Below are 72089 nucleotides of genomic sequence, written 5' to 3' on the forward strand. Positions count from 1 at the left end.
GACGAGAACATTCTCGCTCACATGCATTTTTTTTCCGAGCTAACGCAGCAACGCCAACACCAGGGCGAGCAGCTTGGCCCAACACAACAACGTCAGCCTAGCATACCTTTCCCTTTCTCTTTCTTAACCCCTTCCCTCACTGATGAGTGGGCCCTGCCCGAGTCGCCTTCCACCTCCAGCGAACAACGTCGATGCCTCGGCGCTTACACTTCCCTTCCCTCTCCCCTAACCTGCGAAATACCTAGAAGTTTGCCCATGCTCCCCGTAACCCCTCCCCTAGTGTGCCTTTAAAGTGGCGTAGTGGCCGGCTATCGCGTCCAAAAACTGCCATTGTAACTCAGCCACCGTCCACTCGCCCCCGACCACCCCACGCTCCTATAAAAGCCTCCCGACTCTCGCCTATTTCCCCTAGTCCTTTACCCCCTCCTTGCTACAGCTATATCTCTTAGTGTCCACGCCAATTGGACGTCAGAGAAAGCCATGACCGCCACCATCCATGGAAGAATTTGGCCATCCCTAGGGCCCCTACGAGTCGCGCTGGATGTGGTAGTGAATCGACTGGCCTCTAGCCACATTTGATGCCCTTTTCATTCCCTCCCCAGCGAACTCCGCTGTGGCTAGTGCGGGAGATGTTGAGCTTGCCGGGATGTGTCACCGACATGTGGACCCAGGTTGGGCAGGTAGTTAGTTAGCTTAGACCACCTGGAGTCACCAACATATGGGCCCTCCTCTCTTAACGATGCTATTAGGGTTAATTAACCCCTACTAGCCTATGAGAACATGACATGTTGGCCCTTCTATAGGGTTTGACTTGGCACAATCAGTTATTGACTTGACCCACTAGTTAGAGACTCTGGATGAAGCGAATCGGCCCCACATGTCAGCCTTTTTCTTGGTCCCACTCGTCAAGAACACATCCTAGTAACGGTATATGGGCTTTGACCCAATGGAATGCTTCATTTAGGCGTTTGTGAAGATGGGGTGGAGGGATGAGGGGAAAAGTGGGGAACGTTAAGACAATAGGGAAAAACTGAGTAGTACTAAGGAACCAGGGGCATGCATACAGAAATCCCATCTTTGAAACGCCCAACCTCCCTATCTCATGAGATTTAGAGTGAGGATGAGATTATCTTTTGAAGTGCAAGCAATGGATTCTTCACCAAGAAACATTTGTTGCATATGGATGGTATGAGCCTCCTAGATAGGTTAGGTGTGATTGGGAGCCTTCAGGATGAGAACGAACCAATAAGTTTGTGACGGCTTAGAGATCGCCTACTTCTTGAAGTTCCACACCTAGTGATACTTGACCTTGGTGGACTATAAGCCATGGTGGGATATGTTGGTAAGTTCTTCATTGGCCCTTGGTGGGACGCTATTGAGACTTTTACCTTTTTGGTATGAAGTGATAGCGCTAACAATTCGAAGCTCAAAAAATAAATCAACGTTCTCGATCTCTTAATCTTACTTTAAACTTTTTCTTCTGTGCTTTACTATTTTGTAGACTTGTATGTGCAGCATGCGCTTAGGCAACCTTTAGCCCAGCTTAAAGTTTATCGAGATTAAAATTGATTCAAATCTCCAAGGGGTAATTTTGTTAGTCTAGATCCACCCCCTCGTAGACTCCAAACAATCCTACAATATTTTGCAAGTTAATGCATGAAAACGAGCCCACCTCACAATTACTAATGTTGGAATTACCTCCCTGAGAAAGGGCGACTTATGAGAGTTTTCCTCAATGCAATTAACGATCATCCCAAAACCACTTATGGCAACAAATCTCCTACTACTTCTGATTGTAAATATTTGATTTCCTTGAAATCAGGAGAACAAGCTAAGCCAAAAAATTAATACCTCAACTAATAAGATAAGGTTATTCAATAGGTCTTTGAAATGGCCAATTTTTTCGTGATCATGCAACTTACCTTTTGGAATCAATAAAATGCAATGTTTACATAGATGGAATGTTGTCATCCAGAACGGAAAAGAAGCAGCCAATGCTTGTTGTGACGCATCACCCGAACTATTGGCAACAAATAACCCCCGTGTTTATCATCTTGAATGTTACATATAACTCATTAATATCCGCATTGCGCACTCTATATAATAGACCCAAGCCTCATTTGCTAAACATTAATCATACATCTGAGAAAAAACTTGTTGTCTAATTTGGGCTTAGCTAGGCCAAGAAACCACTTCTTCCTGGAATCTGGCTAAAATTTGAAAAGTTTCCCGGAGATACTTTGCAAATTGAAAAGAACCCAGTGCCACCTTCTTTACATGTCCTCACAAAGTAAGGGTTTTTGTGTGAAATATGTTTCTTATATACATTGTTTATCATGCATGTGTATATTTCTAGCAATATATTCACATGCTCTTCGTTACCAAAGCGTGAGTACCTTATGCTGATACTCATATTTCACCTTTTCCTTCCTCGTAAAAAAGCTTTTGCAAATGTAATTAATACACCAAAACAACATGCAACATCATTATATACTTCTGCATAATCTTTGGCAATGTTCAATGGCATGACCTTATCTAGACAACCTTAGCTTTGGCTATAAAACAACAGTTACTTAAGAAAAGCAATTTGGGGAAGGAAACAAATAGCACCACCTGATCTTTTCTGGGTATTAAGAAAAATAAAAGGGGGGAGGAAAATGTACATACGCCAAGAAAATACGAGATATGCCTATGAATTTACCACAAAGGATGCATGGTGCTAAAGAGCCAACTTGTTGATGTAAAGATTTAGGTCAAAAAGTCTATGTGGGGTTGTGGACATCCATGTATCATGCGGCTGTACTATTACCTATGGGATGTACACTAAGAAATCAATGTGAATCTGCCTAAGTAAAAACTTCCACATATCATTGGCATACTGTAAACTGTTCAGTAGCAAAACTCACATCTTGTCACAAGCAACGGTCAATGCGGCATTTTGCTCTAATTAATATTTATTTTGTGCTAAATGTTGGGGAATGTTGCAGAAAATTAAAAAAATTCCTACAGTTTCACCAAGATCCATCTATGAGTTCATCTAAGCAACGAGTCAAGGGAGTGAGATTGCATCTACATACCACTTGTAGATCGCGTGCGGAAGCGTTCAAGGGAAGGGTGATGATGGAGTCGTACTCGTCGTGATTCAGATCACCGATGACCAAGTGCCGAACGGACAGCACCTCCGTGTTCAACACACGTACGGGACGGACGACGTCTCCTCCGTCTTGATCCAGCAAGGAGGAAGGAGAGGTTGAGGAAGATAGCTCCAGCAGCAGCACGACGGCGTGGTGGTGTTGGTGCAGCAGTACTCCGACAGGGCTTCGCCAAGCACGTAACGGAGGAGGAGAGGTGTTGGGGAGGGGAGGGGCTGCGCCTTGGATTGTGTTCAGCAGCCCTCCCCTCACCCCTCTATTTATAGGGGAAGGGTCAAGGGGGGCCGGCCCCTCTAGATGAGATCTAGAGGGGGGGGGGGCGGCCAGGGGGGGGGGCTTGCCCCCCAAGCAAAGGGGGGCGCCCCCACTAGGGTTTCCCCCCCCCAACCCTAGGCGCATGGGCCCAAGGGGGGGGGGGGCGCCCAGCCCTCCAGGGGCTGGTTCCCTGCCCCTTGCGGCCCATGAGGCCCTCCGAGAGGGGTGGCCCCTCCCGGTGGACCCCCGGAACCTCTCCGGTGGCCCCGGTACAATACCGATATGCCCCCGAAACTTTCCGGTGTCCGCATGACAACTTCCCATATATAAATCTTCACCTCCGGACCATTCCGGAACTCCTCGTGACGTCCGGGATCTTATCCGGGACTCCGAACAACATTCGGTAATCACATACAAGTCTTCCTAATAACCCTAGCGTCACTGAACCTTAAGTGTGTAGACCCTATGGGTTCGGGAGACACGTAGACATGACCGAGACAGCTCTCCGGCCAATAACCAACAGCGGGATCTGGATACCCGTGTTGGCTCCCACATGTTCCACGATGATTTCATCGGATGAACCACGATGTCGAGGATTCGATCAACCACGTATACAATTCCCTTTGTCAATCGGTACGTTACTTGCCCGAGACTCGATTGTCGGTATCCCAATACCTCGTTCAGTCTCGTTACCGGCAAGTCACTTTACTCGTACCGTAATGCATGATCCCATGACCAAACACTTGGTCACTTTGAGCTCATTATGATGATGCATTACTGAGTGGGCCCAGAGATACCTCTCCGTCATACGGAGTGACAAATCCCAGTCTCGATCCGTGTCAATCCAACAGACACTTTCGGAGATACATGTAGTGCACCTTTATAGTCACCCAGTTACGTTGTGACGTTTGGTACACCCAAAGCACTCCTACGGCATCCGGGAGTTACACGATCTCATGGTCTAAGGAAAAGATACTTGACATTGGAAAAGCTCTAGCAAAACGAACTACACAATCTTGTGCTATGCTTAGGATTGGGTCTTGTCCATCACATCATTCTTCTAATGATGTGATCCCGTTATGAACGACATCCAATGTCCATAGTCAGGAAACCATGACTATCTGTTGATCAACGAGCTAGTCAACTAGAGGCTTACTAGGAACATATTATGGTCTATGTATTCACACGTGTATTACGATTTCCGGATAATACAGTTATAGCATGAATAAAAGAAAATTATCATGAACAAGGAAATATAATAATAATCCTTTTATTATTGCCTCTAGGGCATATTTCCAACAGTCTCCCACTTGCACTAGAGTCAATAATCTGGTTACATTGTGATGAATCTAACACCCATAGAGTTCTGGTGTTGATCATGTTTTGCTCGCGAGAGAGGTTTAGTCAACGGATCTGCGACATTCAGATCCGTATGTACTTTGCAAATATCTATGTCTCCATCTTGAACATTTTCACGAATGGAGTTGAAGCGACGTTTGATGTGCCTGGTCTTCTTGTGAAACCTGGGCTCCTTGGCAAGTGCAATAGCTCCAGTGTTGTCACAAAAGAGTTTGATCGGCCCCGACGCATTGGGTATGACTCCTAGGTCGGTGATGAACTCCTTCACCCAAATTGCTTCATGCGCTGCCTCCGAGGCTGCCATGTACTCCGCTTCACATGTAGATCCCGCCACGACGCTCTGCTTGCAGCTGCACCAGCTTACTGCTCCACCATTCAACATATACACGTATCCGGTTTGTGACTTAGAGTCATCCAGATCTGTGTCGAAGCTAGCGTCGACGTAACCCTTTACGACGAGCTCTTCGTCACCTCCATAAACGAGAAACATGTCCTTTGTCCTTTTCAGGTACTTCAGAATATTCTTGACCGTTGTCTAGTGTTCCTTGCCGGGATTACTTTGGTACCTTCCTACCAAACTTACGGCAAGGTTTACATCAGGTCTGGTACACAGCATGTCATACATAATAGATCCTATGGCTGAAGCATAGGGGATGACACTCATCTCTTCTTTATCTTTTGCCATGGTCGGGGATTGAGCCGAGCTCAATCTCACACCTTGCAACACAGACAAGAACCCTTTCTTGGACTGATCCATTTTGAACTTCTTCAAAATCTTATCAAGGTATGTGCTTTGTGAAAGACCTATGAGGCGTCTTGATCTATCCCTATAGATCTTGATGCCTAATATGTAAGCAGCTTCTCCAAGGTCCTTCATTGAAAAACACTTATTCAAGTAGGCCTTAATGCTGTCCAGAAGTTCTATATCATTTCCCATCAAAAGTATGTCATCTACATATAATATGAGAAATTCTACAGAGCTCTCACTCACTCTCTTGTAAACGCAGGCTTCTCCATAAGTCCGCATAAACCCAAACGCTTTGATCATCTCATCAAAGAGAATGTTCCAACTCCGAGATGCTTGCACCAGCCCATAAATGGATCGCTGGAGCTTGCATACTTTGTTAGCATTATTAGGATCGACAAAACCTTCCGGCTGCATCATATACAGCTCTTCCTTAAGATGTCCGTTAAGGAAAGCCGTTTTGACGTCCATCTGCCATATCTCATAATCATAGTATGCGGCAATTGCTAACATGATTCGGACGGACTTCAGCTTCGCTACGAGAGAGAATGTCTCGTCGTAGTCAATCCTTTGAACTTGTCGATAACCCTTAGCGACAAGTCGAGCTTTATAGATGGTAACATTTTCATTCGCGTCCGTCTTCTTCTTAAAGATCCATTTGTTTTCTATCGCTCGCCGATCATCGGGCAAGTCTGTCAAAGTCCATACTTTGTTTTCATACATGGATTCTATCTCGAATTTCATGACTTCAAACCATTTGTTGGAATCTGGGTCCGCCATCGCTTCTTCATAGTTCGAAGGTTCACCATTGTCTAACAACATGATTTCCAGGACAGGGTTGCCGTACCACTCTGGTGCGGAACGTGTCCTTGTGGACCTACGAAGTTCAGTAGCAACTTGATCCGAAGTACCTTGATCATCATCATTATTTTCCTCTTCAGTTGGTGTAGGCATCACAGCATTTTCCTGAGCTGCACTACTTTCCCGTTCGAGAGGTAGTACTTCATCGAGTTCTACTTTCCTCCCACTTACTTCTTTCGAGAGAAACTCTTTTTCCAGAAAAGATCCGTTCTTGGCAACAAAGATCTTGCCCTCGGATCTTAAGTAGAAGGTATACCCAATGGTTTCCTTAGGGTATCCTATGAAGACGCATTTTTCCGACTTGGGTTCGAGCTTTTCAGGTTGAAGTTTCTTGACATAAGCATCGCATCCCCAAACTTTTAGAAACGACAGCTTATGTTTCTTCCCAAACCATAATTCATACGGTGTCGTCTCAACGGATTTAGACGGTGCCCTATTTAAAGTGAATGTAGCTGTCTCTAGAGCGTATCCCCAAAATGATAGCGATAAGCACTAGCTGCTTCTTTTTTTGTTCTCGATGACAACATTCTAGCTATGCAATTATTGTATTTTATTGATTCCAAAAGGTCAGTTGCATGATCACGAAATAACTATCCATTTCAAAAAGGACCTATTGAATAACAATATCTTATTATGTGGGGTATTAATTATTATTTTTTGGCTTAGCTTCTTCTGATGATTTTCAAGGAAATCGAATATTTACAATAAGAAGTACGGAGCTTAATTGTCATCAATTGCTTTGGGATGATCATTAATTGCCATGTGGAAAGCTCTCATAAGTGTTGCCCTTTCTCATGGAGGTAATCCCAATTATTAGTGTTTGTCGTGCGGGTTTGTTTCAGTCGTCAACCTGCAAAATATTTAGCATATTTTGGAGTCTACATCGGGGGTGAATAGACTAAAAAAATACCAATTAGAAATTGAATCAATTTTAATCTTGGTAAAATATAAGCTTAGCTAGAGGTTGCCTAAGAATACGCTGCACATGCAATTCTACAAAATAGTAAAGAGCGTAAGCAAAAGTTATAAGGTAAAGCATTCAAAACAAAGATAAAAAACGTTGATTTTGTTTCCCGGACTTGGAATTTTTTTAGAACAATGCAATTAGTTTGGAGTCGCCCGATCTTCTTGCAACTGCTGCCAGCTCATGGGCCAATTTGTTGTTAACCCTATTGATCAGGCTGACATCCGTGTGCCTGAACGCCCTAGCTTGCATTTTCACGTCCTTAAGTACAACATGCCCTGTAGTCTTGCAAGTCTCCTTGGACCGGAGCTCCCATCCAAGCCTCGCGCAGGTTATCTCCAGAATCAACTGGCCATGGAACAAAGTTGCAAAATCTGTTAGGCTGGTCATAGTGGGAGTAACATAGGTAATAATATAGATGCCACATAAGCAAAAATGGTGATGTGGCAAGTAGTAAATGAGGAGAGAGGCAAATAGAGTAACATAATATGTTACCATCACATAGCGGTTTCCAATGCATAATGAGTCTACAAAGTAATAAATGAAGGCAACTATATTACCACACCTATGACACTACCCACTATGAAGGTAGTAACATAGACTAGTAACATATGTATGTTACTAGTCTAAGTTACTCCCCACTATGACCAGCCTTAGGTCCATCAGAGCAGTGGCTCCTCCCGCTTCTTCCACTGAACTGCATCGGGCATCGGGGTAGCCGCCGACCAACTGACAGAAACACATGCTCCTTATGGTCCCTAGCGATTGCACTTCCCCATGCATCTCCCGTTTCCTGATGAAAGAGGCATCAAAATTTAACTTCGTTGTGCCCAAAATTGATGCAGACCAGTAAATGGCATTGACAGTCACAGAACTTGCTATGCGGGTGCACATTAGTCATGGTACTTGCAAACTGGAAAAACTTGTCATAGAACTTGCGTTGCGCATGCAGATTGGTCACATAGGCCATCTAAACCTGCCAGCAGTCTGGTTTTTCCCTGTTTTGCGGTCACACACGGCACACGTGATGTTAGCTGGGCGCGAAAATTGTCACGCACTGCACACGTGAGGCCCTTCGCAGGCCTCATTTTTTTTGCACAAAGGCCCCTGGTTTCATAGGTAATGCTGTATTGACCTCTCTTCTCTCCTCTATGTCCTTTCATGCTAGACTGGTGGTGTTGTTGCCATGTTGAGCTCGTCAGCGGCAATTGAACCAGCGGCAACAATGGGGCAGCCTACGCTGGAGTTGCCTTTACAGTGATAAACAGAAGATAGATTTTACTGACTTTTACTGTTTAATTGAATTTAAGTTTATGTTTAACTGAATTTAAGTTTTTGTATAAGAGAGACTAGAGAAGTATCTCGGTAGTAGCTAGAAAGTAAATTACCATCTAGAGGGTGGATTGGCCTCACTAACTTTGTGCGTAGCAACAATATTGTTTGAAAGACGATTTCTTTTATCGAAATTCCAAGAGGGTTCGTACTGATGATTGATCATATTTTTGCTGTGGTGATTAATGATATGGACTTGAGTTAGGTGGCTTGTGCCCGGTTCGAAGATCAGGGCATGGTCATACGCCCAATGAGGAGGCAGACTATTGGGTTGTTCAAATACATCACTTTACTATGTCAGAAGTTGAGTCAGTTCAGGTTGTTTCTGTAGTGAAATTGACAATGGTCATTACCCCGATGTCATAGCACTCGGATTGAAGTTTTGAATGTGCATCCTTGTGCCAACCAAGTGAGATCTTGCACACACCGCTGAGACTGCATATGATGTCCATTTGCAACAGTGATTTTAACTGATGTTATAGAGAGAAGTGACAAGGTTGCACGATAGGTGAAATTCTAACGACAAAACTGTGACTACTAGCGGAGTCGATCAGTGTGAGCATGATCTGATCCCCCACTAATGACTGTATTTTGATTGTTTCACCACATTCATGAGCATCAGACACTGCATGTAAGGATAACTGGAAACACTCTGCTGTAGCCGGTTCAGTTAATAATTCAAGAGCCTGCACTGCATCTTCAGTTAACACTTCATCATATTCGCACACCTCGAATTGTGAGTAATTGCATCAGCTTCTTACGTTGATGCTCCTTGCTATACTTATCTTAGCAATGAAAAGACCGCTGATTGCTAATTGTCGCTCAAGACTAAAATCATCCGATTGAATTGCAGCCTGATGTGGTGGTGGGTTTGCTCCTGAACTTGTTCCCGCTCAGGTTCCTGGTCAATGTTCCCTGGCTCCACCGGTGAGTTCGGTTCCGTGATGTACGTGTGCGCCGCCGGGGGCTCCTTCGATGTCTTCAGCAAAGGAGGAAATGTGTTGGCGAGTTGCGGATCTTGACGAGTTGGTGTGTTGTTCTTGTCTCTGTGCCACCACCGATGACTGTGGAACCAGCCGGTGCCTGTGGCGGATCCGCGGATGTCATCCTCCTGCGTCGACTCAATCTGCTTGCTCAAATTAGAGATGCGAAGATCCTGTAGCAGCTGAGAGCTCTACCCATGGCGGTGATGTCCAACTTGCTCTGAGCGGACGGAAAAAGGTGCAATTTTACAGCCGGACCAGGAGGATTTGAGCCCACATGGAGGCCAATCTAGGCTTTGAGGGGTCAATTTGCAATATGGCCGTCGTACTAAAACAGTAAGGCCTTTTCTACAAAATTATCAACCCCACTTATGTCATGTGCACTGCGCATGACCGCAAAACGGAGATAAACCGGGTGAGTGGCCGGTTCAAATGGCTTGTGTGACCTGCAATGCAAGTTCTGTGACCGTTTTTTTTCGTTTTGCAAGTACCGTGACTAAAATGCACCCGCAACACAAGTTCTCTGACTGCCCGTGCCATCTACTCAAAGATTAGGTGCTGGAATCATCGGTCGGCCTGGGCCATTTGGGAATAGCGAAATCTTATTTTTATTCCCCTCTCCGCTTAGTGAATATGCAGACATCAGTTCAAAGTATAGGCACAGCAGATACTGCACCGATCCCGCTAGTCTCTTTTGCATCACCATGGATAGCATTGTTTCTCAAGCTCCATGACTGCCAAAGAATCAACATGATTTTGTTACGGATGACCTGGAGCTTGGATAGCAACAACATTTGCAGCCAGTCCTCTCCTGTGTCCCTGAACTCAGCTTCTTTAGGTAACTAGAGAAAGAATTGCAAAAAACAACCAGATTGATGCCTAGGTTTGCAGAAAACACTGGTTTATGAACTTTTGCCAGAAACCACTAATTCTCAGGCTAATCTTTTGCAGAAAACACATATCGGCCTCTTTGGGCATTTTAACCTTGATTATGACATGTGGGTCCCACAAAAGCTGATGTTGTGTAACTGTTGATCCCAAAGGGCGTTAGAAAAGATAGGCACCCTTCAATTAAAAAAAGAAAGTGTAATCAAGCCCTTTCCATGCCCAGTTCGGCGTACTCTGTCGCCGGCCACCGCACGCTACCGCCCATGCCACGCACCGGTGGCGACGGAGCTCACTGTCGCTGCTTGCTCCGGTGATGTGCCCGTGCTGCGCGCCGACGTTGTTGCTTGTGCCTGCGATGTGCGGCGTCGCGCCGCTGCTTGTGCCCTTGCAACGCGGGTCCACGATGCTGCTTTCTCCGGGGCTGTGCGCTGCCGCTGCTGCTTTCTCCAGGGCCGCGCCGCCGGCTGGGGAAAGAGAGGAGGAAGAAGGGGCAGCGTGGCTGGGATACATGGGGGCATCGCCGTGCGGCTTGGGACGGCCTCCCATGCTTGCTCCTCAGGAGAGCACCGTGGGTGGGTTCGTAGTGGCTTGGGGGCGGCCGGTGTGGGCGTCAGGGTCACGCGGCTTGGGATCGGCCGATGTGGGGGGCGGGGTCACGCGGCTCGGGATCGGCCGACATTTGGACGGGGATGGGAGTGGGTGAATGACTTTTTTCAAGGAATATTTTTTTCAAGGCCGAGAGGAGGGGGTTTTGGCAAAAAGACCCCATCTAACATCGTTTATTGTTAACCGGTCTGCCATGTCAGCAAAATGTGGGCTTCGGTGGGCTCCATCTGTCATAATCGTTATCAAGTAGGCCAAAGCTTTCTAACTAGTGTTTTTTGCAAAAGATTAGGTCAAGAATCAGTTGTTTCTGACAAAAAATCACAAATCAGTTTTTTCTGCAAACCTAGACGCTAATGTGGTGGTTTCCTGCAATTCACTTGGTAACTAGATGATGCCGCGCGCGTCGCGGCGGGACTTTCTGGCTTCTATATGCAGCTTCAAAGAAAAGCAGATATAATATGAATTAAAAATGAAACTGAAGATCCGATTTGGATTTTTTTTACATTCGAAATATTGAAGAAATTTATTGTTCACCACCATACACAGATTTAGCACTAACATGCAAGCATTCCTTCATGTTGGCTTGAAAAAAATGGGGGGGGGGGGGGGGGGGGATAACTGGAAACACCTAGAGAATGGACTCTTCATAGTTTGGTTCATAACCAGTCCATCAAGATCCTCGATGGGTAGGCGAGGTTGCAGGATTTCTTGGTCAAACTGAGACACGATGATTAGGTAACATGTGATTGAACAACTTGAAGGAAACTTTTAAACATGAATTATATATCAATGGTGTCTCATAGGGAAAACAATATGCATGTCCAATAATTGCTCGACAATCTAATGTGATCCTTTTTCCTTATTCAATGCACAACTGCATGAACACTTACTAGCAAGGGAAAAAGCTAGTACCCAGGAAAAAGTTGTATAACTCTAGTCTTGCAGCAACCTGATGCAGTGCACAACTGCATGAACACTTACTAGCCAAGGAAAAAAAGGACAGTAGACTTCTATATTGTAACCTTGTACCATATACTAATGCGTATCAGTCAGAATTTCAAAAAAAATAATCTTAATATACGATGGATATTTTTGTAATACACGATGAGCATTTTTATAATGCAAGGTGAACTTTTTCATAATATACAGTGAACATTTTTCTTGGTATATGATGAACATTTTTGTAATATGCAATGAAATTTTTTATACAATACTCAGAAAGGAAAAAAATAAACAAAAACGATACATAGTAGAAAATTCAGAAAAGGAAAAAGGAACCAAAACAGAACAAAACACTGAGAACTGGACAAAACAGCGAAAAAACCGGAATAAAAAACCACAAAAGAAAAACAAAGAAAACAATCCGCATGAAACAAGAACGAACGAAAAGAATCAGGTGGATCCATACCTGGGCTTGCCAACTGGAGGCTGGTTTCAGAGAAGCCATGACTATTTTCGTGTTTTTAGTAATTGAATTCCATTAGTTTTGGTCGAATATAGACTAGAATTTGTGCCAAAAAAAGACCTTAAATGTTCGTCCCGGCAAAGTTTAATTTCTGGATCCGCCACTGCGAGTCATGAGAACGACCGGCGCAGAAGACCGGCCTGTGTCTTGGTCGGAGTCAAGGTATATATTGGCTTCACACGAGAAACGCGTGCGCAGGTGGGTGAGGCTGCTTTACAAGTGTTTTTAAACCCCTGAACCCTCACCTCGCACTCGCACTCTCAGCTCGAGCTCACACACGGACACCTCCGCAAACACACCAAGCAGAAGAAGGTACGTCTGCTCTCCGGCCGGACAGCTGCTGCAGAGGTGCGCTGCTCTTTCCTTATTATCTCCTTCAACAATCACGTCTTGCCGTGTGTGCGTCCTTGTTTTACACGACCATTTTCCATATGCATGCAGTAATTGCTCCATAGTCCATACTAGTGAGGTCGATCATGGCGAACTCCGCGGCGCCACCGCCGCTGGCGGGTCGCCTGGTCCTCTCGTCTGCCCTGCTCCTGCTGCTGCTTCTCCTTAGTCTCAGGCAAGCCCAGGGCCGTGCCACGCCCGGAGGCCCTTCGCTGAGGGCTCAAGCCGCGGCGCTTCTCCACTGGAGATCATCCGTCAAGTACTCCGTGAAGCACCAGCTGGGAACCTGGAGAGACGACGGCATGTACCCGTGCAACTGGACCGGCATCACTTGCGGGTCACGAAGAGGGACCACGGTGAAGGTTATCAGAGGAATTTCCCTTGGCGGTGCCGGCATTGCAGGGCGGCTGGACGCCCTGAGTTTCCACTCACTCCCTTACCTCGTCAACCTCAACCTCAGCAACAACTACCGTCTCTCTGGTGCCATCCCTTCTGGCATCGGCTCTCTTTCCATACTTTCCACCCTCGACTTCTCCAGTGATCAGCTTGACGGCAACATACCTCCGTCGATCTGCAACCTTGGGAGGCTCACGCACATGGATTTCTCCAACAACAATCTCACCGGCCAAATCCCTCCTGCCTTGGGTAATCTCTCAAGACTTGCTTTTCTTTCTCTACTTGGGAATAGCCTCTCAGGTAGCATTCCATGGCAGCTCGGACAGCTTGGGGACATGAGGCAGATGCATTTGGGCTGGAATATCTTTTCTGGCCAAATACCTTCCACCCTCGCAAACCTGACGAACCTCAACTTTCTTGGCCTTTCTGCTAATCGTCTGTCAGGATCCATACCTGAAGAGCTAGGACAAGTCCAAACTCTGCAAAAACTATACTTGCACAACAATAGCCTGAATGGCACAATTCCATCCTCGCTTGGAAACCTCACGATGCTCAGGTTCCTGTATATATATATGAACCAGCACACTGGCTCGATCCCGGTAGAGCTTGGGATGCTCTCGAGCTTGATTGAGTTGGATTTGTCAGAGAACCATTTGACCGGCTCAGTTCCTTCTAGTGTTGCTGGAAATCTTACTTCATTAGTTTATTTTTCTCTTTCGGGCAACAATATAACTGGATCCATCCCACATGAGTTTGGAAATCTTGTGAATTTGGAAACACTTGATTTCGCAGTCAATTTCATAGTTGGGTCGGTGCCGTCAAGCATTGGGAACATGTCTTCACTCACCCGGATGTACATTTCTAGCAATAATCTCTCTGGTCGATTGCCGGCCGAGTTTGGAAATTTGGCAAAGTTGGAAAAACTTGATTCCTCCGAAAACCATTTGTCTGGCTCAATCCCTCAAAGTTTTGGAAAATTTGCACGCATGACAGAAATGCGACTATACACGAATCACCTCTCTGGCACTTTGCCGTCATCTCTCTCCAACCTTACCAGCTTGGTCCTCATTGACCTAGGTGGCAACCAGCTGACGGGACACTTGCCAAATTTTTGCCGAAGTAAAAGACTAAAGATTTTTGATGTTATGGATAACAATCTGGATGGTCCCCTCCCAAAAGGCTTGAAGGATTGCACTTCACTAACATCCCTTGGACTTGATAATAATCAGATTGAGGGAGACATAACTGAATCATTTGGGGTGTATCCTCATCTCAATGACATTAGTTTATATTCAAACAGATTTGTAGGCCGGCTCTCGCCAAATTGGGGCTCATGTCAGAACTTAACAAGTATTGATTTTACACATAACATGATAGAAGGCAGTATACCTTCTGAGCTTGGGGAGCTAAAAAATCTTGGATGGCTCGGGCTCAGTTTCAATAGGTTCAATAGTGAGATACCACAAGAAATTGGCAGGTTAAGTAACTTGTATTGGATGGATTTAAGAAACAATCAACTATCTGGCCAGATCCCTAAGCAAATTGGGCAACTTCGCAATCTCGAGAACCTTGATTTCTCAAGCAACTTTTTATGTGGTACAATACCAAAGGAGATCGGAAATTGTTTGAGACTGCAGTCATTAAATATGAATAACAACAGTCTTAATGGAAGTATTCCTGGTAGTTTGGTTAATTTAACTTCCCTGCAAAGCATGCTTGATCTTAGCATGAACAGTCTCAGTGGACCACTGCCATCGGAACTTAACAGACTAGAGATGTTGATGTCTGCAAATTTCTCACACAATCAATTCAGTGGTGCCATCCCTGTATCGATTGCGAGCATGCAAAGCCTATCAATATTTGATCTGTCATACAACTTCCTAGAAGGATCTGTTCCAAAAGGGATCCACAATGCATCAGCTGAATGGTTTCTCCACAACAAAGGTCTTTGTGGAGACCTTGTTGGCATGGCTCCTTGCAATTTACCCAATGCGGATCATACACGAGAGCATCAAAAGATTGTACTATCAGTCATTCTTTCTATGTTCGCCGCTACTATTTCAGTAGCAACATGTATAATTTTCATATTTATTTGCCGCACGAAGGTATCATCAAAAACTGATGATGTGAGCAAAAGGGATGTATTCTCTGTATGGGGCTTTGATGGTAGAATAGTATTTCAGGATATTATCAATGCAACCGACAATTTTGATGAGAAACATTGTATTGGAGAGGGGTCGTACGGTAGTGTTTATAAGGCAGAACTTCAAGATGGACAAGTGGTTGCAGTAAAGAAACTCTATGCAGGCGACGAAGAGGCACATGATGAAGAAAGATTCCAGCATGAGATTGAAATGTTAACAAAAATCCGCCAACGCAGCATCGTCAAGTTGTATGGCTATTGTACTCATCCACAGTGCAGGTTCCTTCTATGCGAGTTCATAGAGAGAGGAAATGTAGCTTCTATCTTGAGCAACGAAGAACTAGCAATCCAGTTCAACTGGGAAAGGAGAATAGCTCTAATAAGAGATGTGGCTCAAGCCATCACTTACCTCCATCATGATGTTCACCCACCCATAATTCACAGGGACATCACAAGCAGAAACATCTTACTAGATGCTGACTACAAAGCATTTGTCTCGGATTTTGGTATTGCAAGAATGTTAAAACCCGATTCATCGAATTGGAGCGCACTAGCGGGGACCTATGGCTACATTGCACCTGGTATGTTTATTCAGTACAATACTATATTTTCTAGTAAGTTGTGTACGATAGAATGCACTGATGCATACGCCTAATTAATCCTTATGCTACTGTGTTGGATGCAGAATGTTCATACACTTCTCTAGTCACAGAGAAATGTGATGTGAATAGCTTTGGTGTTGTGGTGCTTGAGGTGTTGATGGGCAAACATCCAGGAGACATGCAAAATTTTCTTTCTTCACTTGGTGACCAGTTGCATCTGGAACAAATTTTGGACAAACAACTTCCACAACCTGAAGCTGAGGAGGCAAAAGACTTGAGACGGTGTATCTCTGTGGCGTTTGAGTGCCTAACTCCTTCACCCAAAGAAAGGCCAACTATGCAGAAAGCTTATCGAGATCTTTCCATCTGAGTTGTTACTGTACTTGTTAAATGCTTGCAGATGTACATTTTAGTCTTCTTCGGTTCAGAACAAACTTGGATTACCTTAGCTGTCCAAGCATCTATCTGCAAACCAAATAAATAGTGCTATTTCTGTTGGGCATCATAGAATATATGGGTCACAATATTACACAGATTTATGATGATATTTCGGAAGGAGGCTTGATAGTTGTCTCATTTATGTTCTCTCTGAACTTCTGTTAGCCCCTGACCTTCCTTTATCTTTAGCACCGCCCACTGTGGGTTCTTTAAAATTTAGTCGGAAATTCTATGATGCATTTGGTATGTAAGAAAATCAGCACGGAGTGAACCAATTAATTTCAAAGAGTACTACCATCCTGCTGTGCCTCAAGATAGGCAGACACGTATGGATGGACTGCAAATGAGTGGATAGCATGGTGGACAAGGATGAGGTCAGTGGAGATGTCACTTAATCCTCCTTGAATAAACTGGAATGTTACAGTATCTCTTAATCCTTCTTACTATTCTGTTTGGATGTTGATATTGAGGGCCATGGCAGGATGAACATTGTATAGAAATTGGAAGAGATTAAGATTCTAGGGTTTCCTGTGATGGGGGCCTGGGGGATAGTGCCCATGGAGAAGCAGCAGCAGGCCAGCAGCCATGGGGGGCGGGGAGAGATGCAGCCATCGCCATGGGAGGCAAGGCGGCGGCCGCCGTAGTGCTTGTGCATCGGAGGTGGGGTGGGGGGAGCGGGTTGTGAGCCTGCGCCAGAGGTGCCTGTGCGGGAATAAGAAAGGCGGAGAGGCACACCTGTGGCGGAGGAAGAGGGAAGGAGAGGCACCTGCGCCGTTGGGGAGTTCGATGTGCGCCGCGCCGCCGCCCTTCATCTCCTCCCGCGCGCTGCTTCTAGGAGCCTCTGATTTCGGGACAGTAGAAACGGGGAAAGAAAGCAGGCCGACCAATATCTTGGGCCAATACAGAGCGTCAATTCCATGGCCATCCAAACAGAGATAATCGGGCTGTCTAATGCCCAATGCCAAAATCTGGGCCTCAGTATCAACATCCGAACGGGGTGTTATTGCCCTGGTATGTATCAGATATACTCTATGCTTCTCCTCTTGCCAAGTGCAACTGTGGAAGTATGGAGGGAGGGCGTACGGCAAGCAACTCGGTGAGATTTTGGCCTGTTGGTAACCCGAGATGCAGTTGCAGCAGCAACTTGAAGGGCCATGGCTGTGCCTGCAATGGTGATGAACTGATGATGCAAAACTACCAGCTGCAGAGCTGAGGATGTTTATTCTGATTCCTCCTTCAAACTGAATATGTACTCCTATGCCCATTCTGCTAGGATCTGGAGTGGAGTTGCTCGTATTCTTTCCCCAACTCAAGTGGCTTCCCAGTATTACCCTGCATCCTGTAATTAAAAAAAATCTGATTTGATTGTAGAACCTTGCTTTGAAATACTTTCCGATTCTTGATTTAGCCGCAAGCCTTGTTTAATGGACGGACCTGTTTCATCTGTGCAAGATGCTAATAATGCCATACCCCGCAAAGAAACAGAGATGATAATGCCATGTGGAGTGTTTGTTTTTCTGCCAAAAGGGCGATCATTCCTGGACTTCCATAAACACTATAAGAAATTCATTATGTTGTTCAAAGAAGCCTAAGGGGGTTTAGAATTGAGAATGCCCTGAATAATAGCAGGAATTGTGCCAAAGGTCTGAACAAAATATCTGTTATTTATTTTATATATCAAGCTTCAGAGTATACCTGGCCGAACCTCGGGCCAGGCCGGGCTTCGGGCTGGGCCTAGCCAAGCCTGAGGCAAAAAACCTAGGCCCGGTCCCGGGCCGGCCATCGGGCCTTGTTTTTGGGCCCAAGCCCGGCCCGAACGCGTAAAAGCCCGCCAGGCCTCGGGCCTCGGGCCGGGCCCCTTCAGAAAAGCGCAAAAACGATGAGCCCGGGCCCGGCCATCGGGCTCAAAATCTAGGCCTGAGCCCGGCCCGGGAGCAGCGTCGGGCCAGGCTGGGTCAGGCTTTTTCGGGCCGGGTCGGGTCGGGCCGGGCTGCCCATGGCCAGGACTAGTTCAGAGAACCAAGCTGCTTTGGGCAATGTGCAAATAAAGAATAAGTGCAGGTCGGTTTCTTCCAGATGACATCTTGAGATATGTTTTTTGACGCGAGAAGAATCATCCTCTAAGCAAAATTTTGGATGGAACAGAAAAGCTGTTCAACTCTCCGAGGCTCATGTAAATCTTGCAAACAAATCCTGTAGGCATTTTTAGAAGTGCACTTCCCTGAATGATGAAGTTTGCAGCAGAGGAATAGGGAGTCAGATCTTTGCTTTGGCAGCCTGACTATGGACTCTGGCTGTACTTCTTAAGTACTGAGCCGAGTTAACGAGCATGTTGAGTTCTAGCCAGAAGAACAGCCGAGTGAACGAGCATGTTGCCCTCTGTACTCCAAGGAAACACAAATGTTCTCAGATTATAGCGAGATTATGTACAGTAAGCATGCTCCACCTTACATCCACGCAAGCTGAAGACCGTGCGTCGCCTCCAGCTGCAGCAGAAGCACGCCGCGACATTTCACTGAGGCCTCTCCCAGTGCACGAGTGCTTAGATGACGACACTTCACTGAGATCCCAGGCCGGGGCACTTCTCCACTGGAAATCAGCCGTCAAATCACGTGTTAAAGCGAATGAGGCGACAGACTGAACTTATCCTCTAATCAGCTTCCCGCAAAGCAAGTACATATGCCGTGCAAAATACAGTGTTTCGTTGCAGCTCTTTTTTTGGACGTCGATAAGAACCGAATGTTCGGTCTGGTGGCCTCCCAGTCCGATCCAGGAATTCGGTACGACACGCAGCCCCCTACGAACGAAATCGTTCGGGAGGAGAGGCCTCCAGCCCGAATGGTCCTTCCCGTCGCCCCCGCGGGCCTTTTCTCTGTACCAAAAAAAGCCCATAAGAACGAAAAAGCCTCTCTGTATTGGAGAGGGATCGTACGGTAGTGTTCTGTTGAGAATTAGCACACAAATGCACTTGTGGTTAACTGAAAACTGCAGCGGAAACAAGTAATCTCAGCACCACATCATGTACTAATTCAAGGATCGTTGCTTAGCACGGAAGGAAACATATGCAGCAGCATATATGGAGGCAGAAAATGTTACTCAGCAGGCAAGACACTCCTCAGCCTAGTGTCTTGTGGTAGGAGTAAGTTTTCCTGACAGCATCAAGCATCAACAAAGAGACACCAGATTTTTTACGTGGAAAACCCCCCAACTTGAGGGGAAAAACCACGGGCCGAAGCCACCCAAATCCTCTTCCACTATTATCAAACGCGGGATACAACAAGTTCTTCTCTAGACATCACTAGAGGATCTCATACATCAAGATTTCTGAATCTTGGATGAACACAACAGGATTTGGAGCTCAAGAACTAGGGATTGGAACAATCTCACTAAGGATGGTGGAACCGAAGCTTGAAGGAGGCAAGGTAATCTGGACCATCACAACCTTGGGGAGGAGCTCCCTTTGCTTCTTCCTTCAATCTTCCTCTTCTTCCCTTGCTCTCTTGGTTTTCTCTCTTCTTCTCTCTTGGAGGATGAACTGATTTTCGTCACACTTGGTGGTGGCTGCTGGATGGAGGGTAAAGCATCCCCATCCACACATGTGCAAAGTCCAAAATGACCCTAGGTCATAACCCTAATGGGTAGTGGGCTTTTGCACCTCTTTGGGCTGCCTAAAAGGTCTTAAATGGTCATCTCCTCACAGCCCACATGAGGAGGATATCCCAACAAAACTCCCCCTCCGACTCATGAGGGGGGCAGCGCCATGCCCGCTACCTTGCAACATGCTTGTAGCTTCTCATTTGGTAATATCTTAGTCATCATATCCGAACCATTGTCGTCTGTATGGATCTTCTCAAGTTTCAGCAACTTGGAACTCACAACATCTCGAATCCAATGGTACCTCACATCAATGTGCTTGGTTCGAGAGTGATAGCTTGAATTCGTGGCAAGATGAGTAGCACTCTGACTGTCACAAAACAGAACATACTTCTCTTGCTTCATGTCGAGCTCTTGCAAGAAGTTCTTCATCCACAAAACTTCCTTGCCAGCATCAACTGCTGCAATGTACTCAGCTTCTGTAGTTGATGTAGAAACACATTTCTGCAATCTTGATTGCCATGACACTGCTCCCCCTGCATAAGTCATCAGGTATCCGGATGTGGACTTCCTACGATCCTTGTCACCTGCATAATCTGCATCTGTATAGCCCTGCAATACATGATCACCTCTTCCAAAGCATAGACAAGATGTAGGAGTACCCTTGAGATACCTGAGAATCCACTTCACTGCTTCCCAGTGAGCTTTACCTGGATTTGTCATGAACCGGCTAACAACTCCAACTGCATAGGCAATGTCAGGCCTAGTGCATACCATGGCATACATCAAACTGCCCACAGCAGATTGGTAAGGTACTTTCCTCATTTCTTCTTTCTCCTTCTTGCTTGTAGGACATTGTTTAGAATTCAGTTTGTGATGGCCTGCAAGCGGAGAGATAACATATTTTGCATCTTTCATATTGAACCTTTCAAGTACCTTCTCAATGTATCTTTCCTGTGAGAGCCAAAGTAGCTTCTTTGATCTATCACGGGAGATCTTCATGCCAAGTATTTGCTTAGCTGGTCCTAAATCCTTCATGGCAAATGATTTACTCAATGCCTTCTTGAGGAGAGCAATCCTCTTTGTGCTATTTCCAACAATCAGCATATCATCAACATACAACAAGAGAATAATGAAGTCACCCTCGGCGTACCTCTTCATAAAGACACAATGGTCAGGTTGTGCTTTATGATAACCAAGCCCAGTCATAAAAGACTCAAACTTCTTGTACCACTGCCGAGGAGCTTGCTTCAAGCCATACAAGCTCTTCTTCAATTTGCAAACTAAGTGCTCCTTGCCTGCAACCATGAATCCCTCTGGCTGCTCCATGTATATCTCCTCCTCTAGGTCACCATGCAAGAAAGCTGTCTTCACATCAAGTTGTTCAATTTCCAAGTCCATGGTGGCAGCCATGCCAAGCACAACTCGGATCGAAGGCATCTTGACCACTGGAGAGAATATCTCACTATAATCAATGCCCTTTTTCTGATTGAATCCTTTCACAACCAATCTGGCCTTGTACCTTGGATGTGAGGTGTTTTCTTCAGTCTTCACTCTGTACACCCACTTGTTCTTGAGTGCTTTCTTGCCCTTTGGCAGTTTCACCAACTCAAAAGTATCATTCTCATACAAGGAATTCATCTCATCTTGCATGGCTTCTGACCATTCTTCTTTGTTCTCATCAGACATTGCCTCCTCATAGCATGAGGGCTCACCTGCATCTGTCATCAACACATATTGATGTGGTGGATACTTAGAAGAAGGAATGCGACCTCTTTCACTTCTTCTTTGCTGCTGCACTGGTGGTGAATCAGGTGGATTTTCGTTGGCATCATCATTACCAACTTCATCATCATCATCACTTGATGGCTGCTCGCCACTTTGACTTGTACTGCCTTGATCAGTTGCATCTCCACTGTCTTCAGTGTCATCATCTCCCCCATGATTGTCATGCACGAGAGGAGGACGGATTGGATCCATGTCAACCTGAGGTGTGTTGGTCATTGGCTTCTCTGGTTTCCCAATATCTTTTATTGTTTCATCTTCAATGAACACCACATCTCGGCTTCTCACAATCTTTCTATTGGTTGGATCCCACAACCTGTAGCCTAACTCTTCACTTGGTTGGCTGAGGTAGATGCACTGCTTTGTCTTGCTATCAAGCTTGGATCTCTCGTCCCTTGGAACATGTACAAATGCCCTGCAGCCAAAGACCTTCAAGTGCTTGTATGATACCTCATTCCTTGACCAAACCCTCTGAGGAATATCACCTGCAAGAGGAACTGATGGAGATAGGTTAAACACATACATAGCAATCATCAAAGCTTCAGCCCAAAATGAATTAGGTAAATGAGCATGAGAGAGCATAGCTGTGACCCTCTCTGTGAGTGTCCTGTTCATTCTCTCTGCAAGACCATTGAGCTGGGGTGTCTTTGGTGAACTCTTCTCAAGCCTGATGCCAACATTTTTGCAATACCTTTCAAAAGGACCTCTGTATTCACCACCATTGTCTGATCTCACGCACTTCAATTTCCTGCCAGTTTCTCTTTCAACTTTGGCATGGAACTCCTTGAAGGCTTCAAACGTTTGGTATTTATGTTTCAGCACATACACAAAAACCTTTCTGGAATGGTCATCAATAAAAGTCACAAAGTATAATGCTCCACCATGAGATTTTTCAGTCATGGAGCAAACGTCAGTGTGCACAATATCAAGAACATTATCTGCACGATGTGGAGAGAGTGTACGAAATGCAGCCCTGTGTTGTTTGCCAGCAAAACAATGTGCACAGGGTTTCAAGGATATACCTTTCAACTCAGGGAGGTACTCCATGCGAGCAAGAGCATGCATGCCCTTCTCACTCATATGCCCAAGTCTCTTGTGCCACAATTCAACCGAAGTGTCTTTTTCCGCAACATTCAACACCTCATTGCACAACTTGGTTTTAGTCACATAGAGATTACCTTGCTTACTTCCTCGAGCCACAATCAAAGAGCCTTTGGTGAGCTTCCACTTTCCTTCACCAAAATAACTAGGATGTTTGATATCATCAAGCTTGCCCACTGACAACAAATTCAGCCTTATGTCGGGAACATGCCTCGCATCATCGAGCACCAATCTGCAACCTGTGTTTGTTTCAATGCATATAGAGCCCTTGCCAACAATTGCTGACGAACCACTATTTCCCATCCTCACTTGGCCAGTAACACCACTAGTGTAAGATGTGAAATACTCCTTGTGTGATGTGATGTGGAAGGACACACCTGAATCCACAACCCAACTCATGGCATCATCACGAACAGCAGTATAGCAATCTTCATCTTCAATGACTAGATACTCCTCATCTGTTGCGGTCATGGCTGAACTGCTCTCAGCCTTTTGCTCGGTTTTCTTTGTGAGTTTCCCCTCTGCAAGCTCTCTCTTGTACTTCCTGCACTCGCTCTTTATGTGTCCCGGATTGCCACAATGAAAGCAAGTGATATCTTTTCTCTGTTTTGACTTTGATCTCCCCCTGGATTTGCTTTTGCCTTGCTGAAATCTTGTATTGCTGCGTCCACGGTTCTCATTCTTCCCATGGGTTTCAGCCACATACGCATCAGAAGAAGAGGCATCACCCTTTTCCTTCTTTCTGGCTTCTTCATTCAACATACTGCTCTTCACCATCTCCAAAGTCAGCTTCCCATCCGGAGCTGAATTGCTAAGTGACACAACAAGCGTGTTCCAACTATCAGGCATGGAACTCAGCAGCAACAATGCTTGCACCTCATCCTCAAAGTTGATCTTCATGGCTGAAAGTTGATTTATATGGCATTGGAAGACATTCAAGTGCTCAATCACACTTGTGCCATCTCGGTACTCAAGCTTTGCAAGTCTTTTGATCACCGAGGCCTTGTTCATTGATGTCTTCCTCTCATACATGGACTCTAACTTCTGCCACATCTCATATGCATTTGTGTCATTTGCAACATGGTGGAAAATATTATGGTTGATGTACAACTGAATCATACCTACTGCCTTTCTGTGCAACACTCTCCATTCTTCTTCCGTGACACCCGTGGGTATCTTGTCTTTCACAATTGGCTCATACAAATCCTTGCAATAAAGGATGTCTTCCATCATGGGCTTCCATAATGAGTAATTGGAAGAATCAAGTTTTATCATGCCACTTGTAGTAGCGCTTTCGTCCAAAGCCATTGTGAACAGCTCTTCCAACAACAATCAAGCAACTGGGATTTGCAACCTTCTAAGCAACCAAGGATCTGATGCCACTCTGTTGAGAATTAGCACACAAATGCACTTGTGGTTAACTGAAAACTGCAGCGGAAACAAGTAATCTCAGCACCACATCATGTACTAATTCAAGGATCGTTGCTTAGCACGGAAGGAAACATATGCAGCAGCATATATGGAGGCATAAAATGTTACTCAGCAGGCAAGACACTCCTTAGCCTAGTGTCTTGTGGTAGGAGTAAGTTTTCCTGACAGCATCAAGCATCAACAAAGAGACACCAGATTTTTTTACGTGGAAAACCCCCCAACTTGAGGGGAAAAACCACGGGCCGAAGCCACCCAAATCCTCTTCCACTATTATCAAACGCGGGATACAACAAGTTCTTCTCTAGACAGCACTAGAGGATCTCATACATCAAGATTTCTGAATCTTGGATGAACACAACAGGATTTGGAGCTCAAGAACTAGGGATTGGAACAATCTCACCAAGGATGGTGGAACTGAAGCTTGAAGGAGGCAAGGTAGTGGATCTGGACCATCACAACCTTGGGGAGGAGCTCCCTTTGCTTCTTCCTTCAATCTTCCTCTTCTTCCCTTGCTCTCTTGGTTTTCTCTCTTCTTCTCTCTTGGAGGATGAACTGATTTTCGTCACACTTGGTGGTGGCTGCTGGATAGAGGGTAAAGCATCCCCATTCACACATGTGCAAAGTCCAAAATGACCCTAGGTCATAACCCTAATGGGTAGTGGGCTTTTGCACCTCTTTGGGCTGCCTAAAAGGCCTCAAATGGTCATCTCCTCACAGCCCACATGAGGAGGATATCCCAACATGTTTGTAAGGCAGAACTTCAAGATGGACAAGTGGTTGCAGTAAAGAAACTCTATGCAGGTGACGAAGAGGCACATGATGAAGAAAGATTCCACCATGAGATTGAAATGTTAACAACAATTCGCCAACGCAGCATCGTCAAGTTGTATGGCTATTGTACTCATCCACGGTGCAGGTTCCTTCTATGTGAGTTCATAGAGAGAGGAAATGTAGCTTCTATCTTGAGCAATGAAGAACTAGCAATCCAGTTCAACTGGGAAAGGAGAATAGCTCTAATAAGAGATGTGGCTCAAGCCATCACTTACCTCCATCATGATGTTCAGCCACCCATAATTCACAAGGACATCACAAGCAGAAACATCTTACTAGATGCTGACTACAAAGCATTACTCTCGGATTTTGGTATTGCAAGAATGTTAAAACCTGATTCATCGAATTGGAGCGCACTGGCGGGGACCTATGGCTACACTGCCCCTGGTATGTTTATTCAGTACAATACTATATTTTCTAGTAAGTTGTGTTTGATAGAATGCACTGATGCATACGCCTAATTAATCCTTATGCTACTGTGTTGGATGCAGAATGTTCATACACTTCTCTAGTCACAGAGAAATGTGATGTGTATAGCTTTGGTGTTGTGGTGCTTGAGGTGTTGATGGGCAAACATCCAGGAGACATGCAAAATTTTCTTTCTTCACTTGGTGACCAGTTGCATCTGGAAGAAATTTTGGACAAACAACTTCCACAACCCGAAGCAGAGGAGGCAAAAGACTTGAGAGCGTGTATCTCTGTGGCGTTTGAGTGCCTAACTCCTTCCCCCAAAGAAAGGCCAACTATGCTGAAAGTTTATTGAGCTCTTTCCATCTGAAGTTATTACTTGTTACATGCTTGCAGATGTATCACTTTAGTCTTGTTCGGTTAAGAACAAACTTGGACTACCTTAGCTGTCCAAGCATCTATCTGCAAACACAATAAATAGTACTATTTCTGTTGGGCATCATAGAATATGGGTCACAATATTACGCTGTATTATTGCTCTTCCAGTGATCATACAGATCCTGGATCAAGCTTATGATGATATTTTGGAAGGAGGCTTGTATTGATGATAGTTGCCTCATTTATGTTCTCTCTGAACTCTGTTAGCCCCTTATTTGACCTTCCTTCATCTTTACCACTACCAACTATGTGCGATCTTTAAAAATTGAGTCAGAAATTCTAAGATGCACTTGGTATGTAAGAAAATAAGTGTGGAGTGAACCAATTAATTTCAAAGAATATTGACATCGTGTTGTGCCTCAAGATAGGCAGACACGTATCGATGGACGGCAAATGAGTGGACAGCATGGTGGACAAGGATGAGTTCAGTGGAGATGTCACTTAATCCTCCTTGAATAAACTCGAATGTTATAGTATCTCTTAATCCTTCTTACTATTTAGTGGTAACACTGAAATGCTAGTAATATCACTAATTTCTAGTCTAAACTCTTATTGCCCTAGTATGTATCAGATACTCTGAGAAAATCCATGTGAGGAGAACACACTCTACGCTTCTGCTCTTGCCAAGTGCAACCATGGAGGGAGGACGTATGGCAAGCAACTCGGCTAGATGGCTGAGGCATTTCTAACTCCCTAGGCTTCTCCTATTTTTTTTGGAAATGGAGGTATACCCCCGGCCTCTGCATCATGATGATGCATGCGGTCCTCTTATTAAAAATCCAGAAAGTATCATCATAAAGGTCTTACAGCTCGCAAACGGAGAAAAACAAAGTGCATAAACCGAGAAAATACAAGCGGATAAAAACAACAGATACGGTAAAAATAAGGATAAACTCTCTAGACTCCTATCCTGTTATGCAAACACCATCCGAACTGGTTGAATATAACCCGATCCACCATCTCCCATTGGTTGCACCCAGTAACCAAAGGCTCCCTGGAGTCCATAGGAGTGAGTAAGGACACGTACGGATCCAAGTTGTAGCTCTGAAGATAACCTGCAAAAAAGTTAAGTTGTGTTGTCTGTTAAAAATCATATCATTTCTGCAGTTCCATATAGCCCATAGTAACGCACATATTCCAACCCAAATACGAGCTGCCGAGATCTGTTCAACCCCAGCTAACCATGTCCCAAACAAAGACGCAATATCTACTGGAGGATTGATATTAAAAGCTATATGAATCGTTCTCCAAAGTAACTTGGCAAGTAGGCATTCAAGGAATAAATGTTGTATTGTTTCATCCTGAGCACAAAAACAACACCGCGAGTTGCCTACCCATCGCCTCTTAAGTAAGTTGTCCTTTGTGAGTATTACTTGCTTGTGGACAAACCACATAAAAATTTTAATCCGCAAAGGAACCTTAACCTTCCATATATGTAGTGACCTTGAGAGGGGGGCAGAATTAATCAGATCCGTATAAAAGGATTTCATCATAAATATCCCATTTTTAGTTAACTTCCATTGTGTTGAGTCCGGCATGTCGGAGAGTCGAACTTCAATCAATCTCTGAACCAAGTGCATCCAGGATGTCCATCTCTCACCCACTAACGTACGTCTGAACTGGATGTTCAAGGGAATAGTTTGAAGGACGATACCTACGTAATCTTCCTTACGTTGCACAATATTGTAAAGGGTAGGATATTGTAAGGCCAGAGGTGTCTCTCCTAACCATGTATCCTCCCAAAATCTTGTTGACATCCCATTGCCAACCAAGAATTTGACCCTACGAAAGAACATATCCTTCGTTCTCATAAGTCCCTTCCAGAACGGCGAATCAGTCGGTCTGATGGTAGCCTGGGCTAGCGTTTTCGTGTGCAAATACTTACTGCGCAGGATTTGAGACCACATGCCCTCCGGCTCTGTCTCTAACCTGTACAACCATTTGCTCATAAGGCATTTATTCTTAATCTCCAAATTCTCAATACCGAGGCCCCCTTGGTCTTTAGGTCGACAAAGGATATCCCATCGCACGAGACGGTATTTCCTCTTGGCCTCATCAGACTGCCAAAAGAAACAAGATCTAAAGAAATCAAGTCGCTTTCGGACCCCTTTCAGAATTTCGAAGAACAAAAGTAAAAACATTGGCATGCTAGTCAATACTGAGTTAATCGAAACTAGTCGACTTCCATATGACATCAGCTTGCCCTTCCAGTAGCTGAGTTTTTTTTCAATTCGTTCTTTAATACATTTCCATTCTTTATTGGATAGCTTATGGTGATGAATCGGAATACCCAAGTAACTGAATGGTAAAGCACCTAATTCGCATCCAAACACTTGTCTGTAAGTATGTTCCTCGTCTTTGGCCTTCCCAAAACAGAACACCTCGCTCTTATGAAAAGTGATTTTTAAGCCAGACAATTGTTCGAATAGACACAAGATAAGTTTGATGTTACGTGCCTTAGCCATGTGATGTTCCATGAAAAGAATAGTGTCATCAGCATATTGTAGAATGGACACCCCTCCATCAACTAGATGAGGAACTAGACCCTATACATGGCCATGCTACTTGGCCCTACCAATAATGACGGCCAACATATCTGCCACAATATTGAACAGAAGAGGTGACATGGAATCCCCTTGTCTCAACCCCTTATGCGTCTGGAAGTAGTGATCGATGCCATCGTTCACCTTAATTCCGACACTACCTTTCTGGACTTGAGTATCCACCTGGTTCCTCCAGGTTTCACTAAAACCCTTCATGCACATTGCCTGCTGAAGAAAAGGCCATTTTACTTTATCATAAGCCTTCTTGAAATCCACTTTTAAGATAACCCCGTCTAGTTTCTTCGAGTGAATCTCATGGAGTATTGCTGTAAGACAACCACTCCTTCTAGTATGTGTCGTCCAGGCATGAAAGCTGTCTGACTAGGTTGAACCACTGAGTGAGCAATTTGTGTCAATCTATTGGTTCCTACCTTTGTGAAAATTTTAAAACTCACATTCAGCAGGCAAATGGGTCGGAATTGTTCGATCCGGACCGCCTCATTCTTCTTAGGTAACAATGTTATCGTACCAAAGTTGAGGTGAAACAACTCCAAATGGCCATCGAAAAAATCATGAAACATAGGCATAAGATCATCTTTAATGATATGCCAACATTTCTTATAGAATTCAGCTGGAAACCCATCTGGTCCCGGTGCTTTATTCGGCTTCATTTGGGTTATGGCCTGATGAACTTCTTTTTCAGTAAACGGTGCAGAGAGAACACCGTTCTCCGCTGCCTGTAATTGAGGTATATCATCAATCACAAACTCATCAAGAGACACCGTGGATGTATTCGGGGGTCCAAAAAGGCTTTTATAATAGTTGGAAATATACGCTTTCAGATTTTCATGTCCCACTATTGTCCCCTCGTCCTGTTCAAGCTGTATGATTTTCTTCTTCCTATGTTTACCATTCGCAACCATATGGAAGAACTGTGTATTGTCGTCCCCTTGGACAACCTTAAGCATTTTCGCACACAACGCCCACTTGAGTTCCTCCTCTCTTAGGAGAGCACGTAGGCCTTGCTCAGCCTCTGACTTGGTTTGATGCTCACTAACAGAAAGGAGAGTGGTTTCAGCCTTTACATCTAGTGCCTCAATGAGTTGAGTTAGACGGGTTTTTTGCTTATAAATCCCACTCTCATTCCTGGCCCATCCTCTCAGAAATTGTCGGAGGTGTCTAATTTTATTCTGCCATCTCTCGACAGGTGTCCTTCCCGTAACCGGCTTAGCCCATTCGCGTGCAATCATCTCCATAAATCTTTCTCGCTCAAACCAGCCTTGCTCAAAGGAGAAGATATTTTTATTTGCCACATGGGTAGCCTCGCCCGGATCTAAAAAGAGTGGTGTATGATCCGAGATCGCTCTCTGCATCACATGAACCGACACCAACGGATATTTTTGTTCCCACTCCACACTAGCAAGTACCCTATCCAACTTTTCATAAGTCGGAACAGGTAGCGAGTTGGCCCATGTAAACTGTCTACCGGTGAGCTCATTTTCTCTCAAATTGAGGCTCTCGATAATCATGTTAAACATCATAGACCAACGTCCATCAAAATTGTCATTATTCTTTTCTTCTCTCCTCCTAATGATATTAAAATCCCCCCCCTCGACTAGTATTGGCAGATTTTCATCTCCACAAATCCGCACTAGATCGGCTAGAAAATCAGGTTTAAATTCAGGTTGTGCTGCCCCATATACCGCAACTAGCGACCATCGGAACCCACCCAATTTTGATCTTACCCTGAATTTAACTGCAAAGTCTCCCTAAACCACATTAAGCACATCTAACGTCTCACACCGTACTCTTAGTAAAATCCCTAGAAGGAGGAAGAATGTGCCAGTCAAAATCAATACCACTGGAGAGGGTTTGAAGGAATTGGGATGTGAAATTATCTCGTCCAGTTTCCAAAAGTGCAATAAAATCTAAGTGATGCTCTAACGTTGTCTCTGCTAAGAATCCTTGTTTAGCCAAGTCTGCTAGACCTCTGCTATTCCAAAAGAGTCCTTTCATAAGTCATCATGAAATTTTTTCTTAAGCTTAACTCTAGCACTTCTGCGTACTGCCAAAGTAGGATAAATTTTCCGCTTCCAGGGTCATTTGGGCTTCTCCTCACCACCCCGCGGGACGATGGTATTATCTATGACAGACACTGCTTCCTCCATCAAGAGCGGCTGTACCATATATGTGTTCTCAATATCCTCCTCATCCTCAGCCTCGATATTAGGCAACAAATTATTACATATATTTGCAAGATCGTTAATTCCTAAATTATTCATGTCATTGTCATTCATAGGTTGGATAGAGGCAAGATTACGAATGATCTCAGAAGCCCTCTCCGCTTCCAAGTCTAAAAGATCATTAACGGATTTGATGACCTCAGTTATTTGATCCCAACAAAATTCCTAAGTCGTTTGCCTTATCAACTATTTCATTCTCAGAGAAGTGTAAAATGGAACAACTTTTATCAAAAGATGCATCTGCAGTAGTCTCGGCATGACGAAGCATGGCGGCCCTCTTGGCACGCGCTAGCTGCAGGTCATCCGCATCCGGCTGTCCCTGGATCCGGTTGCCGACACGCCTGCCAGCCGATACCGGATCCGCTTGAAGGAAATATGCCCTAGAGGCAATAATAAAGTTATTATTTATGTCCTTATATCATGATAAATTTTTATTATTCATGCTAGAATTTTATTAACCGGAAACATAATACATGTGTGAATACATAGGCAAACATAGTGTCGGTGTCAAAACCGGCGGATCTCGGGTAGGGGGTCCCGAACTGTGCGTCTGGCGGATGGTAACAGGAGACAAGGGACACGATGTTTTTACCCAGGTTCGGACCCTCTCGATGGAGGTAAAACCCTACTCCTGCTTGATTGATATTGATGATATGGGTAGTACAAGAGTGGATCTACCACGAGATCAAGGAGGCTAAACCCTAGAAGCTAGCCTATGGTATGATTGTTGTAATGGTTGTTGTCCTACGGACTAAAACCCTCCGGTTTATATAGACACCGGAGAGGGCTAGGGTTACACAGAGTCGGTTACAATGGTAGGAGATCTACATATCCGTATCACCAAGCTTGCCCTCCACGCCAAGGAAAGTCCCATCCGGACACGGGACAAAGTCTTCAATCTTGTATCTTCATAGTCTTGGAGTCCGACTAACGATGATAGTCCGGCTATCTGGACACCCCCTAGTCCAGGACTCCCTCAGTAGCCCCTGAGCCAGGCTTCAATGACGATGAGTCCGGCGCGCATATTGTTCGGCATTGCAAGGAGGGTTCCTCCTCCGAATAATTCATAGAAGATTGTGAACACCAGGATAGTGTCCGGCTCTGCAAAATAAATTCCACATTCCACCGTAGAGAGAATAATATGTACACAAGTTCAATCTGCTGACGTATTTTGTGGCATGACGTCACACCACTACCAAGCCTTTACTTGAATCATTTTTTACTATACCACCTCAGCGCGTTTAGCGAAGCGGTTTCCTTGGCACGTCTTGTCGAAGCAGAGATCGTGTTCCCCTTATTCCAGGATTCTCATCAATACGGACATGGGTAACCCAATCGTGCCATTGATGGTGGCGCTTGGGAGATAAGCGAGTTTTACCAGGCCGGTGGGGACGCATAGTCTTCGTCCGCCCATATATAAGGGGATAAGGATCCACCCTTTTTACCTACGCCTTCTTCCTCCTTTGCTTATCCATCTCCACGCACTCGAGCTCCAGCGCCCAAGCCCGCACATCTCGTTCAACCTTCTCCAGTCATGTCCGGAGCGGGAGGCAAGTGGATGGCCTCCTCCGTTACGGAGGGGCACATCGAAAGACTGCGCAGCGCCGGATATCCGTCCAGCGACATCGCACCGGCTGCCCGACAAGGGGCAGCTCATCCCCACCCCCAGGCCCCATGAGAGGGTCGTATTCCTTCCCCACTTCCTCCGCGGACTGGGCTTTCCACTTCACCCCTTTGTCCGGGGGCTCATGTTCTACTACGGCCTGGATTTCCATGATCTGGCGCCAAACTTCATCCTCAACATCTCGGCGTTTATCGTCGTGTGCGAGGCCTTCCTCTGCATCCAGCCCCACTTCGGCTTGTGGCTCAAGACCTTCAATGTCAAGCCGAAGGTGGTGAAGGGCACTCAAGCGGAGTGCGGAGGCGCCATGTTGGGCAAGATGCCCAACGTCATCTGGCTCAAAGGGGCCTTCGTGGAGTCCGTCAAGGGGTGGCAATCGGGGTGGTTCTACATCACCGAGCCGCGCGACCCTAAGTGGGCGGCGGCCCCCGAGTTCAGATCTGGTATCCCTATGCAGCTCACCTCCTGGAAAGAGAAGGGCTTGCTGGGCAGTTCGGAGGAGCTGACAGGACTCCAGTCCTGTCTTCAGACCCTGGTGAACAAGAAGCTTAGGCTTGTCAATGTGATCCAGGTCATGCTCATCCGCCGGATCCTGCCCTGCCAACAACGGGCCTTCAACCTGTGGGAGTTCGATCTGGCACAGCACCGGACTCTGAGCGGGCTCTTCGACACGACGTATGAAGCTGTCTGGAGGGTGCTGTTCAAGGGCGGAGAAGCCCCCGCGTCCGCGACTAAAGATCGCGGATTCAGCACCAAGCGCCCGACCGGTGAGGTAAGCTTTGTTATCCTCTATGGGACAGTTGTTTTCTTTCATAGTTTGACTCTATGTGGGATCTAAAACTCCCAATGCCTTTGACAGGACTGGCAGAGGACGTCCGGACAGGTAGACTGTCCGGCTCCCCTTCCCGAAGACCCAGCGGACGCCTGCTTGACGGGGCTGCTGGTCCCGGAACTTTATGTGGTGCCGGAGAAGAAGGCCAAAAAGGAGGCCACGGGAACCCGAAGAAGTTCCCGGCGCCAGGTGATATCGGACTCATCGTCCGATGGCTCCGAGGTGGACTCCTCCCCCAAAGACGAGGAGGAGAAAGAGGACTCTCTCCCAGAGGAAGGAGAGAGGAAGAGGAAGGCTTCCCCGACAGGGGAGGTCAAAGGGTCCAAGAGGGGAAGGACTATTCCCCCGGACAGCTCCGCCAACGCCAATGTTGGCGACGAAGAGTGGCCCTCAAGGGCTAGGCCTCCGGCAAGATCGTAAGTATCCGGATTCCTGAATGATTTACAATTTCTCTTTTGTGTCACATAGTGTCCTTCTAATGCCGCACGCTGCCTGCAGTCCGGCCGATGATGATCTCCCCGCTTCATCGAGCGGGTCGTTGGCTCCGTCGGATGTAGACTCCATCCCGACTGCCTCCACCCCTCGCGACGCTGAGGACGCCGAGGTGGGATCCCGAGAAGGAACCCATCAGGAGGAGGCTCCGGAGGCGCCACAAGGCAGCCTCCCGGACTTTGCGCCGGACTCCACGCCGGAACCCGCAGTGGTTCCAGAGTCCGGCCGGCGGCCCCTTCACAAGAAGGGCAAGACCGTGACGCCGGCGGCCTCCATCCAACCGAAGGCGCTGGACAACTTGTTGGAGGCGCTCAAAGGCGCTTCCATCGAGGAAGAACACCGCACTATTATGAGTGCGGTGATTCAGAAGGTTCAGCTCGCCAAGAGCGGGCTGACCGAAGCCTGCAGTAGCCTTCTAACAGGCTTTGAGGTAAGAAGTTAAAAATATGCAATGTAATACCGCATAGACAGTAGCCCCTGATGCTCGGTTCGGTGTTCGGAAAGAAAAACCGGATTGAGGATCTTAAAAAGATATACGCAGGAGTGCTAAAAATTATGTCAATATGGGTTTGCAGGCTGCGCTGCTGACCTCTGCCGCACTGACTGCGGAGGTCGGTGCTTTGAAGCAGGACCTCGCGCGGTCCGAGCAAGAGCTCGGTCGTGCCAAGAAGCAGCTCGAGGACAAAGAAGGTGAGTAACACCACTTTGAAATTTGTACCTTACAGAAAAGGATTTAGGTTGCAATAAAAATAACAAGGATAACATGGGTACTGCAGGGGCCACGAACGAGGTGGCAACCCTGAAGGAGGCTGTGTTCGTGGCCAAACGCAATGCAGCCGCGGAACGGGCAGAGCAAGAGAAGCAGGAGGCGCGGGTGGCGGAGGTGCGGCAAGAGCTCTAGGCTCTCATGGAAAAGCATGAGAGTTTGGAGCGCGACTCAAAGACTCGAGAGTCCGAGCTTACCTCGGCTCTCGAAAGTGCCAAAGCCGCCAAGGCCGAGGCCCATAAGTCCCTCCAGGAGATTGAGGCGGTGAAGAAGATAGCGGCGGGTAAGGCATTTTTCATGCAAAGCAAGCATGTGAATGTAAATTACCTGTTACTTACCCGAATTTGGAGCTCTCCAGTGGCGTTTGCAGATCTGCCTCACAGCATGTCCGATGCCGCCGCATTCTACCGGGCTGAGGAGGGGAGCTCGACGGAGAAGGTCTTCTGGTCTCAGTACGCTGAGGCCGGACATCCGGTGCCCCCTAGCGACCAGCTGAAGCAGCTGGTCGAGCTCCACAAAGTAGCCGAGCAGGCCATGAAGGGCCTCATAGTCTGGCTGTGGCCTGGAGAGGCCATGCCTGGGAGCTACTTCAGCCTCGTGCGGCGGCTGGTGGATGCGTGCCCCTGGGTGGAGGTCATCAAGCGCTCCGCCTGTATTGAAGGTGCCTGTCGGGCCCTTGCCCGCGCAAAGGTGCACTGGGGCAGGCTGGATGCAGAGAGGCTCCTGACGGACGCGCCGCCGCTAGGCAAAGAGTATCGTACGCCCGAGATGTACTATAAGACTATCCTGAAGGGTGCCCGCAAGATTGCGGATGAGTGCCCCAGAGATGTAATTATTGAGTAGACTCGCCATGTGTTATCCTGTGCGCTGAAAACATTGTTCATATGCGCTAAGCAACGCTTATTGATTTAAAAAATTACCTTCTGTGCGGCCGTTTATTAAATCTGAGAGATGGCAAGTCGTCGGCTTCAGCCCCCATGCCACGAGTGCTAGGGTGTTCGGGATAAACTTGAGCACTCTTGTTCCCATTTTTGGGTCCATCTAGGGAGGCGCTCAACACAACGAACAAGGCAACCGGACTTATAATGCTTGAACACTCTCACTTAGCCATAGAATTCTATAATTTTAAATTTCGGCAAAGCCCCTAGTATTCGGAAGACCGAGTTCTGGGCGCTATCCACGCCTTGGCGGACATTATCCGGTTCTTCGCTTGAAGCGGCATAAGTCTTTAGGGACTCGAAAAGACCTCTCGAACAGCGACCAGTCTCTCGCCTTATCATGACAGTCAATTTTAGCTTTCTCCACTGAGGCGCTCGCCCAGCTCAACCGGGGCACAATCGCAGTGGTTCTCCCAGTGCTACCTTAGCCGATAGAACGGAACGTAAGGTACGAAAACATGGGAGCCGGGAAACCCAATTATTGACCCAAGACATGATTCGGAGCCGATTCATATAATGCTATAAGTTCGGGGTGCCGCACTTGTGAAAGTGTTCAGACTTATCACACCATAATGCGGGGAACATAAGCCCCTGGTGTATTCGGCCGTACCAAAATATACGGGTGCAAGATGTCATTAATGAACATATACGTAAAGTAATGCAATTATAGGCAAAAAGTGCTGCATTATTTATTCAAGGAATTCTGCTATGAGTGCGGAATGATACAAATAGTGCGGTAAGCAAGGGATTGGACTAATTAGATGTGTCTCCCTCCAAGGGTAGGCTGCGGAATGGTGTATTTAACAAATTTAATGCTCATAATGGAGACCACCTGAGTGTTCGTCGCAGCCTTTGTCCCTCCCTGTCTGTTGCATCGTGAGTTCGGTAGGTTCGCCGTCGGACAGAGCCTCTGGTGAACGGAGTCCTGTGTATAAAAAGAAGGAAAATAAAAATAAAAAGAGCAACACACTTGGGAGCCCCTGGTGTGGTCGAGCCGCACTCTGGGTCTGTTGTGGTCGTGCCCCTCCCCCTATGCCCATGGTATCTCCAGAGCGTAATGATGTACGCGGAGAGATTGTCTTGCAATCATGCGAGGGTTGGGGTTGGGGCCGCATTGCTACGCGTGCTCGGAACGTGCCAGGTGGTCTTGATTGATATTGCTCCGGGCGCGTTTGGCCGTGTCCGGTCATTTAACGGCCGGACTCGAAAATTGCCTTAGAAGGCTGCTCTGTACTTCTGCCGCGAGAGCCGTTGTATGCTCCTCCATTCGGAGGGAGCGTTCCGTATTTCCGTTGACCGTGATGACTCCACGAGGGCCTGGCATCTTGAGCTTGAGGTATGCATAATGCGACACCGTGTTGAACTTTGCGAACGCGGTTCGTCCGAGCAGAGCGTGATAGCCGCTGCGGAACGGGACTATGTCGATGATTAACTCCTCGCTTCGGAAATTATTCGGGGATCCGAAGACCACTTCCAGTGTGACTGAGCCTGTACAATTGGCCTCAACACCTGGTATGACGCCCTTGAAGGTCGTCTTTGTAGGTTTAATCCTTGAGGGGTCTATGCCCATCTTGCGCACTGTATCCTGATAAAGCAGGTTCAGGCTACTGCCGCCGTCCATCAAGACTCTCATGAGGTGAAATCCATCGACGATTGGGTCTAAAACCAATGCAGCGAATCCGCCATGGCGGATACTAGTCGGATGGTCTCTTCGATCGAAAGTGATCGGGCAAGAGGACCATGGATTGAACTTCGGGGCGACTGGCTCCATTGCATATACGTCCCGTAGTGCACGCTTCCGCTCCCTCTTGGGTATATGGGTTGCGTACATCATATTTACCGTCCGCACTTGTGGGGGGAAACCCTTTTGTCCTCTATTGTTCGGCGGCCGGGTCTCTTCCTCGTCATCTCTATGCAGCCCCTTGTCATTGTTTTCGGCAATTAACTTGCCTGCCTGCTTGAATACCCAACAATCTCTGTTGGTGTGGTTAGCTGGCTTTTCGGGGGTGCCATGTATCTGGCATGAGCGGTCGAGTATTCGGTCCAAATTGGATGGACCCGGAGTAGTTCTTTTGAATGGCTTCTTCCGTTGACCGGGTTTAGAGCCTCTGAATCCGGCGTTGACTGCCGTATCCTCATTGTTATTGCCGTTGTGGTCCTTGGTATCCGAACTGCCAGCATTTTTGCTGAGGTTGTTGCTGCGAGCTAGCCAGCTGTCCTCTCCCGCACAGAAGCGGGTCATGAGTGATGTGAGGGCTACCATGGATTTCGGCTTTTCCTGTCCTAGGTGCCGGGCTAGCCACTCATCGCGGATGTTATGTTTGAAGGCTGCGAGGGCCTCTGCATCCGGACAGTCGATGATTTGATTTTTCTTTGTTAAGAACCGTGTCCAGAATTGTCTGGCCGATTCGTCTGGCTGCTGAATTATGTGGCTTAGGTCATCAGCGTCTGGTGGTCGCACATATGTGCCCTGGAAGTTGTCGAGGAATGCGGCTTCCAGGTCCTCCCAACACCCAATTGACTCTGCGGGCAGGCTGTTGAGCCAATGCCGAGATGGTCCTTTAAGCTTGAGCGGGAGATATTTGATGGCATGGAGATCGTCGCCGCGGGCCATATGGATATGAAGGAGATAATCCTCGATCCAAACCGCGGGGTCTGTTGTGCCATCGTAGGATTCAATGTTGATGGGTTTAAACCCTTCAGGGATTTGATAATCCATTACTTCGTCTGTGAAGCATAGTGGGTGTGCGGCGCCTCTGTATTGAGCAATGTCACGACGTAGCTCAAGAGAGCGTTGTCTGCTGTGTTCGGCCCGGCCGGAGTTGCTGTATCCGGTGCGACGGCATTCGTCGTGGGTCGTGGGGCGCCCATGTGATCCATAGATGGATCTGGATTGTCTTGCCTTGTCCTCCAATATATCCCGCAAGTCCGGCGCGTTCCCCTGTGGCTTCGTACTTTTTGAGCGGTGTCGGGGTACGGTTCTGGTGGAGGGCCTAGATGCCTCTCTGTCGCGGCCACGAGGTGGTCGGTCTGCCGTATTGTGCGCTGGTGATGAAGGTTTGTATGCTTCCTCCTCTAGTCGGGGGAGCAACTTGCGTTTTGGGTAGCTTTTGGAGGGGCGTTCGAGTTCATACTCTTCGGCCGCGAGGACCTCGGTCCATCTGTCGGCCAGCAGGTCTTGATCAGCTTGAAGCTGTTGCTGCTTTTTCTTTAGGCTATTTGCTGTGGCCATTAGCCTGCGTCTGAAACGCTCTTGTTCGACGGGATCCTCAGGCACGACGAATTCGCCGTCGTCGAGGTTTGCCTCGTCTCCGAAGGGAGGTATGTAATTATCATCCTCAACCTCTTCGTCTGCTGCTCTCTCGTGAGGGCTGGCTTCTACGTCCTCCTGCGCTGAATCTTGCTGGAGGGGGTTGTCTTCGGCACTCTCTGGGGTGTTATTATCTCCTGTGCAGGAATCTCCATTCTTGCTGTGGCGGGATTTAGAGCGGCGCCGCTGACTCCGGCGCTTGGGCTGTTTCTTTAAGGAATCTGCCTCCGCTGCTTCTTCGCCGTCCCCATCTTTTGGGGTGTCCACCATGTATATGTGGTATGACGAGGTGGTCTTCCAGTGCCCTTTAGGCGCTGGTTCTTGATCGTCTCCGGCATCGTCGTCCATACCGTCGATGTCTTCGGAGTCGTAGTCTAGCATGTCGTTTAGATCGTCGACAGTGGCTACAAAGTGGGTGTGGGTGGGCTTTGAATTTCTTTGTCGTCCGCATCCCAACAATCATGGCCGTAGTCCGGCCAGGGCTCTCCGGATAGCGAGAGATGCTTTAGCGACTTTAGGATGTCACCAAAGGGAGAGTGCTGAAAGATGTCCGCAGCGGTGAACTCCATGATCGACGCCCAATCAGATTCGATTGGCAGGGGCGCAGGAGGTTCAGAGTCCGGCAGGGAGTCCGGCACCTCGGAGTCGCGAACTTTATAAGGGACGAGGTCAGCGTTTGGCTCCATCACCGTGGAAGTTGCAGCTCCCGAGGCGGTGTCCAGCAACCTGTCCTCGATCTGCGCGATTGGCTCCGGACTATGGGTCGGAGCGGATTCGTGTGCGGCCTCCAAGGTACTGTCCGGTGGCAGAGTTAGATCATGCCCATCGTGACAGTGCGGCACGCTCGGCTGCGGCTCGGATCCATCGAAGATCAAGTCTCCGCGGATATCCGCCGTGAAGTTTAGGCTCCCAAATCTGATCTGATGGCCAGGGGGTAGCTTTCGATCTGCTCCAGATGGCCAAGTGAATTGGCCCGCAGTGCGAAGCCGCCGAATATGAAGATCTGTCCGGGGAGAAAAGTCTCACCCAGGACTGTGCTGTTGTTGATTGAAGAAGCCATCAAGCCTATCGGTGACGACACAGAGGAACTCTCAATGAAAGCACCAATGTCGGTGTCAAAACTGGCGGATCTCGGGTAGGGGGTCCCGAACTGTGCGTCTAGGCGGATGGTAACAGGAGACAAGGGACACGATGGTTTTACCCAGGTTCGGGCCCTCTCGATGGAGGTAAAACCCTACTCCTGCTTGATTGATATTGATGATATGGGTAGTACAAGAGTGGATCTACCACGATATCAAGGAGGCTAAACCCTAGAAGCTAGCCTATGGTATGATTGTTGTAATGGTTGTTGTCCTACGGACTAAAACCCTCCGGTTTATATAGACATCGGAGAGGGCTAGGGTTACACAGAGTCGGTTACAATGGTAGGAGATCTAGATATCCGTATCGCCAAGATTGCCCTCCACGCCAAGGAAAGTCCCATCCGGACACGGGACGAAGTCTTCAATCTTGTATCTTCATAGTCTTGGAGTCCGGCTGACGATGATAGTCCGGCTATCCGGTCACTCCCTCACATAGTGTCACTGGTATGCCTCTACTTGACTAGCTCATTGAATCAAAGATGCTTAAGTTTCCTAGCCATAGACATGAGTTGTCATTTGATTAACGGGATCACATCATTAGGAGAATGATGTGATTGCTTTGACCCATTCTGTTAGCTTAGCACTTGATCATTTAGTATGTTGCTATTGCTTTCTTCATGACTTATACATGTTGCTATAACTATGAGATTATGCAACTCCCGTTTACCGGAGGAACACTTTGTGTGCTACCAAACGTCACAACGTAACTGGGTGATTATAAAGGAGCTCTACAGGTGTCTCCGACGGTACATGTTGGGTTGGCATATTTCGAGATTAGGATTTGTCACTCCGATTGTCGGAGAGGTATCTCTGGGCCCTCTCGGTAATACACATCACTTAAGCCTTGCAAGCATTGCAACTAATGAGTTAGTTGCGGGATGATGTATTACGGAACGAGTAAAGAGACTTGCCGGTAATGAGATTGAACTAGGTATTGAGATACCGACGATCGAATCTCGGGCAAGTAACATACCGATGACAAAGGGAACAACGTATGTTGTTATGCGGTTTGACCGATAAAGATCTTCGTAGAATATGTGGGAGCCAATATGAGCATCCAGGTTCTGCTATTGGTTATTGACCGGAAACGTGTTTCGGTCATGTCTACATTGTTCTCGAACCCGTAGGGTCCGCACGCTTAAGGTTTCGATGACAGTTATATTATGAGTTTGTGAGTTTTGATGTACCGAAGGAGTTCGGAGTCCCGGATGAGATCGGGGACATGACGAGGAGTCTCAAAATGGTCGAGACGTAAAAATCGATACATTGGACGACTATATTCGGAGTTCGGAAAGGTTCCGAGTGATTTGGGTATTTTTCGGAGTACCGGAGAGTTACGGGAATTCGCCGGGGAGTATATGGGCCTTATTGGGCTTTAGAGGAAAGAGAGAGGAGAGGTTGGGTGCCCCCCAAGGCCTAGTCTGAATTGGACTAGGGGGAGGGGCTGCGCCCCCTCCTTCCTTCTCTTCTCTTCTCCCTTTCCTTGACTCCTACTCCTACTACTTGGAAGGGGGGAATCCTACTCCCGGTGGGAGTAGGACTCCTCCTTGGCGCGCCTCCTCCTGGCCGGCCGACCCCTACCCCTTGCTCCTTTATATACGGGGGCAGGGGGGCACCCCATGACACACAAGTTGATCTTCGTGATCGTTCTTTAGCCGTGTGCGGTGCCCCCCTCCATCATATTCCACCTCGGTCATATCGTTGCGGTGCTTAGGCGAAGCCCTACGTCGGTAGAACATCATCATCGTCACCACGCCATCGTGCTGATGGAACTCATCCCCGACACCCTGCTGGATCGGAGTCCAGGGATCGTCATCGAGCTGAATGTGTGCTCAACTCGGAGGTGTCGTACGTTCGGTGCTTGGATCGGTCGGATCGTGAAGACGTATGACTACATCAACCGCGTTGTCATAACGCTTCCGCTTACAGTCTACAAGGGTACATGGACAACACTCTCCCCTCTCGTTGCTATGCATCACCATGATCTTGCGTGTGCGTAGGAAAATTTTGAAATTACTATGTTCCCCAACAGCGGCATCTGAGCCAGGTTTTATGCGTAGATGTCATATGCACGAGTAGAACACAAGTGAGTTGTTGGCGATACAAGTCATACTGCTTACCAACATGGCATACTTTGGTTCAGCGGTATTGTGAGATGAAGCGGCCCGGACCGACATTACGCGTACGCTTACGCGAGACTGGTTTCACCGTTACGAGCACTCGTGCTTAAAGGTGACTGGCGGGTGTCTGTCTCTCTCACTTTAGTTGAACCGAGTGTGGCTATGCCCGGTCCTTGCGAAGGTTAAAACAGCACTAACTTGACGAACTATCGTTGTGGTTTTGATGCGTAGGTAAGAACAGTTCTTGCTCAGCCCGTAGCAGCCACGTAAAATTTGCAACAACAAAGTAGAGGACGTCTAACTTGTTTTTGCAGGGCATGTTGTGATGTGATATGGTCAAGACGTGATGCTATATTTTATTGTATGAGATGATCATGTTTTATAACCGAAGTTATCGGCAACTGGCAGGAGCCATATGGTTGTCGCTTTATTGTATGAAATGCAAACGCCCTGTAATTGCTTTAGTTTATCACTAAGCGGTAGCGGTAGTCGTAGAAGCAATAGATGGCGTAAACGACAAACGATGCTACGATGGAGATCAAGGTGTCGCGCCGGTGACGATGGTGATCACGACGGTGCTTCGGAGATGGAGATCACAAGCACAAGATGATGATGGCCATATCATATCACTTATATTGATTGCATGTGATGTTTATCCTTTATGCATCTTATCTTGCTTTGATTGACGGTAGCATTTTAAGATGATCTCTCACTAAATTATCAAGAAGTGTTCTCCCTGAGTATGCACCGTTGCGAAAGTTCTTCGTGCTGAGACACCACATGATGATCGGGTGTGATAGGCTCTACGTTCAAATACAACGGGTGCAAAACAGTTGCACACGCGAAATACTCAGGTTAAACTTGACGAGCCTAGCATATACAGATATGGCCTCGAAACACAGAGACCGAAAGGTCGAACGTGAATCATATAGTAGATATGATCAACATAGAGATGTTCACCATTGAAATTACTCCATCTCACGTGATGATCGGACATGGTTTAGTTGATTTGGATCACGTGATCACTTAGATGACTAGAGAGATGTCTATCTAAGTGGGAGTTCTTAAGTAATATGATTAACTGAACTTAAATTTATCATGAACTTAGTCCTGGTAGTATTTTGCAAATTATATTGTAGATCAGTAGCTCGCGTTGTTGCTTTCATATGTTTATTTTGATATGTTCCTAGAGAAAATTGTGTTGAAAAATGTTAGTAGAAATGATGCGGATTGGATCCGTGATCTGAGGTTTATCCTCATTACTGCACAGAAGAATTATGTCCTTAATGCACCGCTAGGTGACAGACCTATTGCAGGAGCAGATGCAGACGTTATGAACGTCTGGCTAGCTCAATATGATGACTACTTGATAGTTTAGTGCACCATGATTAATGGCTTAGAATCGGGACTTCAAAGACGTTTTGAACGTCATGGACCATATAAGATGTTCCAGGTATTGGAGTTAATATTTCAAGCAAATACCCGAGTTGAGAGATATGAAGTCTCCAACAAGTTCTATAGCTAAAAGATGGAGGAGAATCGCTCAACTAGTGAGCATGTGCTCAGATTGTCTGGGTACTTCAATCGCTTTTATCAAGTGGGAGTTAATCTTCCAGATAAGATAGTTATTGACAGAATTTTCTAGTCACCATCACTAAGTTACTAGAACTTCGTGATGAACTATAGTATGCAAGGGATGACGAAAACGATTCCCGAGCTCTTCGTGATGTTGAAATCGACGAAGGTAGAAATCAAGAAAGAGCATCAAGTGTTGATGATTGACAAGACCACTAGTTTCAAGAGAAGGGCAAAGGGAAAGAAAGGGAACTTCAAGTAGAATGACAAGCAAGTTGTCACTCCCGTGAAGAAGACCAAAGCTGGACCAAAGTCTGAAACTGAGTGCTTGTACTGCAAAGGAAATGGTCATGGGAAGTGGAACTACTCCAAATATTTGGTGGATAAGAAGGATGGCAAAGTGAACAAGGGTATATTTGATATACAGGTTATTGATGTGTACCTTACTAGTGTTTATAGTAGCCCCTGAGTATTTGATACTTGTTCGGTTGCTAAGATTAGTAACTCGAAACAGGAGTTACAGAACAAACAGAGACTAGTTGAAGGGGAAGTGACGATGAGTGTTGGAAGTAGTTCCAAGATTGATATGATCATCATCGCACACTCCCTATACTTTCGGGATTAGTGTTAAACCTAAATAAATGTTATTTGGCGTTTGCGTTGAACATGAATATGATTTGATCATGTTTATTGCGATACGGTTATTCATTTAAAGTTAGAGGATAATTGTTATTCTGTTTACATGAATAAGACCTTCGATGGTCATACACCCAATGAAAATAGTTTGTTGGATCTCGATCATAGTGATACACATATTCATAATATTGATGCCAAAAGATGCAAAGTTAATAATGATAGTGCAACTTATTTGTGGCACTGCCGTTTGGGTCATATCGGTGTAAAGCGCATGAAGAAACTCCATAAAGATGTATTTTTGGAATCACTTGGTTATGAATCATTTGATGCTTGCGAACCATGCCTTTTGGGCAAGATGACTAAAACTCCATTCTCCGGAACAATGGAACGAGCTACTGACTTATTGGAAATAATACATACCGATGTATATGTCAGGACCCCGACTCAATGCCACATCGATCTAGCATGTAATACCTCATATCACTTTGGGGCCTCACGCATGGTATTCCCACGGGTGTCGCCTTACCTTTGCCCGGGACCGTTTGCACCTTTTGGCACACGTATATGATAGTGTCGCTAGCATCCATATGATAAGGAGCCCGGGCTGACATGGCTAGTCGTAAACTGAAAGTGGCACAAACTTACAGGGACAGGCATCCATGACCCAGCATCGAACGTGTCGGTCATCAGCGAGTGAATCCAGGCTGTAGCACTGGGCTAGCAGGACTCCGGTGAACCGGGCTGTAGCGGGCTAACAGGACTCCGGTATTCATCGCGTGACATTTCCCCGAAGGGACAGACACAGGAACGAAGAAGGACACATGCCGGCCAGCCTAAGTGTTCCGGAGCAGTAGCAAGCTACCATGGCTCAGTGGAAGCACTAGGATACATTTCCCGGTAAGAGAGGCTACTAAGGATAAACAACTAGATAGTCAGATCCCACACATACCAAGCATTTCAATAACATACACACAATATGCTCGATATGTGCAAATACAACATGGCATCACAACATGACTCTACAACTCAAGTATTTTACTCAATAGGCTCTGAGGAGCGAGATATTACAAACATGGGTCTCGTGACCCAACATTCAGAGCATACAAGTCAAAACACAAACAGAAGCTCAACATGTCTGAGTACAGACATCTACAGATGAAAAAGGCTGAGAAGCCTGACTATCTACTAGATCCCGCCGAGGGCACAAGATCGTAGCTAAGGTAACAAGCTAAACGTCGAAGTCCACACGGAACTACTAGTGAGACTGAAGTCTCTCTACAAAAACATAAAATAGGCAAACGTGAGTACAAATGTACCCAGCAAGACTTACATCAGAACTATCTACTTATGCATCATTATCAACAAAGGGGATGATGGGGTTTAACTGCAGCAAGCCAGCTTTGACTCAGTGGCTAACCTGAACTACGACTGCAAGTAACTCTTTGAGGTGGCGCACACGAGTCCACATATTCACCATATCAATACACCACTATGGATCCGCTCCCGTCTCCCTACGAGAACACCATCCATAGCACTCACGCTTATCTTTCGCATTTTAGAGTATCCACTTTCACTTGTCTATGAACTGTACAGGCAACCCAGAAGTCCTTTTTCGCGGACACGGCTATTCGAATAGATCATATTAACCCTGCAGGGGTGTACTTCTTCACACACGCTCTCGCCACTTACCGCCATGTACACCTCATGTATCTCGGCAACCTTCAAGCGAAAGCCTGGCGAGGGAGTCGGCCACGGCCTACCTAAACGCTCAAGTCTCTCGTCCAGGTTTATCGCCTATTCGGGTTCCATCCGCAAGGAGATCCGGCCGGGGTGTCGCTCACGGCCCCAAACGATGTGTGCAGGGTTCCCAAGTCCACCATCCAGGTGCCACTTGGTACACCAGGCCACTGTGCCTAGTCTGTCCCAAGCCCACCTGTACCGGGTGCCACTTGGTAGACTACTAACACTACCTACAAACACCAGAAACTAGTTGCAACTCCTGGACAGAGAACAAGGGTGATTAAGAAGCCGAGAGGGGTCGAGTTACCGGAACCCAATGTGTGGTAGTAACTGTTCATGGATCACAAACACAGAACTCAGTTCCTGAGGACGACTGCAATGAGACAACCCACCATGTACTCCTACATGGCCTCTCACCGCTACCTTTACCAAATCGTGTTCACACACTTAGCTCACAGACAGTAGGACATGTTCACCACTTTCCAATTCATTCCCGATGAATCAGACATGACTCAACTCTAAGCATTAGCAGGCATGACAAACAAGCATGAATGAGTAGTCACATCAGGGCTCAAACAACTCCTAATCATGCTAGTAGGTTTCATCTATTTACTGTGGCAATGACAGGTCATGCAGAGGAAAGGGGTTCAACTACCGCAGCATGTAACAGTTGAATCGTTGTTGTCCTAATGCAGTAAAAGAGAGCAGGAGCGAGAGAGTGGGATTGTATCGGAATGAACAAGGGGTTTTGCTTGCCTGGCACTTCTGAAGATAGTATAGTTCTTCATCGGTGTCATCGATCACATCGTCGATACATCGTCTACTGAGAGGGGACAAACATCGACAAACGAGGAAGACACAATCAATGCAATGCACAATATGATGCATGATCATGACATGGCAATATGATGTGTTTTGAGCTAATGCAACTAGCAACAGGTTAAATGAAGTTGGTTTTAATCTAAGATTCAAATTCAAACTCCATATGTGATTATTCAAATGCCATTTAATTGATTTGACCTAAACAGTGAACAAAAGTTGTTCTAACATGCATGAAAAGGGTACAGATGGATAGATTGGATTTTTCTTATCATTTTTCATATATAATTTATCTCATTTGGAGTTACGGTTGAATTTCTATGATTTTTAGAAGTTTTAGCTATTTTCTGAAATTTTCTGAAATATTTTAAATCCAGAAAATGATTATCTGCGTCATCATTGCGTCATGCTGACCTCAGCAGGTCAACAGACCTGGTCCAGGTCAAACCTGACACTGGGACCCACATGTCATTGGCTCTGTACTAACAGAGAGTTAGTTTTGTTAAACTAAAATAGCCAGGGGTTAGTTTAGTGTGTGGGGCCCGGTGTCAGTGGGTGTGGGTTCGATTAGTGGCGCCATTAGCCGCTAATGACGCCCACGTCGGATGCACCGGCGGTTAGCCGACGGCGACTACCCAGAGCGGCGGTGGCTCACCGGAGTGGCGCTAGGGGCAGCGGCTGGGTGCGCTGAGAGCACCAGGAGGTAGCTCGTGCTCCTGCGCATCCAGCGGAGGCAGCGAAAGGTCGCGGGGGGGCCGGGGCTCGCCGGAACGAGCTTGCGGCGGAGGCCGGAGTACGGCTCCGAGCGGGCGCGGGCTACACGGCACGGGGAAGCTCGCCGGTGGGCTCATCGGACTCCTGGAGAAGTACGGAGTACGATGACGCGCGCGGGAGCGGCTCTCTTGGGCTCTGGCCACGGCGGCGCCATGGTCGGCGGCGACGAGCTCTCGGGCTCAACGGAGCCCATGGTTAGAGGATGAAATCGGCAGAGGGAAGAGAGCGGTTCGGTGCGGAGGCTCACGGCAAGGTCGGATAGGGGGTCAGCGAGCTCGGGGAGGCCCTGTGGACGACGAATCGGCGGGGACGATCTCCGGTGCCCGACGGTGAAGACGATGATTCTGGCGACGTTCCAGGGCTTCCGGGCTTGCCTCCATTGGCTTGGAGCTCCAGGGAGATGTGGCGGAGCCGAAGGCCACAGCGGGGAGGCGAGGCAGTGGCGCTGGGGACGGCAGCGGCGAGCGGCGGTGACGGGGTGCTCGGGTCGGGCGAGAGGGCGAGGGAGAGGACGAACAGGGGGGGAAGAGGGGCACGGGGAGAGGGGAGCGGTGCAGGGGGTGCATGGCGTCGTCCGGGCGTGTCGAGGGGTAACCAGGCAGGCAGGGAGGGAGGAGGTGGCCGGACGCGCGGCGACCACGCGCCCAATCCTTCTGGCGCGAGCTAGAAGAAGACAAGGGGAGGAGGTGGGCTGGACCAACAGTGTTGGGCTGGTTGGGCTACACAGAAGCTGGGCCGCAGGTGAGGTTAGGTAAGTTTCTGTCTCTGTTTTATTTCTTCTGTTTTGTTTTCTTTTTTTTCTTTGCCACTGTTTTCAAATTTAAAAAAATTCAAAACAGTGCCAAATATCCTCTGAATAATTTATGTTGCTAGATGGACTTTTCCAACAGCACATAAAACATTTCAAAGTTATCTGAAAATATATCCCATATATTATGAATATAATTTCAGATTCAAATACAATAATGATTTAAATTCAGTGCCCAAAATATTCCACATAAATGTTCACTATTTTTGGTTTGGTCTTCAAAGCCTTGCCAAAATTATCAAACATTTATGAAGGCATGTTCGAAACAATGAATGCAATTTTAAGGGTTCTTGCCCTTCTTTTAAATTGATTTCTGAGGCTTTCACTTTCCTCATTTCAAGTTTAAGAAGAAATAAACATGATGCAACACATGACTAGCTAGCTCAGAGCATACCAGAACTAGGGATGTGACAACTCACCCCCACTAAGCAAGAATCTCGTCCCGAGATTCAAGACGTGAGGTAGGAAGTCAGAGGGAACACACAGCTGACACAATCTTCACGATCCAGGTTGCACTTCATAGGAACCTTGATTCGATCATCATCTTTGTCTCGACGTCTTGCTCTGAGAACTCCAACTAACATGACAATGAGAGGGAAGAAAGTCTCCGGAAGAATCGACCTTCTCGAAGATCGAACAACTCAGGATCAACTCATGGAATGAGACATTGAAACATCTCTCGAGCTGAGACATGAAGCATACATCTGAAGGAATGGAGTGAGATAGATGACGAGGGTTCACTAGATAGACAACAATTCTACACTTAAGAGGGTGGTGAATGGTTGTCAACGTAGCGAGGAGTTGAGTTGCCATGATACCATAACGAGACATCTTAGAGGAGGTGACTCGTAGAATATATCCCCCCTTAAGTGGCAAAAAGAATTACTTTTGATACCTAGATCATGGAAACTCTCTATACCAGCCTAAGGCAAATCACAATCGATCATTTGAAGGAGTTCGGTAGAATGACATACTCAGACTAGAATGGATAATGTGGATTACCTTGTTGAAACAACACAAGGAATGATTTTAGTAACTGGGGAGAAGCTCAACAGTAGAGAGTGAGTCCACTGTTTGAGAAGTTATAGCATAACCGAGGAAACTGAGAGCAATCCCAGTTAGTGCCGATGATAACACCTAGCGCTTGTGCGTGCTCTCAAGAACTTGAGCATTTCCATGTTCATCAAGGTTTTACCAATATCCATGTCAAGGATCCTGGTAACACAACGTACTACCATGATGAACAGCGATGGACGATGCAGATGCAAAGGAAGATAATCTTCTCAGATTTCACCTTAGCGATGCTAAGGAAGAAAACCTGGATGATCGACCGAGAGACATTTAGCACTCCGTTTCTAATGTTCTCCTTGATGTGCTAGCGTAAACCATTCATAGAAATGGTTTGATATCTAGAACATCAAGTAAAAGGTCGGACTTCGGGAACACAAAAATCATAAGGCACAACTAGGGAGTAAACCCTACGAAGTCCTTATGGGGAGGTGGCCAACTTCTTCAATCAAGATACTACAATAATAGGTCTTCCGGCTGGGTGTGTTGGCCACGACATCCACTTTACTGGATTACAAGAGACCAATATTATAGTTCTTGGGAAACGTTCCAACCATCATATCAGCCTGAGATTCAGAACTGGTTAGTGTCAGGATATTCCAGACAACATGTCTAGAAAAGAAAGGTTGCAACACAAGTCGACGAGATGACATTGCGAGATTCTCAGGAAATGAACTACGATAGCAAGCTCCAAAACATGAGCGGGTTCTGCTACACACATGTGAGCACGCTGTCCCAGACAAGCATGACCACATAGTAGTCTTATAATAAAACACTACCGAGTTCAGGTGGGGAACCATCATCAGGGATTTCGAAGTCTTTACGCGCGCTGGACTTCTTTACCTTGAACAAGTCAATCAGTGGCTTGGTGTGCTAGGGAATACATATGGAGTGGAGGTAATTAATCTACCAAACCATAGAATACATTCGCACATGCATAATTGATTTGGGATGGTACCAGAGGAAACAAAAACAATCTTTCTCAAACTCACGGCGGCAACTTGCACCAAATGCACATGAATTCGAGGAAGCCACTTCTTCCATCCGAACATGTGCTTCATGCACGGGACATGAAGATAATGCTTATAAAAGTTTCCAACACTAGCTTGATGTTCAACATGAATCATGGAGGAGACAAAATACTGTTGATGGGCTCAACAGCAACTCATCGGAATTTCCATATCACTGAACTTCCACCATTATGCGAACAATGTGATAGTATTGGTCAAACCATAAGATGTAATGGTGTATGCTCGAGGAATCAACCACGAGTAAGACAACATTACGAACATCATTGGTTCTGATTTGACTTGACGATAGCCCATACTCAAGTCAAAGTTTTAACAAGGCAATAGATCCAACAATTGATCACGAGGACCAATCGATGGAGATATCATCTTTCTTCAACACACAAACACAAGATATCCCTTTGGAAATGAGCTAAGTTAGGCAAGCTTTTATCTTCCAACTCTCCAAGTTGTTGTTCAGCATAACAAACTAGCTCAGGGGTAACCAACACAGATTCTTGGAGAAAGGGTGGTTACAAGAACCAACTTGATCAAGAGCTCAACATAGCGATCAGGGAACAACCTGGTGATACTTCCGAGAAGATATTCAGAAAATCACAAACTACTCACATGTTACTAAGCTCGAGAACAATCTTGCTTTTCAGGGCAAGACGATATGATCAATAGAGCGAGGGATTGACTCAATCCTAACTCATCGATCGGAGAGTGCACCTGAGATAAGGACTAGGTAGCACGATTAGCCTTAGGGTGATGATTCAATAATCAACACGCTAAGAATGAGGTTATTGTCCATTTAACTACCAAGCAACGGGGTTGCTAGGAGTATAGATTTCACACATCACGATTCACTTGTCGGCATTTCGGTTGCAAAAACACGGAACCGAGGAATGAATAATGAGGGCGAGAAGTATCACTGCGTCAAGAATTCACAAGAGCTGGTGCAATTCTCATGAAAATCCTGACATAAAGGGGGTAATACTCCAGGGTAGAACAGAATCAAAGCTGGATTGGCATTTTGATCTGCGGAGTACAACTGCTTTGACCGAATCCTGGATATGGATGAGGTTCTGGAGTTTGTTTCTCCTAGTCATTCCGGAATAGAATGGCTTGACGGACCACAAGAGTAATAGGCATCGATGAATGAATGCACGCATAGTATTGACTATCAATTGATAGATGAGGGTCGGAAGACAACTAAAATGGGACAACCCAAAAGAACATATGATTTTCTGAGTTGTGGATGCATGGATTAGCATGTCGAACAAGTTCAACATATTTCTTCCGGACAACCCATGCAGAAGGTCAGAACTGGCAGAGTCACAATATAGAATGGAGAACTCGTCAAGAGCACACCGGTCGTGATCTTTTGGTTCCCGAACTTCTGCCATATTGGTTCATGGTATTGGAAGAAGGATATACCACGAATCTCGAGGACTATCACAAAGGTTACTAATATCCTAAGGGAACTAGCAAATACTATCAACACTGAAGTAAGTAGTGTGAGTCTCGGGTTCAGAAACCCAGGAATAGAGTACCTACTACTAAGTGGCATCACGGGATGCTTTCGAGAATAATGGCCAGAATCATCACACTGGGGATACAAAACATGGCTAAATTACTAGATGATCCCCTAGGACACCTAGAGTCGTAATAATAATTCCAACATATATGTCGAGGCAATAGAATACCTCAACTCAGCAATTAGTGTGATTAACCTGGCCTAAAAGGACATCAGGAACGGGAGGAAGGGATTTGCAAATGCATCAGACTGTTTAGAAACCTGGGATGACTCGGACAGCATAACGACTGTAAATGCTCAAAATGATTTGAGACATCCTGCAAAATGGTGGCATAACCACTCGACATCACAATATCAATGTTTTGAGAGCAACTAAGAACACATAGAAGTAATAGAACTGAACAGAGGCTTGAGTACATCAATCCTATAAGTCTCTATCATAGTTACTCGTCATCCTGATAGATAGATGAGAAGGCCTAGTTCTTAACCCCGTAGGAAGAAAAGAGGATGACTCAGATCAGAAGGCCATGAGGTATAAGGAGTAAAAAGAGCCTTACGTTCCATCTCACAATCAATTCCCTTATATAACTAAAGCATTTCTAGACTCAACTTTGACCAGTTTGGCTTCGTAATCCTACAGGCAGTCAAGCTCTGATACCAAAAGCTGTCAGCACCCCGACTCAATGCCACATCGATCTAGCATGTAACACCTCATATCACTTTGCGGCCTCACGCACGGTATTCCCACGGGTGTCGCCTTACCTTTGCCCGGGACCGTTTGCGCCTTTTGGCACACGTATATGATAGTGTCGCTAGCATCCATATGATAAGGAGCCCGTGCTGACATGGCTAGTCGTAAACCCAAAGTGGCACAAACTTACAGGGACAGGCATCCATGACCCAGCATCGAACGTGTCGGTCATCAGCGAGTGAATCCAGGCTGTAGCACTGGGCTAGCAGGACTCGGTGAACCGGGCTGTAGCGGGCTAACAGGACTCCGGTATTCATCGCGTGACATTTCCCTGAAGGGACAGACACAGGAACGAAGAAGGACACATGCCGGCCAGCCTAAGTGTTCCGAAGCAGTAGCAAGCTACCATGGCTCAGTGGAAGCACTAGGAGACATTTCCCGGTAAGAGAGGCTACTAAGGATAAACAACTAGATAGTCAGATCCCACACATACCAAGCATTTCAATAACATACACACAATATGCTCGATATGTGCAAATACAACATGGCATCACAACATGACTCTACAACTCAAGTATTTTATTCAATAGGCTCTGAGGAGCGAGATATTACAAACATGGGTCTCATGACCCAACATTCAGAGCATACAAGTCAAAACACAAACGGAAGCTCAACATGTCTGAGTACAGACATCTACAGATGAAAAAGGCTGAGAAGCCTGACTATCTACTAGATCCCGCCGAGGGCACAAGATCGTAGCTGAGGTAACAAGCTAAACGTCGAAGTCCACACGGAACTACTAGTGAGACTGAAGTCTCTCTGCAAAAACATAAAGTAGGCAAACGTGAGTACAAATGTACCCAGCAAGACTTACATCAGAACTATCTACTTATGCATCATTATCAACAAAGGGGATGATGGGGTTTAACTGCAGCAAGCCAGCTTTGACTCAGTGGCTAACCTGAACTACGACTGCAAGTAACTCTTTGAGGTGGCGCACACGAGTCCACATATTCACCATATCAATACACCACTATGGATCCGCTCCCGTCTCCCTACGAGAACGCCATCCATAGCACTCACGCTTATCTTGCGCATTTTAGAGTATCCACTTTCACTTGTCTATGAACTGTACAGGCAACCCAGAAGTCCTTTTCCGCGGACACGGCTATTCGAATAAATCATAATAACCCTGCAGGGGTGTACTTCTTCACACACGCTCTCGCCACTTACCGCCATGTACACCTCGTGTATCTCGGCAACCTTCAAGCGAAAGCCTGGCGAGGGAGTCGGCCACGGCCTACCTAAACACTCAAGTCTCTCATCCAGGTTTATCGCCTATTCGGGTTCCATCCGCAAGGAGATCCGGCCGGGGTGTCGCTCACGGCCCCAAACGATGTGTGCACGGTTCCCAAGTCCACCATCCGGGTGCCACTTGGTACACCGGGCCACTGTGCCTAGTCTGTCCCAAGCCCACATGTACCGGGTGCCACGTGGTAGACTACTAACACTACCTACAAACACCAGAAACTAGTTGCAACTCCTGGACAGAGAACAAGGGTGATTAAGAAGCCGAGAGGGGTCGAGTTACCGGAACCCAATGTGTGGTAGTAACTGTTCATGGATCACAAACACAGAACTCAGTTCCTGAGGACGGCTGCAATGAGACAACCCACCATGTACTCCTACATGGCCTCTCACCGCTACCTTTACCAAATCGTGTTCACACACTTAGCTCACACACAGTAGGACATGTTCACCACTTTCCAATTCATTCCCGATGAATCAGACCTGACTCAACTCTAAGTAGTAGCAGGCATGACAAACAAGCATGAATGAGTAGGCACATCAGGGCTCAAACAACTCCTACTCATGCTAGTGGGTTTCATCTATTTACTGTGGCAATGACAGGTCATGCAGAGGAAAGGGGTTCAACTACCGCAGCATGTAACAGTTGAATCGTTGTTGTCCTAATGCAGTAAAAGAGAGCAGGAGCGAGAGAGTGGGATTGTATCAGAATGAACAAGGGGGTTTTGCTTGCCTGGCACTTCTGAAGATAGTATAGTTCTTCATCGGCGTCATCGATCACATCATCGATACGTCGTCTACTGAGAGGGGACAAACACGACAAACAAGGAAGAACACAATCAATGCAATGCCCAATATGATGCATGATCATGACATGGCAATATGCTGTGTTTTGAGCTAATGCAACTAGCAACAGGTTAAATGAAGTTGGTTTGAATCTAAGATTCAAATTCAAACTCCATATGTGATTATTCAAATGCCATTTAATTGATTTGACCTAAATAGTGAACAAAAGTTGTTCTAACATGCATGAAAATGGTATAGATGGATAGATTGGATTTTTCTGATCATTTTTCATATATAATTTATCTCATTTGGAGTTACTGTTGAATTTCTATGATTTTTAGAAGTTTTAGCTATTTTCTGAAATTTTCTGAATTATTTTAAATCCAAAAAATGATTATCTACGTCATCATTGCGTCATGCTGACCTCAGCAGGTCAACAGACCTGGTCCAGGTCAAACCTGACACTGGGACCCACATGTCATTGGCTCTGTACTAACAGAGAGTTAGTTTTGTTAAACTAAAATAGCCAGGGGGTAGTTTAGTGTGTGGGGCCCGGTGTCAGCGGGTGTGGGTTCGATTAGTGGCGTCATTAGCCGCTAATGACGCCCACGTCGGATGCGCTGGCGATTAGCCAACGGCGACGACCCAGAGCGGCGGTGGCTCACCGGAGTGGCGCTAGGGGCAGCGGCTGGGTGCGCTGAGAGCACCAGGAAGTAGCTCGTGCTCCTGCGCACCCAGCGGAGGCAGCGAAAGGTCGCGGGGCGGCCGGGGCTCGCCGGAACGAGCTTGCGGCGGAGGCCGGAGTACGGCTCCGAGCGGGCGCGGCCTACACGGCACGGGGAAGCTCGCCGGTGGGCTCATCAGACTCCTGGAGAAGTACGGAGTACGATGACGCGCGCGGGAGCGGCTCTCTTGGGCTCTGGCCACGATGGCGCCATGGTCGGCGGCGACGAGCTCACGGGCTCAACGGAGCCCGTGGTTAGAGGATGAAATCGGCAGAGGGAAGAGAGGGGTTCGGTGCGGAGGCTCACGGCGAGGTCGGAGAGGGGGTCAGCAAGCTCGGGGAGGCCCTGTGGACGACAAATCGGCGGGGACGATCTCCGGTGCCCGACGGTGAAGACGACGATGCTGGCGACGTTCCAGGGCTTCCGGGCTTGCCTCCGTTGGCTTGGACCTCCAGGGATATGTGGCGGAGCCAAAGGCCAAAGCGGGGAGGCGAGGCAGTGGCGCTGGGGACGGCAGCGGCGAGCGGCGGTGACGGGGTGCTTGGGTCAGGCGAGAGGGCGAGGGAGAGGACGAACAGGGGGAAGAGGGGCACGGGGAGAGGGGAGCGGTGCAGGGGGTGCGTGGCGTCGTTCGGGCGCGTCGAGGGGTAACCAGGCAGGCAGGGAGGGAGGAGGTGGCCGGACGCGCGGCGACCACGCGCCCAATCCTTCTGGCGCGAGCTGGAAGAAGACAAGGGGAGGAGGTGGGCTGGACCAACAGTGTTGGGCTGGTTGGGCTACACAGAAGCTGGGCCGCAGGTGAGGTTAGGTAAGTTTCTGTCTCTGTTTTATTTCTTCTGTTTTTTTTTGTTTTTTTTCTTTGCCACTGTTTTCAAATTTTAAAAAAATTCAAAACAGTGCCAAATATCCTCTGAATAATTTATGTTGCTAGATGGACTTTTCCAACAGCACATAAAACATTTCAAAGTTATCTGAAAATATATCCCATATATTATGAATATAATTTCAGACCAATAGAATAATGATTTAAATTCAGTGCCCAAAATATTCCACATAAATTTTCACTATTTTTGGTTTGGTCTTCAAAGCCTTGCCAAAATTATCAAACATTTATGAAGGCATGTTCGAAACAATGAATGCAATTTTAAGGGTTCTTGCCCTTCTTTTAAATTGATTTCTGAGGCTTTCACTTTCCTCATTTCAAGTTTAAGAGGAAATAAACATGATGCAACACATGACTAGCTAGCTCAGAGCATACCAGAACTAGGGATGTGACAGTATACGATCCAATGAGTGTTGATGCTCGTGGCAAGTATCGTTATTTTCTGACCTTCACAAGGCGACTTGAGCAGATATGGGTATATCTACTTGATGAAACATAAGTCTGAAACATTTGGAAAGTTCAAAGAATTTCAGAGTGAAGTGGAAAATCATCATAACAAGAAAAATAAAGTTTCTACGATCTGATCATGGAGACGAATATTTGAGTTACGAGTTTGGTCTTTATTTAAAACAATGTGAAATAGTTTCGCAACTCACGCCACCAGGAACACCATAATGTAATGGTGTATCTGAACGTTGTAATCATACTTTACTAGATATGGTGCGATCTATGATGTCTCTTACCTATTTACCACTATCGTTTTGGGGTTATGCATTAGAGACGGCTGCATTCACGTTAAATAGGGCACCATCTAAATCCGTTGAGACGACACCGTATGAACTATGGTTTAGCAGTAAACCTAAGCTGTCGTTTCTTAAAGTTTGGAGTTGCGATGTGTCGTGGTATTCTCATGGGGGGTGCAAGACGACATATGCCACAAGGTGGCTTCGTGTGAGGGTAAGACTGCTGCTGATAGGACCGGGAGCTGGTATGCGAATAGCAAGCGGTAGTTTACCCAGGTTCGGGGCTCTCCGGAGAGATAACACCCCTACTCCTGCATGTCTGGATATATATCTGGGTTGTACATCGGGCAGTACAAAGTGCTCCTGGAGCTGTCTCTGGAGTCAGTGCCGCAGGCATCTGACTTGGCATATATGCACATGAGCTAGTGGCTGCATGTGCCTCATCATGCATGCGTGAGTGGCCTTGTGGCCGGCCAAGTGCATGTGGCGTGGCTCCCTCCCTGGTGGATGGATGGATGGGTGCCTTATATAGGCATGGGGTAGCTTACTACCTAAGCTAAGGTAGTGGACATGAGGGCATGGTGTGGGTGTCACACTTGTACCCTGGGTCACTTCATAAATAGTGCCCAGGGACAAGTGTCACTGTACATGATGGCTGGGGTGACACGTGAACAGTGCTCGGGTACATCCGTCTCGTCGGTGTCTCGTCGATGTCGGGTCGGACTGCAGTCGGCAGCCGGCTAGTTGGCGCAGTCGGCAGCCGACTGGTTGGCGCAGTCGGCAGCCGGCAGCCGGCCGGGCAGGGCAGTCGGACTGAGGGGCTTTGCTAGCCCCAATGTCTTGAATAATTGTATTGCCGTCTTCGGGGTACCCGTCGCCCATTACTCCGACATGATGCTTATGTGAAAAAGGTTTCAACCTGATAAGCTCAAACCCAAATCGGAGAAGTGTGTCTTCATAGAAATACTCAAAGGAAACTGTTGGGTACACCTTCTATCACAGATCCGAAGGCAAAACATTCGTTGCTAAGAATGGATCCTTTCTAGAGGAGTTTCTCTCAAAAGAAGTGAGTGGGAGGAAAGTAGAACTTGATGAGGTAACTATACCTACTCCCTTGTTGGAAAGTAGTTTATCACAGAAATCAGTTCCAGTAATTCCTACACCAATTAGTGAGGAAGTTAATGATCATGATCATGAAACTTCAGATCAAGTTGCTACCAAACCTCGTAGGTCTTCCAGAGTAAGATCCGCACCAGAGTGGTGCAGTAATCCTGTTCTAAAAGTCATGTTGCTAGACCATGATAAACCTACGAACTATGAGGAAGTGATGATGAGCCCAGATTCCGCAAAATGGCTGGAGGCCATGAAATCTGAGATAGGATCCATGTATGAGAACAAAGTGTGGACTTTGGTGTACTAGCCCGATGATCGGCAAGCCATAGAAAATAAATGTATCTTCAAGAGGAAGATGGACGTTGATAGTAATGTTACTATCTACAAAGCTCGACTTGTTGCAAAAAGGTTTTCGACAAGTTCAAGGTGTTGACTACAATGAGATTTTCTCAACTGTAGCAATGCTTAAGTCTGTCCGAATCATGTTAGCAATTGCCACATTTTATGAAATCTGGCAAATGGATGTCAAAACTGCATTCCTTAATGGTTTTCTTAAAGAAGAGTTGTATATTATGCAACCAGAAGGTTTTGTCAATCCTAAAGGTGCTAACAAAATGTGCAAGCTCCAGCAATCCATATATGGACTAGTGCAAGCATCTCAGAGTTGGAATATACGCTTTGATAAGTTGATCAAAACATATAGTTTTATACAGACTTGCAATGAAGCCTGTATTTACAATAAAGTGAGTGGGAGCACTACAGCCTTTCTGATAAGTATATGTGAGTGACATATTGTTGATCAGAAATGATGTAGAATTTTTTTGGAAAGCATAAAGAAGTATTTGAAAGGAGTTCTTTAAAAGAAAGACCTCAGTAAAGCTACTTACATATTGAGCATCAAAATCTATTGAGATAGATCAAGACGCTTGATAAGTTTTTCAATAAGTACATACCTTGTCAAGATTTTGAAATAGTTCAAAATGGAACAGTCAAAGAAAGAGTTCTTGCCTGTTTTGCAAAGGAATACAATTTTGATCTAAGAGTAGATCACTGGACATCAGTCAAGAACATCCTTAGTGAGGACTAAGGAAATATTTCTCGATAATGGAAGTGATAAAAGAGCTCGTCGTAAAAAGTTACAACGATGCAAGCTTTTACACCGATCCAGATGACTCTAAGTCTCAATCTGGATACATATTGAAAGTGGGAGCAATTAGCTAGAGTAGCTCCGAGCAGAGCATTGTAGACATAGAATATTTGCAAAGTACATACGGCTCTGAATGTGACAGACCCGTTGACTAAACTTCTCTCACGAGAAAAACATGATCACACCTTAGTACTCTTTGGGTGTTAATCACATAGCGATGTGAACTAGATTATTGACTCTAGTAAACCCTTTGGGTGTTGGTCACATGACGATGTGAACTATGGGTGTTAATCATATACAGATATGAATATTGATGTTAAATCACATGGCGATGTGAACTAGATTATTGACTCTAGTGCAAGTGGGAGACTGAAGGAAATATGCCCTAGAGGCAATAATAAAGTTATTATTTATTTCCTTATATCATGATAAAAGTTTATTATTCATGCTAGAATTGTATTAACCGGAAACATAATACATGTGTGAATACATAGACAAACATAGTGTCACTAGTATGCCTCTACTTGACTAGCTCGTTGAATCAAAGATGGTTAAGTTTCCTAGCCAGAGACATGAGTTGTCATTTGATTAACGGGATCACATCATTAGGAGAATGATGTGATTGACTTGACCCATTCTGTTAGCTTAGTGCTTGATCGTTTAGTATGTTGCTATTGCTTTCTTCATGACTTATACATGTTCCTATAACTATGAGATTATGCAACTCCCGTTTACCGGAGGAACACTTTGTGTGCTACCAAACATCACAACGTAACTGGGTGATTATAAAGGAGCTCTACAGGTGTCTCCGAAGGTACATGTTGGGTTGGCGTATTTCGAGATTAGGATTTGTCACTCCGATTGTCGGAGAGGTATCTCTGGGTCCTCTCGGTAATACACATCACTTAAGCCTTGCAAGCATTGCAACTAATGAGTTAGTTGCGGGATGATGTATTACGGAACGAGTAAAGAGACTTACCGGTAACGAGATTGAACTAGGTATTGAGATACCGACGATCAAATCTCGGGCATGTAACATACCGATGACAAAGGGAACAGCGTATGTTGTTATGCGGTTTGACCAATAAAGATCTTCGTAGAATATGTGGGAGCCAATATGAGCATCCAGGTTCCTCTATTGGTTATTGACCGGAAACGTGTTTCGGTCATGTCTACATTGTTCTCGAACCCGTAGGGTCCGCACGCTTAAGGTTTCGATGACAATTATATTATGAGTTTATGAGTTTTGATGTACCGAAGGAGTTCTGAGTCCCGGATGAGATCGGGGACATGACGAGGAGTCTCGAAATGGTCGAGGCGTAAAAATCGATATATTGGACGACTATATTCGGAGTTCAGAAAGGTTCCGAGTGATTCGGGTATTTTTTGGAGTACCGGAGAGTTACGGGAATTCGCCGGGGAGTATATGGGCCTTATTGGGCTTTAGGGGAAAGAGAGAGGAGAGGTTGGGCGCCCCCCAAGGCCTAGTCCGAATTGGACTAGGGGGAGGGGCTGCGCCCCCTCCTTCCTTCTCTTCTCTTCCCCCTTTCCTTGACTCCTACTCCTACTACTTGGAAGGGGAGGAATCCTACTCCCGGTGGGAGTAGGACTCCTCCTTGGCGCGCCTCCTCCTGGTCGGCCGACCCCTCCCCCTTGCTCCTTTATATACGGGGGCAGGGGGCACCCCATGACACACAAGTTGATCTTCGTGATCGTTCCTTAGCCATGTGCGGTGCCCCCCTCCACCATATTCCACCTCGGTCATATCGTTGCGGTGCTTAGGCGAAGCCCTGCGTCGGTAGAACATCATCATCGTCACCATGCCGTCGTGCTGACGGAACTCATCCTCGACACCCTGCTGGATCGAAGTCCGGGGATCGTCATCGAGCTGAACGTGTGCTGAACTCAGAGGTGCCGTACGTTCGGTGCTTGGATCGGTCGGATCGTGAAGACGTACGACTACATCAACCGCGTTGTCATAACGCTTCCGCTTACGGTTTACGAGGGTACGTGGACAACACTCTCCCCTCTCGTTGCTATGCATCACCATGATCTTGCGTGGGCGTAGGAAAATTTTGAAATTACTACGTTCCCCAACACCGCTATCCCGCCAAAAGTGATGAGCTCCTCCGTCGTCCTCTCGCGAGGGGTACGGTCAGGACTCCCACGCCCCTCCCTTATGGTCGGTGAAGGAGGGTAGGGTGTAGTGTAGCGGACCTCCGCTGCAGAGGTCAAGGGGGAATGAGACCGTGGAGACGCCTGCTCACTGGTCCCGTCCCCCCTTTCTCCCGCGAAACCGTCGTCCCCCGTCCAACCTGCTCGGCGCAATCCTGCATAGGGGTTACAACACGGGACTCCTTCCCGCATCTCACCCCCAGCTCGCCACTCTGAATGGTGCGGTCCTGTGGAGGGGTTACAGCACAGGACTCCTTCCTGCACCTCACCCCCAGCTCGACCGGAGACGCCGAAGTGGGAAGAACGCCATAGACCTCCTGTCCAGGTGCCCCTCCCACTGGAGAGAAGCCGGGCACAGGTACCTGGGTGTTATGGGCTTCCTGCCCACGGCCCCCCATACCCGCAGCCAACCCATCAGGGTCCACCCTCGCACCGGGTGTAGACTCCGCAGTCGTCACCTCGCCGACTAGACTCAGCACTGGTGGCAGCTCATGCTCCGTCGGGTTGTCTGCCTCGACCCTGGTGCTCCATAACCGACTAGGAGCGGACCCTGGTGCAAATGAACCAAAGTGAAGCGTGCTCATCGGAGTGGTGGATGGGGCCGCCTCTTTGGTAGAACTATCTACCTTATCTGGCTGTGTAGTAGGCCCCTTTTCCGACTCCGGCAGTGTATCATCAGCCCCCTTATCTTGATTCCTGGGCGCGCCGCCCCCCTAGGTCGTATCCATGTCCTGTGTCCCATCCCCATCTTGGGAAACTGCAGTGTCCTTGATCTCAAGCTCTAAGACATAAGTGACTCCAACATGTGTCCATCTGACCACATCTGGTATATGCTCAACACTCACAACACTAACCAACAACCTCGCAGCTCTTTGTGCGCGAGTGAATGGCATGTCAACCTTTTCTTTCTTACCAATCATAGCGCCCAAACTCCAAGCAATTAGAAAATGCTTTACCAATTTAGGTGGCACGCCATATAAACGAACCCACACCTTCTCCAAAGGTGTACCTCAGGTTCCTCCTGCTTCCACTCATTGAAAGCGATAACAATGTTTGTGCTCGTAACTCTGCATAAACCCCACTTAAGAAAATGCATCTGATCCTCATTAGTGGGAAAGTCTACCTTATAAGACTGACCTTCTAACTGCTCCAGGTGCCACTGATAATTAGCTGGCACTAAGTCACGTAGCTGTCTCATGATCTGAGTCTCGGTCAACTATCCATTAGTAACTCCGATAACTGCCGGGAAGGAACTCTCAACCATCTGTGGTAGAGGGTCCATCTCCGGTGTCTCAAAGAACATCAACTCCTTACAGCAGACCCCAAAAATGTTAATGCCAGGCTTAGGACCGAAAAATAGAGGGCAGTCCCCGGTCACATGCTGGGAGCAGAGGCAATAGTTGAAGGAAATATGCCCTAGAGGCAATAATAAAGTTATTATTTATTTCCTTATTTCATGATAAATGTTTATTATTCATGCTAGAATTGTATTAACCGGAAACATGATACATGTGTGAATACATAGACAAACATAGTGTCACTAGTATGCCTCTACTTGACTAGCTCGTTTATCAAAGATGGTTATGTTTCCTAGCCATGGACAAAAGAGTTGTCATTTGATTAACGGGATCACATCATTAGGACAATGATGTGATTGACTTGACCCATTCCGTTAGCTTAGCACTTGATCGTTTAGTATGTTGCTATTGCTTTCTTCATGACTTATACATGTTCCTGTAAACTATGAGATTATGCAACTCCCGTGTACCGGAGGAACACTTTGGGTACTACCAAACGTCACAAAGTAATTGGGTGATTATAAAGGAGTACTACAGGTGTCTCCGAAGGTACATGTTGAGTTGGCATATTTTGAGATTAGGTTTTGTCACTCCGATTGTCGGAGAGGTATCTCTGGGCCCTCTCGGTAATGCACATCACTATAAGCCTTGCAAGCAATGTAACCAATGAGTTGGTTACGGGATGATGCATTACATAACAAGTAAAGAGACTTGCCAGTAACGAGATTGAACTAGGTATTGGATACCGACGATCGAATCTCGGGCAAGTAACATACCAATGACAAAGGGAACAACGTATGTTGTTATGCGGTTTGACCGATAAAGATCTTCGTAGAATATGTAGGAACCAATATGGGCATCCAGGTCCCGCTATTGGTTATTGACCGAGAATGGTTCTAGGTCATGTCTACATAGTTCTCGAACCCGTAGGGTCCGCACGCTTAACGTTACGATGACAGTTTTATTATGAGTTTATAAGTTTTGATGTACCGAAGTTTGTTCGGAGTCCCGGATGTGATCACGGACATGACGAGGAGTCTCGAAATGGTCGAGACATAAAGATCGATATATTGGAAGCCTATATTTGGACATCGGAATCATTCCGGGTGAAATCGGCATTTTACCGGTGTACCGGGAGGTTACCGGAAACCCCCGGGGGGTTATTGGGCCTACATGGGCCTCGAGGGAGAAGAGGGAAGGAGCCAGGAGGGGGCCGCGCCCCCTCCCCTTCCTAGTCCGAATAGGACAAGGGAAGGGGGGTGGCGCCCCCCCTTCCTTCCTCTCTTCCTCCTCTTTCCCCCCTTCTCCTACTCCTACTTGGAAAGAAGGGAGTCCTACTCCCGGTGGGAGTAGGACTCCCCCCTTGGCGCGCCCTCCTTGGACGGCCACCTCCTCCCCCTGGCTCCTTTATATACGAGGGCGGGGGGCACCCCATAGACACACAAGTTGATCTACGGATCGTTCCTTAGCCGTGTGCGGTGCCCCCCTCCACCATATTCCACCTCGTTCATATCGTCGCGGAGTTTAGGCGAAGCCCTGCACCGGTAGAACATCATCATCGTCACCACGCCATCGTGCTGACGGAACTCATCTTCGGAGCTCTGCTGGATCGGAGGCCGGAGATCGTCATCGAGCTGAACGTGTGCTGAACTTGGAGGCTCCGTACATTCGGTGCTTGGATCAGTTGGATCGTGAAGACGTATGACTACATCAACCGCGTTGTGCTAACTCTTTCGCTTACGGTCTACGAGGGTACGTGGACGAACACTCTCCCCTCTCGTTGCTATACCATCACCATGATCTTGCGTGTGCGTAGGAATTTTTTTGAAATTACTACGTTCCCCAACAATAGTCACAAAGCTCATTCGTACACTCTGCCACGAAATGACCCAGTTCACCACATCTATAGCAAGGCAACTTTTTCTTCTTAATCGCCCACTTAGAGAGTTTTTCTCCCTCCGCTTTCTCCAACCCTTTGTCAGACGTGCCCTCCCTAGATTTGGTCCCTCCAGAAGTCACCGGAACCTGCACTGCTGCCAAAGCGCTAACCGCGTCCACTGCCGCCACGGGTAGCGTGGATGAGTCTCCCACCTCAGCCGCTACGTGGTTGAGCTCCTCCCCCGAAGCCATATCCATAGCAGGGGGTGGTGGCGGTGGGTAGTGTCAGGGCGGTGGTGGGTGTCTCCCTCTCCCACCGCGACGATATCCACCTCGGAAGCGATCCCTGGGTCCAGCAACACCTTCAACAAAATTACCGAGCGGACCTTGAAATTGTCCGGTGTCCTCATCATTATACCAGTCGTATCCACGGCCGCCACCGGATGAAGATCCACGGTGTAGTCCCTCACCATATGCATCACATCTATCATCTCCCCACTGTCCATAGCGGTTGTAATTCTACCCATCTCTGCTGTATCCACCACGCCCTTGCGCAAAGCGACCCCTTCCTAGGGCCGGTGCCTTGGCTGCCGGTTGCTGCAGCGGTTCCTCTGGCTGACGCGCGTTAGCCCGAGCAGGCAGGCTGGCGTGTCCAAAACCGCCTACCCCACCAGAAGACATGGCGCCGCGGCCGGCACCACCAGCACCGACAGCAGGCGAAGCGCCACGGCCTGCACCAGCCACAACGGCTGCACCCAGGGCACCCTGACTGACAGCGGCGGGTGGCGGAGCTGCTGGAAGCGGCTGCCTCGCCACGGAATGAGCGCCGCGGCCAGTCCCAGCGGCGGTCGTCGGGGCATGCTTGGCGGGCGGCGGCTGCCTCGCGGGAGGTGGATGAGCACCACGGCCGGCCCCATCAGCGGGAGGAGGAGCTCCGTGGCCGGCCATCGTGCCGGCGACGTAGATCCTGGTCGCCCTGCCCGGCCCGAGCAAAGGAAATCCTGGCGAACGAGAAATCCTAGCCGAAACAACGTGAATCGGCTCGGGCCTCGGCGTTACATGCATGCACGTAGCAGGAACGGCCGACCCGGCTTGGGCCTCTGGCTGGGCCGCATGCCCCACTTCCAGAGAACCCACGACCGTTGTCGGTTTTGCGTCCACATCGAGGCCCAGCCACGAGTTCAAACGCGCCTTCCTGGCCGCTCGAATCACGCACACCGAGGTCGCCACCGGCGATACTGCGGCGTCGGCCTCAATTGCTTCTCTTTGTTGCCTTTCTTTTTTCTAGTGACTAACGTCCAAGAATCCGGAATATAATCTGACAATGTAATAGGTGCACGAGATACCTTATGAATCGGACCAATCCAAGGTTTAACCATTTTCTTCAAAACCGGAGCTTTGGATCTAGGCCGCTCCATTGAATGTGGAGATTCCGGCGATCTCTCCGGTCCCGGCGTAAACACTGGCATCTGCTTGGCCTGTTTGATCACACCCTCCTCTTCTTCATCGCTGTCCATTAGAACCCAGAATCATCCTCCCGGTCGATCCCGACTTGTGGTGTTCATTGTGTTCATCAGATCAACCAGGTCTACCGCCGTGATCCGATCAACCTGCACACATTGACCAACAACCACAACATAGTTATCTAACGAAAATCGAAATCCTACCTCGATCTGATCTCTGTTCGGGAGGTAATCCCCAGCTAAGACGTCATTCTCCAAATCCAGTAAGACCATCCATCTAGAGGATGGAGTAAATAGGAGACGCCCCATGATCCAGTTATTGGGATCCGTCTCAAGAGCAAATTGGGCCTGCCACTGCCTCCATTGCGACAGCCCTCGCCCAATCTCGCCATCTGACTTGCCACCGAGATCCATTGCCGCCGCTATCTCTGGATCAGCCCCTCCCCCAGATGGCGCCGCCGCGTGATTGGGAGAATATGCAGAAGGCGCATCCGCCGCCGTAGACTCCCGCGATGATGCGCTGAGGGCGACTTCGTCGGCACCGGCCTTGACGGCGGTAGCCTGGACGAGCGTTGGCGAGTCGCGAGTCGGCCGCAGGTCGTCGGGCGGCCTCATCCTCCTTTGCTAGAAAGGAAGAAAATAAACTGTACACCAAAGGCTTCTCCTCTTGCCAAGTGCAACCATGGAGGGAGGACGTACGGCAAGCAACACGGCTAGATGGCTAAGGCGTTGCTAACTCTGCAAATCTATGGCATTAATAGCAACTGAGTTTCCGAATTCAGCCACCCAAAAAATGACTATGAACAAAAGTATAACACTACAACATATGATGAATCACGTACAGAGAAAATGAATCAACACACTGAACTTTCTTGCAAAGCAAACACGGATGCAGTGCAACAGTTGGCGGCGCCAGCACTTGATTTGGAAATCCTTTACGACAAGATTGCCTAGCTTTAAAAGCAATAGGCATTGATCTCCACTATGTGCTGGGTTACAACTGTGCGATGGCGGAAACGTCTTACCCGATGTGGGCGACGTGTACGTGTTTATATAGGCAGGGGCGCACCTCCCTGTACAGCGCATACAAGTTGTTGGAGATTACATCTTGGAGAGAAAGAAAGATCTTAGCTAGAGATAAACCTCAACAACCTAGTCTATCTAACTAGGACTCCTAACAACTGAAGCAACCGAAGCAAATAAGATAACAGGCAGGATAGGTGCAGTATGATGCGTGTTTGACACCCCCCTTAATCACAACTTCATTAAGTTGAGATTACATCTGAAGTTCTCAAAGCTTCTCACAGGCAAAGCCTTGGTAAAACCATCTGCAAGCTGATCCTTGGAGTGAATGAAGCAAATATCAAGTTGCTTTTGAGCAACTCTCTCTCGAACAAAATGAAAATCTATTTCAATATGTTTTGTTCTGGCATGGAAAACTGGGTTAGCAGACAAATAAGTTGCACCAAGATTGTCACACCACAGACATGGAGCTGGTGTGTTCTTTATACCCAGTTCTTTCAACATGGATTGGACCCATATAATTTCAGCTGTAGCATTTGCAAGTGCTTTATACTCTACCTCCGTACTAGATCTGGAGACGGTAGCTTGTTTTCGAGCACACCATGAGATCAAATTTGGCCCAAAAAAGATTGCAAAGCCACCAGTGGAGCGCCTGTCATCCAGGCATCCTGCCCAATCTGAGTCAGAGAAAGCACTGACCAGAGTAGAGGATGATTTGCTGAAATCTAGACCAATGCTCAAAGTTCCTTTGACATATCTCACTATACATTTTGCAGCAGTAAAATGAACATTTGTAGGTGCATGAAGGAACTAGCATACTTTGTTGACAGCAAAGGATATATCAGGCCTAGTCAAAGTAAGATATTGAAGTGCTCCTACTAGGCTTCTATACTTTGTGCTATCTTCTGAGCTCAAAAGATTACCTTCAGTGAGAGACAATTTTTCTGAACTGGATAATGGAGTAGGTGTGGGCTTACATCCTTGTAGACCAGCCTTTTTTACCAGATCAGTTGCATACTTCTCCTGAGAGAGATGAAGGCCATCTTTATGCTTCTTCACTTCAATGCCAAGGAAATAGTGCAAGTCACCAAGATCTTTTAAAGCAAAATCTGCACTCAAATCTTTCAACGGTCCTGTGATTGCCTCATTTGATGAGCTTGTCACAATGATATCATCAACATATATTAACACAAATATGCATGTGTTGGACTTGTTGTACATGAACAAAGAGGTGTCAGATTTTGATGGAATAAAGCCAAGTGCTTGCATTTTATGACAGAGTCGAGAGTACCATGCTCTCGGTGCTTGTTTCAGCCCATAGAGTGCCTTGTCAAGCTTACACACATAGGAGGGAGTTTTCTTGCTTTCAAACCCAGGAGGTTGTTTCATGTATACTTACTCTTCCAGAACACCATGAAGAAACGTGTTCTGTACGTCTAGCTGTCTAAGACTCCAGCCCCTAGAAACAGCAATAGACAAAACTAGACGGATAGTTGCAGCTTTAACAACTGGACTAAAGGTGTCCTCATAGTCAATACCATATCGTTGTTTAAACCCTTTTGCAACTAACCTAGCTTTGTAACGATCAATAGTTCCATCTGATTTTCTCTTGATCCTGAAAACCCACTTGCAATCAATTAAACTTTTACCTTGCTGTGGAGGAACAAGATGCCATGTGTTATTTTTCCTTAGAGCCATGTATTCTTCATTCATAGATTTATGCCATTTTTCTTTGCCAAGTGCTTCTTCTAGAGTCTGAGGTTCACCTGGTTCACCTGTAGAACAAACCATGCCAAATTTTGTTTACACGTTTGTAATCAACAGGTTGTATTACTCCCTTTTGTAGTCTTGTACGTCGTGGAGAAATGGCCAAATTTTTAGCCACCACAGCCGCAGAAGATCCCGCAGCGCAAATAGGAGTTGCTGCAGGAGCTGACCCCAAGGAAGATCCGCGCGGTCCCGCGGCAGGTTCTGCCTCGCTTGGATCTTCTGTGGCAAAATCCAGCAGCCGTGCACGCGTAGGCTCCGCAGAAGATCCCGTCGGAGTGGCAGACCCATCATGACCACATGATGGCGAATCAGCCTCGGATCGCGCACCGGTCAGGTGCGTGGGCGCGGGCGAACCGATGCTGGGCCTCACGCCAGCTTCGGGCCCCACAGCTGTCGGGCGAGGTGGGTGGTGCCGCTTGTAGCATGCGAGCTGGCTGGAGAAGCATGCGTCGCCCGCGCCAGTTGTGCGACGACACGTGGCAGGTGGCGATTGGAGCGGAGGCGATTGCGCGCCGCAGCCCGCGGACGACGACGAGGTGCACGCCTGGACTGAGGTGGGTGCGCATGCAGTCTGCGCTCCTGGCGTGTCTGCCGCCACCGATCCCGAGGAGGATCCGATTCCCTGCAGGCGAACAGATCCCGAGGATTTGTCTCCAGATTCCGGGCACATGAAATATGGCGCCAGCTGAGGGTTTTTTTCACTGTTTTCTTTTTTCTGCTTTTGTCATTTTCTTTGCTGTTTTCACCTATAACACCACACGGCTCATGTATGTCATCAGTAAGAGGGTTAGTCAACAGTTGATCATTGTCACAATCGTTTCCCCCTTGATCAACACCGGATAGATGAGGAGGCAAAAGTAGAATTTCTTGGCGTAGGAGTGCACCGGCATTAGGATGAAGATGAGCAAAAGGAAACTTGGTTTTGTCAAAAATAACGTCTCGTGAAATATAGACACGGCCAGTGGCAACATCAAGGCACTTGACACCTTTGTGTTGGTTGCTATAGCCGATAAAAACACATTGTGTTGAACTAAACATGAGCTTACGTTTGTTGTAAGGCCGAAGATTGGGCCAACAGGCACATCCGAAGACACGAAGGGATTTGTAGTCGGGTTTAATATGAAGGAGTCGTTCTAGCGGAGTTTCATTGTTAATGACTCGACTAGGGAGCATGTTTATGATATGAACGGCTGTGAGGAAAGCCTCATCCCAGAACTTGAGGGGCATGGATGCACCGGCTAGGAGGGCTAACTCAACCTCAACGATGTGTCTGTGCTTGCGTTCGACCGAGCCGTTTTGTTGGTGAGCGTGGGGGCATGACACATGATGGGATATGCCAAGGGTTTGGAAGAACGAGTTTAATTTCTCGTATTCCCCTCCCCAATAAGATTGAACCGCAATGATCTTACTCTCAAATTTTTGTTCAACAAGAGCTTGAAAATTTTGAAAAACTTGAAAGACATCTGATCTTCTTTTGAGAAGATAGATCCAGGAGAATTTGCTATAGTCATCTATGAAGCTCACATAATAAGTATGTCTACCAACAGAACTGGGGGCAGGGCCCCAAACATCAGAGAAGATTAATTGTAATGGTTTGGTAGAAACACTAGTAGATATAGGATAGGGCAACTAATGACTTTTTGCTCGTTGACAAGAATCACAAACAGTTTCAAGATCACGCTCACCAACATACGGGAGCTTATTTTTCCTAAGCAATTTTTCAACTAAAGAAAAAACAGCATGTCCTAATCAATTGTGCCATCGTGTTGACGAGAGTTTGGCAACACCATAGGCTTGTTTATTTGATCTTCTACGCTCCGGGATCAACGGGTAGAGTCCTCGAACGCATCTACCTCGATAGAGAATTCTCCTCGTGGCCTGATCCTTGATCAAGAAAAAATGAGGATGAAATTCAAGGAAGACATGCTTGTCAATGGCAATTCTATGCCCAGAGAGAAGATTCTTATCGGCACTAGGAACTAGCAAGATTTTCTTTAGATGAATTTTACGACGAGGGGTACTAAAAAGTGAATGACCAACGTGACTGATCCTCATACCTTCACCGTTGGCAGTGTAGATTTGGTCCTTTCCATGGTACTTCTCCTTCATGGTGACCTTCTCGAGCTCATTGGTGATGTGGTTGGTCGCCCCGCTATCGACGTACCAATTTGTGTCTACGCCGTAGGAGCCGTCCGCAGCAGCAGCAACCTTGTCCTCATCTTGGGAGGAGTCATCATCTTCATCATAGCGATACCAGCAGTCTTTGGCCGTGTGCCCAAGCTTTCCACAGATCTGGCAACGTGGTGCATCTGGCCGAGACCTGCTGGAGCCACCGCCATGACGAGACTTGGAGTTGGGGGCGCGCCCGTTGCGGGAGTTGCTGGAGCCGTTGCTGGAGCCGGCGCCACCGTTGCTTCCGGACCGCCCCTTGTTACGGGGAGATCCACGCGGGCGAGGGCCGCCACCACGTCCGCGAGATGCAGCGTTTGCAGAGGACTTGAAGCCGCCAGAGGAGCCGTGAAACTGAGCCATGCGCTGGTCAAAGTTACTCAGCATGGCATAGAGCTCATCGATGGTGCGGGCGTGACGCGAGCGTCGAGGGCGGAGACGAGCGGCTGGTAGTCGATGTCGAGGCCGTGGAGAACGTACGAGATCAGTTCGTCGTCCTGGATAGGCTTGCCCGCGGCCGCGAGTTCATCAGCGAGGCCACGGAGGGAGGCGAAGTAGGAGGCTACCGACTGGTTGCCCTTCTGCGCGTTGATGAGCGCAGTCCTGATGTTGTTGATGCGGCTGAGTGACTGGGACGAGAACATGCCCGTCAGCGCCACCCAGAGCTCGCGCGCCGTGGTGATCACGGTGACCGTGACCAGCACCTCCTTGGAGAGGGTACTCAGCAAATAGCCAAGCACCTGTTGGTCCTCCCGAACCCAAAGTGGGTGGAGAGG

General features: G+C 47.2%; 1 protein-coding gene across 1 annotated transcript; it reads left to right on the top strand.

Moving 5' to 3' along the window:
• The first annotated feature begins 12894 nt into the window (after positions 1-12894).
• On the top strand, positions 12895-16658 carry LOC123112898 (probable leucine-rich repeat receptor-like protein kinase At1g35710). Its single transcript, XM_044533998.1, has 2 exons — positions 12895-16120; positions 16225-16658. The coding sequence occupies exons 1-2, from the start codon at positions 13087-13089 to the stop codon at positions 16509-16511; spliced, it is 3321 nt and encodes a 1106-aa protein (XP_044389933.1). The 5' UTR covers positions 12895-13086; the 3' UTR covers positions 16512-16658.
• Positions 16659-72089: the final 55431 nt, after the last annotated feature.

Source organism: Triticum aestivum, chromosome 5B (genome assembly GCF_018294505.1).
Source record: "Triticum aestivum cultivar Chinese Spring chromosome 5B, IWGSC CS RefSeq v2.1, whole genome shotgun sequence".
Lineage (NCBI taxonomy): Eukaryota > Viridiplantae > Streptophyta > Magnoliopsida > Poales > Poaceae > Triticum > Triticum aestivum.

Excerpts from the sequence above, each read along its gene's own strand:
- LOC123112898 (XM_044533998.1), top strand. The coding sequence starts at position 13,087 with ATGGCGAACTCCGCGGCGCCACCGCCGCTGGCGGGTCGCCTGGTCCTC. Across the intron at positions 16,121-16,224 it reads CTATGGCTACATTGCACCTG|AATGTTCATACACTTCTCTA; the intron begins GTATGTTTATTC and ends TGTTGGATGCAG.